The 69,496-nt window shown below is 34.9% G+C and overlaps 4 protein-coding genes, 1 non-coding gene and 1 pseudogene across 6 annotated transcripts in view; 3 read left to right on the top strand and 3 right to left on the bottom strand.

Annotated features, from left to right (window-relative positions):
• Positions 1 to 4,815: 4,815 nt before the first annotated feature.
• On the bottom strand, positions 4,816 to 6,063 carry LOC115952166 (annotated as a pseudogene).
• An 11,861-nt stretch (positions 6,064 to 17,924) lies between these two features.
• Positions 17,925 to 22,644, top strand: LOC115953653 (RHOMBOID-like protein 2). The gene is made up of 6 exons (XM_031071397.1): positions 17,925 to 18,669; positions 18,788 to 18,951; positions 19,778 to 19,941; positions 20,027 to 20,274; positions 20,609 to 20,735; positions 22,313 to 22,644. The coding sequence occupies exons 1-6, from the start codon at positions 18,332 to 18,334 to the stop codon at positions 22,433 to 22,435; spliced, it is 1,164 nt and encodes a 387-aa protein (XP_030927257.1). The 5' UTR covers positions 17,925 to 18,331; the 3' UTR covers positions 22,436 to 22,644.
• Positions 22,645 to 25,318: 2,674 nt separating this feature from the next.
• LOC115952722 (ribonuclease II, chloroplastic/mitochondrial) lies at positions 25,319 to 36,601 on the top strand. 2 transcript variants are annotated; one of them, XR_004083525.1, is made up of 15 exons: positions 25,319 to 25,790; positions 26,150 to 26,309; positions 26,457 to 26,570; positions 26,669 to 26,746; positions 26,817 to 26,948; positions 29,194 to 29,415; positions 29,636 to 29,818; positions 30,540 to 30,602; positions 30,682 to 30,788; positions 30,861 to 31,010; positions 32,408 to 32,567; positions 33,324 to 33,719; positions 33,814 to 34,038; positions 35,704 to 35,890; positions 35,989 to 36,601. XR_004083525.1 is itself a non-coding variant. In XM_031069939.1 (15 exons), exons 1-14 carry the CDS (start codon positions 25,516 to 25,518, stop codon positions 35,821 to 35,823), a joined length of 2,385 nt encoding a protein of 794 aa, XP_030925799.1. In that variant the 5' UTR covers positions 25,319 to 25,515; the 3' UTR covers positions 35,824 to 35,867; positions 35,989 to 36,601. The 2 variants fall into 2 exon arrangements, 1 of the variants encoding a protein (XP_030925799.1); XM_031069939.1 differs by having other exon boundaries at positions 35,704 to 35,867.
• Positions 36,602 to 54,048: 17,447 nt separating this feature from the next.
• On the top strand, positions 54,049 to 57,082 carry LOC115953109 (expansin-A6-like). Its single transcript, XM_031070614.1, has 3 exons — positions 54,049 to 54,340; positions 54,576 to 54,894; positions 56,325 to 57,082. Exons 1-3 carry the CDS (start codon positions 54,187 to 54,189, stop codon positions 56,632 to 56,634), a joined length of 783 nt encoding a protein of 260 aa, XP_030926474.1. The 5' UTR covers positions 54,049 to 54,186; the 3' UTR covers positions 56,635 to 57,082.
• Positions 57,083 to 65,761: 8,679 nt separating this feature from the next.
• On the bottom strand, positions 65,762 to 65,834 carry TRNAK-UUU. Its single transcript has one exon. It is a non-coding gene; the product is annotated as a tRNA-Lys (tRNA).
• Positions 65,835 to 69,467: 3,633 nt separating this feature from the next.
• Positions 69,468 to 69,496, bottom strand: part of LOC115952629 (16 kDa phloem protein 1-like) — a 997-nt gene continuing 968 nt past the window's right edge. Inside the window, exon 4 of the mRNA XM_031069807.1 lies at positions 69,468 to 69,496. This exon is cut by the window's right edge and continues 234 nt beyond it. The gene's annotated coding sequence lies outside the window, so the exon portion shown is untranslated.

Genomic DNA, 69,496 nt, shown 5'->3' with positions numbered 1-69,496 from the left:
TTGACGTGATAGTGAATGAGGAGGGTGGTAATAAGAGATGGAGGTTTACTAGTTTTTACGGCAACCCGGAGACGAGCAAACGGGAGGAATCATGGTCCTTGATTAGGAATCTCAGTAATAGATGTGATCTCCCTTGGGTGATTATTGACGACTTTAATGAGCTGCTTCATGCAAATGAAAAAGAGGGAGGTAACGCACGACCTGAGGGTCAAATGAAGTTGTTTCGGGACACCATTAATAGTTGTGAACTACGGGACATGGGCTATTGTGGTTCGGACTTTACATGGAGTCGAAAATTGGGCACAAAAGGGTGGGTCCGTGAACGGTTGGATAGGGCCTTTGTTTCCACGGATTGGTTAGGGATGTTTCCTACAGCCAAAATTTACCATGTTTCCAATTCAGTGTTGGATCATAGCATGCTGATTCTTAAGAATGCAAAACCAACCAGACGGCAGAAAAATGGGCAAAAGCAGTTTAGATTTGAGTCGATATGGCTGAAGGACGATCGGTGCTCAGGGTTGGTTAATGGTGCTTGGGAAAGAGGTAGACTTATAGGGAATGAATGGCCGCTGCTTCAGTGTCTGGAGGAATGTCGTGCCTCATTGACCGAATGGAACAAACAATCTTTTAGCCACGTAGGTAAACAGATCACTAAGTTACAAAGGCAGCTTCAGGTGTTAAAGAATATGAGGGGTGGCGAATCGACCTTAGAGGACATTCATGCTATATAGAAGGAGTTGAATAGGTGGATGTTTATGGAGGAGGACATGTGGCACCAACGTTCTCGAAATAACTGGTTGAGGGCAGGTGATAAAAACACTACCTTTTTCCACACCAAAGCCTCTAACCGATGGCAAAGAAACCTCATAAATAGGGTACTGGACTCTAATAACATTTGGCAGGAAGATGAGGAGCAAGTCGGCAGGACTTTCTTTGATTATTTTGAGCAGCTGTTTACATCTTCGCAGCCTGTTGTGGAGGAGGAACTACTTGAGGCTATTCACACAAAAGTTACTGATAGGATGAATGCTTCCTTACTCAGAACCTTTAATGCACAGGAGGTGGAAAAGACTCTTCATTAGATGCACCCTTTAAAAGCGCCCGGACCCGATGGTATGCCCCCTATTTTTTACCAACATTTCTGGCCTACGGTTAAATCTATTGTCATTACTACTGTGTTAGATTTTCTTAATCATGGCACTTCTCCCTCACATTTTAATGATACCCATATTGTGCTAATCCCTAAAACTAAGAATCCGGAAAGGGTTACAGATTATAGGCCTATTAGCCTATGCAACGTGGCTTATAAGCTTGCCTCGAAAGTGGTGGCAAACAGAATGAAATATGTCTTACAGGAGATTATTTGTGAGAATCAGAGCGCTTTTGTGGCAGAAAGGCTCATCATCGATAATGTACTTGTGGCCCATGAGATGATGTCCCACATAAGTAGAAAAAAGAAAGGCAGATGTGGCGAAATGGCCTTAAAGCTCGACATGAGCAAGGCATATGATCGAGTTGAGTGGGCTTGTTTGCAACAAATCATGAAGAGATTAGGGTTTCATGATGAATGGATTTCTATAGTGATGAGATGTGTGACTTCGGTGACCTATGCAGTGAGAATTAATGGACAACCTTGCGGCAAGATTCAACCAACCCGGAGTCTGAGGCAAGGAGACCCATTGTCTCCATACCTCTTCCTCATTTGTGCAGAGGGCCTTTCTGCACACTTACACAATGCTGTCCAATAGAAAAAGCTTAAAGGGGTGGCGGCATCATTAAAGGGACCTAAAGTTTCACATCTTTTTTTTGCCGATGACAGCATCATCTTTGGACGAGCCACAAGGGAGGATGCAGTTGAGATACAATGATTATTACAAGTATACGAAGTCTTTTCGGGTCGACAGCTAAATAGAAACAAGACTTCACTCTTTTTTAGCCCAAACAAGGTGGTGGGGATAAGGGAAGATGTGAAAACCATGTTTGGCGCTAACGTGATAAAACCTCATGAATCCTATCTTGGGTTGCCCTCGCTGATTGGGAGATCTAAGTCCAATTCTTTTGCCCACTTGAAACAAAAAGTGGAGAATAAGGTGTCTAGCTGGAAGGAAAAATTATTGTCTAACACCGGAAAAGAAATCCTGATTAAGGCTGTGGCACAGGCGGTGCCGTCGTATACCATGAGTTGCTTTCTCTTGCCAAACAATCTCTGCGATGACCTTACTGGGATGACCGGACAGTTCTGGTGGGGCCAAGCAAGCAAGGAGAAAAAATTAGCTTGGTTAAGCTGGGAAAAGTTGCGCATGCCAAAAGATAGAGGTGGTCTAGGCTTCCGAGACTTGAAACTCTTCAATATAGCTCTCTTAGAGAAACAAGGTTGGAGGCTGCAAACAAATATCTCCTCCCTGTTTTGCTGAGTCTTTCGAGCTAAATACTTTCCCCATTGTAGCTTTATAGATGCTAACATAGGAAGAAATCTGTCCTATGCGTGGAGGAGTATGATGGTAGCTCAAGGGGTGGTGTGAAAAGGAATTAGATGGCAAGTGGGTGATGGAGCAAGCGTTAGAGTGTGGCGCGACAAATGGGTGCCAAGACCGAGCACCTATATGGTGGTTTCTCCTGAGAAACCGTGGCTTCAGGTTGCTCTGGTTAAGGACCTCATAAACAGAGGTAAATGTGAGTGGAACGTGGAGTTGGTCAAACAATGTTTCAGCGCTGAGGATGCTTCTGCTATTCTGGGTATATCGCTAAGCTTGACGGGTAGACATGATAAACTGGTTTGGGCTGCTAATAAGTCTGGCAAATTTTCAGTTAAGTCGGTGTAGTCTTTAGCGTATGAGGAAAAGCTTGAACAAAACAGGGGAGACTACTCAAACGCCTCAATGCGCAAACGGGTATGGTGAAGTATTTGGCAGCTGAAACTCCCCCACAAGTTGAGGCATTTCGCTTGGAAAGCTGGCCGGAACATACTAGCCACTAAGGACAATCTCATACGAAGGAAAATCACAGAGGATGCTACTTGTGTCTTATGCGGTCAACCTGAGGAAACAGCTTGTCACCTTCTATGGTTTTGCAAGCATGCACATGAGGTATGGGAATCCAGCAAGTTTGCTTTGCCATTTGTCATAGACCAATCATGGTCCTTCTTGGATATTATCTAGAACTTGCAAAACCATGAAGTAACGCATCCCGGCTTGCTAGAGAAGGTCATCTCTATTTGTTGGGGAATATGGAAGGACTGAAATGAGAGAAGAATGGGGGGCTTGGGCAAACCGGGAAGAACGATTCTGAAAACCGCTTTGCATCTAGTGGAAGAATACGGCGCTGCAAATGAGTTTAGACAGGGTGACAAACAAGGGATGGGTCTAGCAAAAATTTGGAAGCCACCTGACCCAGAACAGTACAAGGTAAACGTAGACGATGCAACTTTTGAAAACCAGAAAAAAGCGGGAATAGGAGTGGTGATCCAGGATGAAAAGGGGAGGTAGTCGCAGCTTTAAGCAAGTTAGTGAATGCACCGTTGGGAGCTGTGAAGATCGAAGTAAAGGCTATGGAGGCCGGGGTTGTTTTTGCAAGAGATGTAGGCATAAGGGAGGCAGAGTTTGAAGGCGACTCGTTGATCGTATGCATGGCTCTTCAGGGAGGTGAGGAAGCGCCGTCTTCCATTCAAAACGTGCTGGAAGGAACAATGAAACTTGTATCTGGCTTTAGGAGTTTTGCTTTCTCTCATGTAAAAAGACAAGGAAATGTCCCTGCTCACTTGTTAGCACAGTTTGCTAAAGAGACTGAGAACTATGTAGTTTGGTTAGAGGAATGTCCTAGCTTTCTTGAGCACGCGTGTGCTCATGACATATCTGTAGTTTCTCACTCTTATCTTTAATGGTATTTCAGTATTTTCCTATCAAAAAAAAAAAAAAAAAGAACTTGGGTTTTTTTTTTTTTAATATAACTACTTTTTAAAAAGAAAAAAAAAAACACATTATATTATTTATTTTACATTACATTATTTGTATATAAAGTTATAAATATTAATCGTGTATATCTACAAGGTTACTATAACTAGAATCTTATTTTGCCCAACTATGCATGTGTTGATGTGAGTATTTTTTGGAGTTAGTTGGGCAAATTGTGGGATTTATGCTTATTAATTTTAGATGGACTTATGTGAATCCTCTTACCCTTAATTATTAAAAGACCCAAATTTTATGACAATAATTGGTTTTTTTTTAATTAGTTGTACACTATTTTTCCCACATATACCAAAGTTTCCAAAATATTAGACCAATAAAACTCAACCAAATTAAAATCCTAATTGAGACTTTAATTTTTGTAAATTAAAGTAAAGGGTCCATAGCTGAAAATTCTTGAAGAAGCAAGTGCTGATAAGGAAGCCTTCAAATCCATTTATTGGGTTGCACCATCTAGATCCAATATACTAAAAGCTGTTAAGAGATTGGTACAATTTTCTTTATGTAGTTCAACAAATAGGACATGGCACAATGAAATCCCAGCCATGCTCAATGACATGTTGTAATTCCTTTTAAATTACTTTAAATCAATACAATTTCTATCTTTTACCTCAAAAAAAAAAAAAAAAAAAAAATTGTCCAAGAGCAAATCACAAAGCTCAAAAAAGTACAACGCTAAAATGCAAGCAAGGGTCTCTATGTATTCATAAGTTCTGAACCTCTTTAACATTATTGCTGGAGCACTGAAACTTCTTCTAGCCCGCCGCAAATCACAAAGCACCTTCAACTCCAAAAGATTTTCCTCCTTTTTTTCTCCTTCAACTAAGCACAAGAGACGGTACACATAATTTTAAGTGCGACCACCTTCCATCTTTGGGAATTTAAGTGTCACAAAATTAAGATCGCCATTGTATTTCACAAACCAATCTAATTTGTCTCTTTGCATCTCATTCTTATAGATAGTAAATTGCAAACAGGATAAAATCATATATCGAAAAGACTTCTGGCATCACCGAAGCCAACCATTTTTCTAGATAGGTCGAACTATTGGAAGCAAATGGAAACGGAACACTGAGTGGGATCAAAGAAACTAGCGGACTGATCACTAAATAGATACAAATAGGTGCAAATTCTGACATCACCACAGCCCACTTGGTCTCTTTGCTCGCGGAGCGACATACCGGAAAAAAAAAAAAAAAATCAAGAAGAAAAAGCCCATTCTTCAAGAAGAAGGCATGCACGTTGTAATGAGATGTAAACAGCCACTTGACTCTCCAAAATACTCTAAATTCATCTTTGGTTTTGGCATTCTATTTTGACATTCTTTATCTAAATCAAAGTACAAAATCACAACCTTGTTGCTATCATACCAAAAAATTGCACCATTCCAATAAACCCCTTTATTGTTGAATCCTACATCATATGGCACGATAAGATCTTCATTGATAGACTTCCAAGATCTGGTTTCTAATGAATATATCTCAATCTTAATTAGCCGGTTTAATTCTAATGAAGAAATTTGACGAAAAATGATAACCTTATAATGAATAGACTTTTAAGGATCAAAAGTAATATTCACTGCTCTCAAATTTGCTACTGATGGCTTATCAAACGCATAGATTCTCGTGGAATGCCCCAACATAAGATGACAAATGAAATAAGAAGTGCTTATAGAATCATCAAGATTATGTGCTAGTACTACATCAAGATTATTGGACACTGAATAACACAACAAGTCCTTGCAAGAATATAAGATTACAATATCTGGGTCGTTGAGAAATTGGCTTGTGAAGACACTAGGAGGATGATAAACCTCAAGAGGTACCAAAGAAAGTGATGGGTAGTTCAGAGTTTTTAACAATAACCCATTAGGCCTAGGTTTTTTACAAGCATGATTGACTATAAATTGTGGATCAGATATAATAGAATTTCATTGCTTGCATACCGATTTGAATTTGATAAGAGGCTTCACAGAAAGATGCATAAAAATCTATATTAAGAGATCTTCATAGTCACAGCTAACCATCATAGCAGCCGATGTCTGCATCCTAGTTGAACAGGAATTTAGGGTTTTGCGGCGTCTTTTTATTGGTACCATTCTCACAATATTCGGAAACTTTGTTGGGTTTTATTGTTTTGTGATCTTCGCGTAGCATTGTAACTCTTCTTTCCCTTCTCTTCAATGTTAGCGTTATATGACTTATCCTGATGCAATTTCTTTGTGAATTACCAATCCCGAAAGAGTGATTTTGCTTATTGTAGGAAATATTTCTTGTATAAGACTATAAGGATTGTCCTATTCCTATAAGGAAAAGGATCTCTCCATCTTGTAGAGAGACGACCATGATTATGCTTTTGCAAAAGGATTCTCTCCTCTTCAATGTTAGCGTTATATGATTTATCATGATTAGGATTATCTTGGGTTTTTTTTTTTGTTTTTTTGGGGAGAATTAGTTTCTTGAGTACTCAGATTTCAAGAAATGCAAGATTTTGGATTAAATAACTTCCCAAAAACTGCTGAATTTTTTTCCCCTTCAAAACTTAAACTTAATAAGAGAAGTGGTAAAGAAAATTTTTGTGCATTTGATTGGCAACTTCAATGGGGCTATCTTCTCTAAGAGCTCTATGGCAGGTATTGGGGTTGTTATTCGGGACTCTAATGGCTTAGTCATTGCTGCTATGAGTCAAAAGCTTTCCCTTCCCAATTCTGTTGTATTTTTTAAAGCTCTTGCAGCTTGTACAGCAGTTCAGTTTGCCAAGGATCTTGGTTTGCATAGGCTCGAATTTGAAGTTGATTCTCCTTTGGTCAACTCGGCTTTGAGAGATAGCAGATCTTCCCTCACTCCTGGCTTTGCATGGAAACATTATTGAAGAGACAAAACTCTTAGCATGTTCTTTACAATGGTTTAATTTTAAGCATGTTAAAAGGGTGGGTAATTGTTTAGCGCATGCCCCTGCAAGAAGGGTAGTTTATTTGTAGGTCTAGATGTTTGGGTAGAAGAGCTACCATCCAATTTGGAAGTTGTATTCCATTTTTTTTAAGGAAAAGACAAGAACTTTTATTAAGAAAAGCCGGCTATATTAGCCTGGATTAGAAGAAGGAATTGTGGTTGAACATTCTCTTTCCATACTAGTAAATTTGGGACATTAATTACATATCGAGCCAGACTATGAGCAATTGTTACCTTCTCTCTTAATATGAGAGTAATATAACTAGGAAAATGAACTAGAGAAAAATTTGCATCATGAATCAGAGAACCATAGGAAGCAAATAAAGAAGTACCTTTCTATAAGAAAGCCTTCATAACCAACTCAGAATCTCCTTCCAAAATAGCATGAGAAATACCAATCTCTGCGGCAATCTGGACAGCTCGAGCTCGAGTAGTAACAAAGGCTTCAATCTCAATAGTTTGATAGGCTTGAGGTAATTGCTGAGATAAGAATTGTTTTAACCACATCAACCCCAGCTCTGTTTTCTGCCTTAAAAACTGTCCATCAAAATTAATTTTAAACAACTTCTGTAATAAAGTTTTTTTTTCTATAAAAAAAATAAAAATAAATGGATAGCAGTCTAGCTGAGCAATGGGTGTGGGTGTGGACCATATGGTTAAATTAATTAATAAAGTTATGTGATATTTGATTTTTAGTTTAGAATTTTTTATCAAAGAAAAGCAAAGAGACAAAAACAATTGCATAATGAAATAAAAATGTCCACACAAACTCAACAAATTAAAAACATCACACACACTATAGTGCTAGAATTAAGAAAGTAAGAACAAATAAATTTATAAATTAAAAACTAATGAAATTATAAATTGAGAAAAAAATAAATTTATAAATTGAGTATACATAAATTTAGTTTGTCCACATTTATTGATGACTGCTAGTGTCCTAGTGCTAGAACTAATAAATTTATAAACTGTAAGAAATATACAAATGGTGATTGGTGAGTATGGTGAGTTTTGGTGACGAGCTCTGTCCTCCCACTCGAAATCTTGGCTTTGTTAAGGGGATTCGAATCCAAAATACTAGGCACCTCGGAGGATGTTGGTATCACCAAGCTATCACTCAAATACGTGGATTGTTGAAGGGTTTTAAAGTTTTGCATTTTTAAGAAATTGTACTACTGCCTTTCAAGATTAATAAAAGTAAATAAGTATAGTTTGAGTTTTCAATTTTTTACTTGCATGCACCTGAGAGACAAAATTAAACATACAGCAACAAAAGATGATACTCTATTGGGAATGAAAATAGACAATGGATTATAGGCTTTTCTCTTCAAATAGGTTGGTCAAGTCCTTCTCAAAAAAAAAAAAAAAAAAAAAAGTTGGTCAAGTAGTATAATTGAGGATTTTTTTTAAAAAAATTATTTATATTAGTGGAATTTTGGGCCATTAGATTTGGTTTAAATTTAGCCTAGTAAAGGGGATTTAAGAAATAAATGTTAGAACCACCGCACACCCTTGATACGATGGTTACTCTACAAGTATAAGTGCTTGTGGGTTGTGGGAGGAGTAAAAGCCGAGATTTAAGTCTCTAAGAAGAAATTTCACATACATATACAATTAGATTTAGTATATATATATATTAAAAAATAAAAAATAAATGTTAGAAATTGATTAATTACTTCTTTCAACTTGGCTAATTACTAACAAAAAAAAATTATTGAAAAAAAAAAAAAAAACAACTCTACTAACAAGCATCCTCCACCTCTGAACTCTGATATCAAATATTGTGTATGAGCAAGAACAAGCTAGAAAAACCATAGCAGGTTACCAACTTACCATTAAACACATTTGTCAGGAGGCGAATGGATGTGCAGATATTTGGCAAAAATGGGTTACCAAAAATTGTAAAGGAAAATGTTCTATGATACTTTTTTCAAATTTTTGTTACAATGTTATTACTGGAGCACAATTGGAATCCCTATGTTAAAAAGTTACTTAAATATTTTTTTGCTTATTTTGTAATGAACTTTTATTTTGTTACTATATCATACTTTTTTAAGGGGATATTGACATATCATATCGATAAAAATCCAAACAAAAATATGCATGAGAGGTTTGTGATTTAATAAATTTAATGCTTGCAATACCAAAACTAGCAATTTAAATTCAGAGGAAAAAAAACAACTTCAATTAACATTTATATATATATATATATATATATTCTTTTTGGTAAATTACACCGACTTCACTTGAAATTCTTCTATAAAAAAAAGACTTCAATTGAGATTTAAACACTACCCTCAACATTTGTATAAATGACACTCTCTTGCTTAAGGTGTCTATAAATGCAACATATAAGTTCTTGCCCTCTCACGATGATACTTCACTAACAAAATATTCAATATTTAGAAAAAAGATTGCTACTCATTCATAAAAACCTTCAAAGGGGAGTGATATAAAAGCAATCTTAGAGTATGTTTTTCGAGACTTTTGGGAGTTGTATTTTGTACATGAGCATTGGAGATTTCCCAAATCTTTAGGAGCATCAGTCGAAGATCCAATTTAAGTTCTAAAGATCTAGGCCAGTTTGATACATGTGTTTAAACACATATTTTCAGTTTTAAGTAATATTACACGTATTTTTACACATTTTTTCTTCCACATGTATTTCCAAAAAATACAAATAATATTATTAGAACAATATCACCAAACATGCTCCCAGTGATTGAAGTGAAGTTGCTACAATGCAGTTTCATCGAAGTTGTTGGTACAAATCTTCAAGTGGGTACTCTGAGCAAGAGGTTGCAAAAAATTCCAAAATAGAAGAGTCCATGGGTTTGGAACTGCATGAGGTTACGTTAGTAATTATTACATGAGATATCAATAGATTTGGGATTAAATTTATTGTATAAATTTCAATTTTATTCTAGTGAATTTTGTTTACCTTAGGATTGTAAGGTTAAACCCTCCCCATCATTTTTTGTTGTTGCACAAGTTATTCTATTGGTTTTTCATGGGTCATCATCTTGTTGTCTCATGGGTGATTTAACCATTGTGGCATGTTGTTTGATTTAACCAATTGAGAACCAAAAAATTAATAAGTGGACTCATTAACTATTTGGTTTAAAATTGTTAATTTTTGGCACAACTTGAGCCTAAAACCCTAACAATATATGTCGTAAAGAAAGTCATGCATGGATTTATCTATAAAATTTATAAAAACCTCAAGAGGGAGTGTCATTTTTACAAAAGTTTGAGAGATCAACTCAATAAATTTGAAAAGAAGTTGGTGTAATTTACCCTATTATTTATCAGGCTAGAACTAGCAGTAGGTACTACTATTCTTAAAGGTGCAATCAAATAATGGATTTTAAGTTTTAACCACTCAGGGTGTAATTCACGACTCACTTCTTGAGTTAGGGAAAATAATCTTTGTCTTAATCAATCGAATCTATTTGACGATGCATTAGGAGTGAAAAAAAAAAAAAACATCCATATCAATCAATTATGGATACGCAGCAACAATTTCCTTCTTCAGGCAGTTTTCAGGCCCATTGATCTTTGAGGTACATTGATCTTTGATCACCTTACTAAAAGAATCAAAGGCTTAATATATGGATACCATTCTTGATGGGGTCATTATGCGAGTTATCTTGGTGACAAATGAAACCAAACCATATTCATTGATTCGGCATCGTGCAAGTTGATTTGGAGACTAATGAGACCGTATTCATTGTAGGCATTGTGTGAGTTGATTTGGTGACTAATGAGAAGGCACGAATGCTATTAATATCGATTAATATACTTATTCACTATGGAATTATGGTAATTAAAGAGAAAAATCATTTGAGAGGGATGTTTAGTTTGCCTTGATGTTACATTACGTTATAATATTACATTATTGTAATCTTACATTAATGAAATCTTAATACAAGAATAGAATTTCTATCTCCCAGTGTGATGAGATTTTTTTTTGAAAACGAAGGTGATGAGATTAAAATAATGTGACATTTTTTGTAATTTTAAATTATGGTAATAGAAAAATAAAATAAACCAGAAATCTTAATATCACATCATCGTAATGTGCATCATTAAGAGTACATTATAGTGAACCAAATGCCTCCTAAAGTATCTTTCAAGTCATTAGAAAACTTGAACTCAATGACTTGGGATTATCAGGAAAAAAAGAAGAAGAATAAGGCTACATATACAATTATTTTCACATTAATTAAATTGGCAGGTTTTATTGGTTTTTATATAGATCTACTACTAACATTATGCATCTACCATTAACAATTTATCATCTCTCATTAAAATTAAAAAAAAAAAAAAATTTGTCATCACAACATTTATGAAATATTTTGTAAATTTTATTCTATTCCTAGAGTTATTAAGAAGAAAAAAAAAAAAAAAAAAGACTTAGGATTAGACACAACACGTCTGTTTTGGCAAAAACTTTTACTCGCTTTTAACTAAAAGTTTTTGCTTTTTGTCTCATTTTTCCCCCTTCTAATTTACCAAAATTAGTTTTTTTTTTTTTTTTAAGAAGTTAGCTTTTAATTTTTTATAACGCATTTTAGTTTTCTTTTGTCATATATTTAGCATAAAAATTATCACAAATTATATATTTTTGTTATTCTGTGCAAATAAGGTACTAACTACGAGATATCTAAATGGGTGTTCTAGTTATTACTCATTCCAGTTTATGGATGCCTAAACGTTGACCTGATTATCATGTTAGGCTGGTTAGCTTGATTATTAACGTCATGACTACCTACTACCTAGTTTTATAGTTTTGAGCCTGGACAAAGAAATTATTGTTATATTCCTCCAAATATCTTTATAAAAAGTTTTTTTTTTTTTTTTTGAAGGGGTCTTTATAAAAAGTTAAAACAATATTTCATCCAAATCTCAGTGACAAATGGAGTGAATGATTGATTTGAGGGGAAAAAAAAAATGGACTGACTGATTGGTACAGGTTGCAATTAACTATTTTACATCTCAATTATGATAATTTCAATTCCGGACGTTATTGGACCAAATCACCAAATTGTCATCTAGTAGGTCCGTAATTATATTATTTTTTGTGGGTTCTAGTTAGTTTAATTGGTAAAATCTCTGATAGTTGTATAAAAAATTTGGGATTTAATTCTTGTCTACACCAAAAACTGATTGGTATATTGGTCTAATGATAAAGAGCTATCATCAGGAACAAACGTCATAGATTGAAACACTCTTACAAAAAAAAAAAAATTATCATCCCCTTTGCCTTGAATATTGAGACGTTTGACTTGACGCATGTATCATGAACAAAGGAAAATTTAGGTATTTTTATTTTGGATTTCAGGCTACTTTGATAATAGATTATAAGTGGTAAATCATCACATGTTATTATTAATAGAAAAAAATAATTTTAGTAGTAAATTTAAATTAAAACTAATAACAACTTATTATTTATGATTTTGTTATGAAAATATTATAAAAATAGTGTTGACTTATTACATTTCAAAAAAATAATTTCTACACGTATGCTACAATGGCTTGTCTTAAAATATTTTTATATTTACAAGATAGGTGGCCAAATTTATTAAAGAACACCTATCATCGTGGGTTTAATTAACTTCTAAGAAACGCAACCTGAAATTTAGTACTTTATTTTTAGTTTCTTATCTACAGGTGGGCTGTTGTGAACAACCGCAACCACAACCACATCAGCTCAACGATTCTGAAGCCAAATTGATATGGACCCAAAAAAAAGACAGGCAAAAGTAATGATAAGATTTGCAACTTTATACTAATTGGATTTCAGAGGAAAATAATTCACATCATTCCAATTTATACTAATTGGATTTCAGAGGAAAATAATTCACGAGGAAAATAATTCACATCATTCCAAAATTGGAATGATGTGAATTATTTTCCTCTGAAATCCAATTAGTATAAAGCTGCAAATCTTATCCACCTATTTGGAAATTCCAAATGGGAATAATAAATATCATAGGCAAGGCAAAGAAGATATTTTTTCTTTTCTTTCATAGACAAAAAGACAAACAAAATTTTCCTTTTTTTTTTTTTTGTGCCAAAACAGTACATAAAAGCATTACTTTTTCATCTTTGTTGTATTTTTTGTTTTGAGTAGTACATAAAAAAATTTCATATTTGATTGTTAAGGAATTAGTGTATAGTATATTTTGCGATGTGCAGTTAATGTGAGTAAAGTTCCGTTACATCATAAAAAAAATTATTTTTTAACCTATAATATTATTTTTTTTTTTTTTTTTTTTTTGATGGGAAAATATAAGCATTCATTCAATAGAAACAAAGTTACAACAGAGAGCAAAACTGCAGAGCAGTTACAAGCCACGTTCATTACAAATGAGAATTTCAACAACACTTGGAACAACACCTTTCCAAACTTGAGATACACCAGACCGCCTAGCTTCTTTTGCAAGATCATGGGCAACTCTGTTGCCATTCCGGTTCAGATGCTGGAATAAACACCAAGAAAAAGACAAAGAAAGGTCCCTTATGTTCTGAATAATGTGCCCAAAGTCACCACCTACGTTACCTTCATTGACAGCTTGTATAATGGAGAGGGCATCACCTTCAAAAATAACTTTGGAGAGCCCCATCTCTGATGCTAGCAGCACACCCTCTTGTAAAGCCAAAGCTTCTGTAATTTCAACTGAAAAAGGCGATGAAAGGACCTTGCTGGAGGCTGCAGTGGGGGAGCCTTGGCAGTCTCGGATTATCACGCCAATGCTAGATGGCTTACCATCATCCGAGGTGGCGCCATCAACATTTATTTTGAAGAAACCAGCAGGGGGGGCACTCCATTTGGTCAAAGAAGGGACCTGTGGAAGATTAGAGAATGAACATGCTTCCTTATACTCACCAAGGATTCGATTAGCCATATCCCAAATCTGTCTTGGAGGGGCACCAGAATCATCATGAAGAGCTTGATTACGATTCCACCAAATGGACCAAGCAACAGCAAAGAAGAGTTCCAATGCAAAGGAGGAGTCTTTTCCAGCAATGGCCAATGCAAAGTCCACTGGTTCTCTGGTACAGTGGGATAAATCAATAGGACAATTATGCCAATGAGCCCAAGTTAGCTTAGCATGATCACAGTGGAAAAGAGCATGGGCTGTGGTTTCAATGGCCTTGTCACAAAGAGGGCAGAAACTTGAACAGTGGATACCTCTATGATTCAAATTAAACATAGTAGGAAGGCCATTGACACATGTCCTCCAAGCAAATATTTTTAGTTTTGGTGGAATTTTCTGGTGCCAGATTCTCTTCCATAGAGAGGTCCTTTCATTGCCAGATGAGCATTCTCCATCCTCGTCTAGGTCCACCATACTTGAGGCAATATGGTAAGCACTTTTGACTGTAAATGTGCCTTTTTTGTTGCCAATCCATATGAGGCTGTCATCAGGAAGGTTATAACTCAGAGGGATTTTCAAAATAGTATTAACTTCAAAAGGCAAGAAGATGGACCTTACCACCTCAACTTTCCACCATTTAGTGTCGTAATCAATGAGAGAAGACACCATGGGGAAACCTTCAAAATCTGTTTGGGGCGAGATCACTTTGTACGTAGAAGGAGTTGGCAGCCACCTATCATCCCAAATATGAATTCTTCGCCCATTGCCTACCCTCCACCTTGTGCCCTTTCTAATAACTTCAAGGCTATTGTGAATACTACGCCAAGCATAGGAGGGGTTGCTGCCTTTCTTGGAATTGAGCACATCCACATGAGGAAAGTACTTGGCTTTATAAACTCGAGCCATTAGAGAATTTGGGTTTGTTAGGATTCTCCATCCTTGCTTGGCCAACATGGCAAGGTTGAAGGCTTGGAGGTTTCGAAAACCCATTCCTCCATAAAACTTTGATTTGCACATTCTTCTCCAACTAACCCATGCTATTTTATTCTCCTCATTCCTTTGCCCCCACCAAAAATTTCGCATCATGTTCTCCAAGTCCTTACATAGTGTCTTAGGAAGTTGGAAGCAGCTCATAGTGTATGTAGGCACTGCTTGGGCAACTGCCTTGATGAGGATCTCCCTCCCACCAATTGAAAGGAGTTTTCCTTTCCAACCAGCTAGTTTTTTGGCAACCCGATCCTTAATTTCAGCAAACACTTGGGATTTTGATTTCCCAATGATGGATGGGAGCCCCAAATATTTGTTGTGCCTGGAATCTTGCATAGGACCAAGAATGCACATAATACTCTCCCTCACCTCTTGTGGGGTGTTTGGGCTAAAAAAGACTGATGACTTATCAGTGTTGATTTTCTGACCTGAAGCCACTTCATAGTTATTGAGAATATTGACAAGATTTTGGCATTCTTGATCCATTGCTTTGCAAAAAAGGAGACTGTCGTCAGCGAAGAAGAGATGAGTAATTCTTGGGCAACCTCTGCAAATTGAAATTCCATTAATCTGTTGGTTACGAGCTGCTTCATGAATGAGTGCGGAGAGACCTTCAGCACAAAGGAGAAATAAGCAAGGAGAAAGGGGGTCTCCCTGCCTAATACCCCTTGAAGGGATGATGTTTCCTTTAGCCTCACCGTTTATGATCACTGAGTAAGACACAGAAGAGACACAATGCATAATAAGATCAATCCATTTATTAGCAAAACCCAATTTCACCATCACACCCTTAATAAAATTCCATTCAACTCTATCAAAAGCTTTGCTCATATCTAGTTTAATTGACATGTAATTTTCCTTCCCATCATTTTTATGATTTAAATAATGCATAAATTCAAAAGCCACAAGAACATTATCTGTGATTAGGCGATCAGGGGTGAAAGCACTTTGATTTTCTGAGATAATGCTTGGTAAGATGGTTTTGAATCTATTGGCTAGGACTTTTGATATGAGTTTGTATGTGGTATTACACAGGCTGATGGGACGAAAATCTGTCATTTTTGTGGGATGATTTGTTTTTGGGATGAGGGAGATATTGGTCTTGTTAATTTCAGTCATAGGTAGATTGGAATTCAGAACATTTAACACCATATTTGTGATATTTGACCCCACAATATCCCAATATTTATGATAAAAAATTGCAGACATACCGTCGGGACCGGGAGCCTTGGTGGGATGGAGCTGTTGAAGCGCTTTAGTGACTTCGTCTCTTGTGAAAACCTTAGTGAGCTCTGCGTTCATCTCCTCTGTAACACGTCTAGGAACAGCATTAGTGATCTCTTCAATACCCGTGGGGAAGGAGGTGGAATATATGTTCTCAAAATAAGATATTGCAATGGCTGTGATACTTTCCTTACTCTCACACCATTCACCATTATCATTCCATAGCCCCAATATAGTATTTTTCCTCCTCCTTTCCGACGCTCGAGCATGAAAAAATTTTGTGTTCCGGTCCCCTTCCTTATACCAGTGAACCTTACTGCGTTGCCGCCATATGATCTCCTCGCTGTCCAGTTTGGGATTCCAACGCCTGACATAATCGCCAAGCGCATGAACTGTCCGGGGGTTCCCAATTCCCCGGCAGTTCCAACAGAGGGAATTCATTGCTTCCGGCGGTGCTGCTCAGCAGCCACCGCCGATCTCTCTTGGTTGTTGTATGTATCAGTAAGGGTTGAGTCACGCAATTTTTTCAGAGGCGTACCTTCATCTTCATCCATGAAATCAAGTCTGCCTGGTCTTTTAGAGCCTGAAAGCTCCTTCACGTTTTGTGTATGTGGGTCAATATTTTGTAACTTTTTTCCTTGGGCTCTGGCAACTCTCTTCCAATTTCCTCTTATTGGGCTTAATTGCGTATTGGTAGTTTCCAGGTTACTAGTGGACGTTTTAAAAGCCTTCAGTGGGCTAGTGACTTCATGGGCCTCAGATGGTGAAAGTTTTGGGCGGCCCACTACAGAGGATTCATCTCCTGCCTCTTTTCCCAACCCACCCGTATAATGGAGATCACGTGCATGCTTAACAGGAGAAGGTTCAAGGCTCAATGGGCGTACCTTATCACGTAACTCCGGATTTTCTGCAGGTTGCGTATCTGATGTGCCATCTTGTCCTGAGTTCAAATTCAAATTCTCGGAATTCGTGTGGCTTTGCAGAGTTGATGGAGTCACCTGCTCCGCCTCCATATCTGCCGAGTTGGAGGTCATCGGAGCTTGCCGATCAACTGAACTATCATTTTTCTGCACCTCAAATCCATCACTGCCCATCTTTCTAGCTTTTTCAGGCCCACTCTTAGAACCTCCATTTGCCCTTAACCAGTCACCATACTGCCTGGGAGCTTCAGAATTGCTTGAAACTCCATTACAATGTTTTTCATCATGACCAAGAAGGCCACAATGGAAGCAAAAGCTAGGAAGTCTTTCGTACTTAAAGGTAACCCAGAACTTACCTCCATCCTGATTGACAATGTTACCGCCCCTCCGCAGCGGCTTGTTGATGGGTAAATCCACGCGTATTCTCATGTATTTGGCTTGCTCTGAAAGCCAAGATCTCTTATCTGACTCAATATATTTCCCCAAGCTGTTACCCAGGTCCCTACCAACCTCTTCAGACATGCTTTCAAATGGGAGACCCCATACCTGTATCCAAAATGGGGAATGGGTGAACGAAATATTGTTGACTGATAACCCCTTTGTCCACCTACACAGGAGTAATAGATTATTATCGAAATTCCATGGACCATTACGCTCAACCCATTCCATCTGGTATTTGGAGTTAAATTTGAACTGAAGAATACCATTCCCAACATCTACAATCCTTAAATCCTGACCCATCTTCCAAGCAGATCGTAAGGTACTCTTCAAAGCTCGCATGTTCTGGTGCCGATCTGCTAGAAGCCGACCAAATAAGCTCAGAGCACACTCTTCTATTAAATCTGATCTGCTGGTGTTTGAGATGGAGATGCTTTCTTCTTCTTCTTTAGTGAGCTGAAGATGCTGAATCCCGTTGATGATTGATTGATCCATATCCATGGGGGTTATGACCAAAGACATCATTTAATTTTTAGTGCCGGCAGAGTCTAAAGTAAACTCAAAGTTTCTTGTTCGAAACATTTAACAGATGAGTCAAACTGAAACCAGTTTATATGTTTATGCACAGTACAGCAATCATAATAAGCCACGTGGAACAAGTTCCGGGCTCTCTTTCTTTATCTTTATAAAAAAATTAGCAGCGGAATCTGTCGGTAAGGTAGAGTAGCTTCCCAGCTAAAAGTTGGTGGCTGACTAAATAAACAGCCACATTTCTCTGACCTTTACTCTCTCTCTTTCTCTAAGTTCTAATCCTTTTACTTTTTCTAATCATTCCCTTTCCCACATTCACCATTTCAGAATTCGCAACCTTCATCAATTCAGTTTCAGCCTAAACCTCCTTCTTTTATAGCTGATCCTCTAAAACAGTAATAAAAAACACTTCCTAGCTTCATTGTTCTTCAATGGCGGGTGTTCAACCATCAGAGGTCCACATAAGGATCAATTCCAAGCGTCACAGCAGAAGGATGATACACCCAGTTGAGATAGACCCACCTCCACTTCCACCATCATCAACATCAGCAACAGCAAGCCCTGCTGTTTACCAAGAAGTCAAGCATTTCAAGAAATGGGTGCCTTGGATGATACCTGCTGTTGTGATTGCCAATACAATCGTGTTCTTCATCACCATGTACGTCAACAACTGCCCCAAGAACTCTGTCTCTTGCATTGCTACCTTTTTGGGTCGCCTCTCCTTCCAACCCTTCAAGGAGAACCCTCTTCTTGGTCCTTCCTCTTCTACGTAAGCTCTTTTCTTGTTTCTTTGCACAACCAATTTGACTGCGACTTCTAGCACTTTTTTTTTTCCTGCTAAGTTATTTTATAATTAATAAGTAACTTTTGATTGTTTGTGGGTTTAGGCTAGAAAAGATGGGGGCTTTGGATGTGAATAAAGTGGTACACGGCCACCAGGGGTGGCGCCTCATTTCTTGCAATTGGTTACATGCTGGGCTTTTCCATATTTTGGCAAACATGTTGAGTCTTTTAGTTATTGGAATTCGGCTTGAGCGTGAATTTGGCTTTGGTATGTATCTTTGAAAATCAAATTTTCATTCTTATTTGTTTGTATATTATAGAATAATTCAGTCCTCAATATTCTGAATATATGCTAAATGATCTGAAACATCAGCATCACTTTTTGGATTCAGTTCAATACTCTTATTGCTTATAAGCTGAACATTTACCTTGTTGCTAATTACTCTCTAAATTGAAGCCTTTAGATTTGCTTCCAGATAATCAACCTCAGAAAAAGACATTTGACTTCATCAATTTGAGAGAGTCCTAAATATGTCTAGTGTAATTTCCAATCAACCAGCTCCAAATGTTCATAATTGATTGAAAAGTATATCCAAATCACTGAGATACACTGAATAAGCAACTATATAATCTATCACAACCATAAAGCCTTGCAGCAGCATATTAACAAACTATAATGCACAAGCAACATGGATTGGATTTTTCTCTCTCTCTCTCTCTCTTGATTATTGTTTTTGTTGGAAAAATAAACTTGATTACCTTCAACAACTAAGAAGAATAACAAATATAAATTTATAAGTAGTGAAGTATAGGTTTGGGTATTAAGTGATCACATCTTTGATTGTTGGTCATCTGATTGATGTGTGTAGCTCAAGGCTGGTAATGTCTATAAATTTTTCATCAGTTCTAACTTGGTTGGTGAATAATCAAGGGTTACAGTCTTTCTCAGTTCTGATTGATCTGCAAATCATAATTAAGCTTCATGATTTCGCATGCATTGCATAAGCCATGTGCCAATTATGTGTTATTGCAGGTTTATATTCAGAGAGTTTAGCTCACAGTACTTGCCTAACGCTTGTATGGTTATATTACAGTACGAATTGGGTTGCTATATGCAATCTCTGGATTGGGGGGGAGCATGTTATCTTCACTTTTCATCCAGACAAACATCTCTGTTGGTGCTTCTGGTGCAGTTTTTGGCTTATTAGGAGGAATGCTTTCTGAACTCATAACTAATTGGACATTGTATGCTAATAAGGTATTTATCAAAATCCTTTTACTTGAGTTATGGACTTCTAGAGTAATTGTGACATTCTTGTTAGTAATTTTGTGCAAATGTCCAGTTTGCAGCATTATTGACCCTCGTGATCATCGTTGTGGTAAACTTGGCAGTGGGAATCCTCCCACACATGGACAATTTTGCTCACATTGGAGGATTTTTTTCTGGTTTTCTTCTTGGGTTTGTGTTTCTGATACGCCCGCAATTTGGATGGGTTAGCCAAAGATATGCTCCTACTGCTTCAAATAAACCTAAATTCAAGATGTACCAGTGCATATTGTGGGTTATTTCTCTAGTCCTTTTAATTGTTGGGTAAGCCCTGAAGTCAATTTCTCCTTTTTCAGCAGTTATTGATTTACTAAATTGCACATGGAAAAATATATGAGAAGAATACAAGGAAACACCCCCCCCCCCTCCCCCCTGGCGTGGGTTGAGGGAGGGTATAGATATAAAAGTAGAAACAGATAATGGTTCTGTTGAAAAGTAGAAAACGCTGAAAGTTCTGCTGATGATACTTCTGTAAAAATGCTTGTGGGTCTTCTTCTTTCCGTTATGAATTATTTCTAGTGACTTTTGATCTTCATGCCATGGGAAATTTAAATTCTGTTTAACTTGAGAGTCTATTCTTAATTACTATTTTTGACAGGTTTACTGTTGGCATGGTTTTGCTCCTCCGGGGAGTTGATGCAAATGATCATTGTTCTTGGTGTCATTATTTGTCTTGTGTCCCCACTTCAAAATGGAGCTGCAACACGCAGCCTGTATCCTGCTCGGTAACTATGCTAACACCGATTTTGTTTTTCTTTGTGTATGTGTCTAAATATTTAAACTGGGATGAAAAAATGGGAAATGTACATGACATGTGCCAACCATTTTCATTTTTAGAACACTTTGTTGAAAATTGCTCAAATTCCAATTTTTCTTGGTTACCTAATTGAGTTTCTTGGGTGTTGAAGTGTTATTATTATTATTATTATTAAAGAATAATTTTAGTATTTCTTGTCTTTAAACGAGTTAAAATTGGAGGATAATATTAGGCACTATTGTAAATGTTTTGATGGCTTCAAACTAAGTGGGGTTTTAGCTTGAGGTGGTCCTGTCTGATGGTGAACAATGTGGTAGTTCTTTAAGATGCTTGCATTGAACATACTTATTATTTTTTTAAAAAAACAATGCTTGCATTGTACTTACCCATAGTGTGGCAGAGGTGGAAAATGCTTACTACCTTTTGGGTTTGAAACTTGAAAGATATCGGTATGTGTGTGTTTTGATTTTACACTAGTGGAAGTGTATTTTATACAACCATTTGATTTATCCAAACTTGAATTAACTATCCTTCCTAGTGAAAAATTAGAGAAAAATAAAAAGTAAGAATTGTTGAAACATAAGTTCAAAATAATCTGTATTTCTTAAATTTTGTGCAACATATATGGATTAAGCCAATGCATATTTTGACATGTACGGAACTTAGGACTAAGAATAAGAAGAGTCTCTGTTAAGTCCACTCTAATGGGGGAAAGGTTTGGAGGTTTCCTTGCCCGTCTGGATTACTTATATGAGTTTTCTTGGTGAGGAAAAAAAAAGGTTCATTTATTGTAAAAAAAGGTTCATTCATTGTAAAAAGAGAGCAATGTTGTCTTCATTTTCCATCAAGAAACGTATTCCTTGTCTACCAAAGAATAGATATTGAAATCTTATATGTAGGTAGCGCTAAAATGGGTTTTGCTTTGATGTGTGTGAGAGTTTGAAGACCATGTTTTGTTTAGTAAGATAGTTAGAAGATAATCTTTGTTTAGTTTGTATTGTGTGTTAGTATGGGAGTACATATGGCCTGTGGGTGTTTTGGGGATTTGTATAGTTAGATGAAAGAGTTAGAAGTCAAATGTTTCATCTAGTAAGATAGCCAGAAGACTAAACTTTGTCTAGTTTGTCTTGTGTTTTAGTGTGAGATCACGGTTTGTGGTGTATTGGGGATTTGGATAGTTAGAAGAAAGAGTTGCAAGAAAAAATTTATCTAATAAGATAGTTTTGAAGACCAAACTTTTTCTAGTTTGCCTTGTGTGTAGTGTGTTAGTGTTAGAGCACTTAAAGCTGTGGGTTTATTGGGAATTTACTTTAGATTAGTTTATGTAAGAATTTGTGAGTGTGTTGTAATCCTTGTCATTGAAAGTGGATATTTTTTTTTTGTTAGTGTTGTCCAAACCACATTAAATTTTGTGTCATGTGTTGATTGACTTTTATTGTTTTTGCGTGTGTTGATTTTGTTCAACAGTCTCTATGTTAGTTCGATTGCGTTTATTTATATCATCTAGCTGTGCATGATGTTACTGGAATATCTTCTTATATGCAGACAACCCAGACAGGCAACCAGTTGAGCATCACTTGCTCAAACAATGGTAAATCCGGTACATATACATTGCCAAACGCAACCAATTCTGAAATCCAAGGGCTATGCCTTCAGCTTTGCAGTTGATTTAAAGTTGGCAAGAGCACCTAGATGCATAAACTTCTTATTGCAGGCATTTTGAATTGATATTCTGTTAATACCTCTCAGCTGTTACGTGTGTTTATCTCCTTGTATTAAATTGTTCTGTACATTGCCATTACTATGGATGTTATATTTGAGATATTGTTTTAATTTAATTTAATTTAATTTTTGGTAAGTGAAGATTAGAGATTGAATTTGCTCCCATTTGGACAATGTAAAAAAAAAAAAACTTGCTTGGTGGTGGATGACAGGTACACACGTAGAAAAAAGTTCCATATGTTCTTCTTCTTGTTGTTTTTTTTTTTTTGTTTTTTTAGAGAATCAAAGTTCCGTAAGCTGTTTGACTAAGCTTCATGGCAACTGGCAACTGGCAACTGGCAAGCAAGACCTTGAGTGTGTAACAAAATGGGAATTTCTCACCTTTTGATATGCCAAGTGATGTTTGTTGGCGAACTTCTTTATGTTTTTTGTTTAATCCAAAGGCTGAATTGAAATATCGGAGAGCATTCCCATTTGGAGAGAAGTATGATTTAAAGTCCCAACTCCGAAAGACTTTATTGGTTAAAGTTATGGAGTAGGTTCTGTACTTCACCTTTTTTGGGCTAAACAGTAGCCCTTTGTCCACACTATTCTTTTCTTTTTCTTCTTCTAGAAACTTTTATTTTTTCTTTTCATTCGGCTACCTAATCGTGATGGATGATCCTTTTTTCTAAATAAATTCCTCCCCATTTATTGTATTTTGAGACGCAAGGAGAGGTGTCACTAGACCAATTGGTTACTTAGGTCGATACACAAAATGGAACGTTATCTTTTTTATTTCACTTAACATGAAAGAGATTTTACTTCACGATTAAAATTTTATTTTATAGATTTGAATTATTTTCTAGATTTGATGGTGTATAGAGTGCTATGTCATTTAAAATTTACAATAATGTGATACTGAATACACTTTCAGATTTATAATATTGAATTTGAATTATGAAATTAATCAGTTTCAAATGGAGAGAATCTTAATATCTTGAAGCACCTTTTCATAATATGCCTATAAATTCAAAAGAGTTCAGCTATTAGGAGTCCTAATTTTTTTTGTTATAGAACCAAAATTCTAGTTAATTTATATAGATTGAGGTTCTGTGCAATATGATACCATCTAAGGGCTAAGGCTGCATTTGTTCCATTGTAAAATATTTTCAAAGTGTAAAATATTTTCAGGTGAAAATATTTTTGGGAAAAGAAAATATTTTGAAGTGTTTGGCTATATTATGAAAATTGTTTTAGAAAATGTTTTCAGGTATATGGTTGCATTCTAAAAACCCAAAATTCTACTAGTTTCTTACATTTTCTCAGCTTCCAAACAAATTTTATAATGGAAAATTTCAATATATACAGTTAACAAAACAAAAATCTATTAGCTCCATTCATTCACAAACTGAACTCAGTCAAACTAAGAGAGAGGGAGGAAGAAAGAGTGAGAGATTGAGGAAAAGAGAGATAGATCAGGAAAGAGATGGAGATCGGGTCAACGAGATCGGTCTTCAGCGGCGGCGACGAGATCGGTCTTGGGTGGTGACGACGAGAACGAGATGCAAGGCTCCAATCTAGATGGCAGTGATGTTAAGCAAGAGGGAGAAGAAGAGTTGAGGAAGAAGAGAGAAAAAAAAGGAAGCTTGGCTGGCGCGTGATTTGGGCGGTGGGGCGACGTGATCTGGGCGGTGGGGCGGCACGATCTGAGTTGGCCGGAGCTTGGCTGAGGTGAGCTTGGAGATGAGTTTTGGATCGTGTGAGGAGTGTGCTTGAGCTCTCTCTCTTCAGGTGTGGTTTCCAGAAAATGTTTGAAGGTAAAATCAAAGCGTAAATGACTTTACGCTTTTAGTGGCTTATTTTACGGTCAATGGGTTGCTAAATTTCCATTTGACCGTATTTTTTGTGGGTACCAAAAACACCCAAGGGTGTAAAACAATTTCCTGAAAGCATTTTCATGTGAAACAAACCCAACCTAAGATTCAAAGTTAAAAAGTTAGTGTTTTCTCTTTAACCCTTGGATCAAATTCTTTAAAACTTTTTAAACTTTTATGATCTAAGAGCTGACTAAACACTATAGCAAAAAGAGATGAGGGATCGAGAGATCAAAGAGAGCTTGATAGGGAGGTTGGAGAGATCAGAGAAATTCATTGAGAGATCGAAGGAAGGAGTCCTTCTTCAGATGAAGCTAAGAAATCTAAGGTAGGAGCCCTTCTTTGAATGCTAGACCTAGAGACAGAGATGAAAATTTTGATTTTGTGTGTGGGATGAGCAAAGCAAAAGTTTTTTGGGGTGAGTGATGTGTTTGTATAGAATAATGAGACTTAATTGAATTTTCAACAACTCACAAAGAGACATTGGGGCTCTTAAGTATGGTCTGACTTGATAGAGTCATTGAGAGGAGTCATGAGAGTGGGTCCTAGCGGTTTGTTTGTTTGTTTTTTTTTTTTTTTTTAACAAGACTGTTACTATAACTCAATTTTTACAACTTGAAAACTCACAAAATGTGTTTTCAGTTTCCACAACTTTAACTTAGTTTTTTTAGTAATGAGTTATGAGAATTGAGAACAAAAACTAAACCAAATAAGCAAACTTGAGGTTAGGCCCACAAAATTTGGGAATTAAGTGATGGAAATGAGTACACCAAACACAGCCTAATTTTTTTACTTTGAATCTCAATCCTTCGTTTATACTTTATACGCATGGTGCAGGGCCCAATTAAATAATGCAGTACAATAACAGAGCCATGAGCCCAAATACAGAGCCAACTTAAGCCCATAATCAAAGCCCACTGGACTCTCTTCACGGCGGTAGAAATCAAATACAGGACTTTAACGAGGGCATTTCAGTAGCAACCTCATCTACAAAAATCTCCAACACTATAGCTTTATCGTCAACAAGCAGCGAAAAACACTTCCTCTCATTTCTCTCACTCTCTCAAAACTGTAAGAACAGAAAACTTCTTTGCTCGCGTACTCAATAGGTTTCGATTTTCTCAATCTTCTATGAACCAAAAGGACTAAAAGCTTAACTTCCATTACTCAATGATGGCGGTTAGAGCCGTTAACAGCTGCTCCATCTTTCGCTCCGCTTCGCCTCCTCCTTTCTCCGCGGCGGTTCGGTGCCGATTGTACCATTACAGGAACTTGCAGTTTCGCCGATGCTCCAAATTAGGGTTTCGGTTCCATGCATTCCGGTCCGAGAAGAAGCTTTTCGGCCATGGCGGTGTTCGGAGCTGTTCGGTTCACAGTCTCGTCGATAGCGTCATGGAAGAGCTCGAATTCATGCGCAAAAGGAAGAGAGTTTACGCTGCCTCCAAGTAGGTTTCTTATAACTAAATCCTCTTGCTTAATTGTAATTTCGTTGTATATGGAATTTTGATTACGAACTGTTTGGTTTCTGAGAAATTGTAGGAAATTAAGAGGAAAATGTTTGTAATAACTTTTATTCGCTTTATTTTCAGAGCATTTACTTGAAAATCATATAGAAGGAATTTTATCTTTGCTATTTATAATTATTTAGTTACTAGGTTACGCCCTGAAACATTCAACAATAGTGGTGATGAGTTGTCTTATGTGACTGAGGTGAAGCTCCGAGTAGCAAAATTAGAAAACAATTAGAAACTAATTTGGATTTTGATTGTGCTGCGTCTTTAATATAATACATATGATTATCCAGAATGGGATTAACAAGCAGTGGAGAGCTTCTTGAAGATAAGCTTTCGAACCGAGTGCTAGAGAAAGGGTTGCTGTTGGAGTTCAAGAAGGATTCTGATAGGGTCTTATTGGCAGTTGCTCAGAAACCAGACGGCAAAAAGAACTGGATGGTGTCCGATCAGGTTCTAGTAGAAACAACTAAATGCGGCATGTTGAATAGGTTGCTAGGTGTTGTAACTCATTGTTTATTCAATCAATCAAATGCATCACAATAAGTAAGCTTTTTATTAGTCTAACATTTTTTTTTTTGGGTGTTTTCCCATTGGCAGAATGGTGTCACATCCTCCATTAAACCTCAACAAATTACATATATTGTTCCGGGCATTGAGAATTTTGATCATACTGGGATTTCAGATTTTATTCAGAAAGCACAGGATAACTTGGTTGGTTCTTGCTTGTGGAATAATTCTATCAAATTTGTCATTTTCTATTTGGTGGTTTTTGTAAAAGATAAAAGTCAGTATTTACTGATTTGATGCAGGATCCAGCACTTCTGGAGTTTGCTTGGGTTGAACTTCTTGAAAACAATAAGTCAGTGACAACAGAAGAATTAGCAGAGGTATTAAATTTTTATTTAGGGATCCAATTTCTAAACCATTGCTCTACAATGACCATTGATTATACTGCAGATGATTTTTGGTAGTGCAGAGCCCCTTGAAAGCTATTGTGCCCACCTTTTGCTATCAAAAGATGAAACGTATTTCAGTGTGCTGGAGACAAAAGGTTCACGTTCTATATATGGACCTCGACCTACTGTGCAGGTACACATTATATCTGGTTTTGACAGTGTTCTCTATCTGTGGACTTGCTTAATTGAATTATTTGGCTTAACTGTCAGAATAATTTTCATGGCCATAGTTTGGAAATTTTATTTAATATATTTGCTAATGCACAGGTATCTTTGAAAATCAGTGTAGTTTGTGTGTGACATTAACAACTACCCTTTATTTTGAATGATCTTTCTGTTAGATGTTTTGAGATTGTTTAGGACTTGTTGTATTTTGGTTTGGTAATTTTAATTGCTTTGAAGAATGGAATAGATCAAAGCAAGAAACTTCACTGGAGGATATCACAATTCTTAAGTGGTGGTTTTTCAATAGGCTTTAGGAGGGATGATTGACAAACCATCAGGCCAGTTTTGAAAAGCCACCAATCAAGGATCTTAATTGTGAGTGCGTAACAGCGCTGTATCTCGTGCATATTGATGGTGGTCATGCTCTACATAATTTTTGGTAATTGTTGTCGTGGTCAATGTCATCTTGCAAAAGTGAAATAAATTGGTTACAATGGTGTATGACTGGAGTTACATTCCAAACCACCCCCACCCCCACCCTTTTTTCTGTGCCACTTCTCAAGGTTGCTCCCTGCTGAGCAGCTGGACACATTCTGCATCGCTGGCAGATTAGGAAGACTAATTTTCTGAATGTGATTATCTTAGCCTAAGAGGTGTTCAGCTTGGCCACCCTTATATAGAATTGCCTGTTGGTGGGCCAGGGAGTGGATGAGAATTGGTTCAACTAAAAGTCTAAAACAGAACAATTTGTACACGAGACATTTGTTAGGATTTTAGTTTGATTAGTGTCTCTCAGCCAATCTAAATATACTGAATCATATTAAATTTTAAGATCATGCTACATGTTCAAATTTAAATTAAGCATACTGGGTTTGATTTTGGCTACCTGAAACCAGCTCATCTAAATTGAAACCTAGCTGATCTTGATTAACTCAGATTTTTTGGGGTGGTTGGCAAATACATAATTGGACTTGCTAGGAAAAGTGGGCAACCTACTAAGTAGCAAGTATTATGATATTATAATCCTGATTACGGCTAATTTAATTTTAGGCTAATCTAACAATTAAGTCCAATTATGTAAGTGATTAACCAATTAACCTAAGCATGGATAAAAGCATATAAAACACAATTGAAAACCCACACACACAATCAAAACTCAGCCACTACACATGAATGTGTTATCGAAGAGGAAAACCCGAGAACCAGGCGGAAAAACCTCTTTGCAGCCTCACCACCGAAAATAATCTACTAGAATAGATAGCTGCAGCACAATTTACTAACAAAACCCTCCAAGTAATGTAGCAAAGATGTACTCAAGCCCTCACTGCCCTCCAAGCTCTTGCTAGCAATTGACTCCGCGAGTCATTTCTCCACTCTAGCTCTGGACCAATGCTTCCCAAAGCTTCAAACAACATAAATTCTTTGAAGGATACTTTATGTGTGAAGGATGCAATCTCCTCTCATGGATTTGGCAATTTTGAGAGGAAGAGGATAAAGAGAAAACTATGGATTTAGCTCTAGGAGGTATGGGTTTTCTCTAGATCTTCAGGTGGGAATTAGGTTTACAAATTCGTGGGAATTGGGGCTTATATAAATAGGCAAAGGGGCTGGTACAGCAGGGAATTTTGTAACTGAATTCCCTACTGTGCTGAAGAGTTTGTAGAACAAATAGGAGGTGAGCTGGGTACGAACTCACTGATCAGCTGCTTTCAAATTTGATTTCCGTGCCATCATCACTTCATACCATTGCAGTTCGTAGGGATGAAAACACTTAAGCCAACTTTCTCTTTTGCACTTGTACCATTTCAAACCACAAAACTACATAGAAACAATGAAATTTGAAACCCAAAAATACAAACAAATTTGTCATGGCATTAGCCAGCCTACATTACAACACTTAACACTTGCCAACTTTCAAGTTGAAAATATTTCTCCCTTATCCTGTTTAACTGATGTTCTTCTCTCTGTCTTCTGCTTTTCATCGTGGTCTTTACTATTATACATTGTACTGAAACCAAGTCTATATTTAATTAGTGATGCTTCACTCTCTGTAATATCTTTTGTTTTATAAATTCTGTAATGATATTTTGACATGTATCTGAAATTGTGGCACTTTAATTAGTTAGCAGAGTAATACATTATACAATGCTTGGTTGCCTTCTTTTAATTCAATAGTTCTAACAACATGGAACCCCTTTTGTTTGAAAAACTAGGTACAAGAACTTTTACGCTGGAAGCTTGCAAAGGAGGCGGCTGAGCAAGAACTTCAGGAGTTTGTACAATTACTGAAATCTGCTAAGAACATGCCTTCAAAATCTAAACCCCCCAAATCAACTTGGTTGGCTGAAGAGAAAACTAGACACAAAATTGAATCTCTTGAATCTTATGCCATTGATGCCTGCAAAAATGATGACCAAAAGAAGACAGCTGGGATGGTAACTTTTCTAAGTTTGCTGAGTTTGTTTTGGTTTGACATGTAAATTTAGTTTTCTATTGATCTAGAAGGTTTTAGTTGGAAGCAATGATCTTATGATGGTGTTTCTTAAGTGTTGATTTTTTTTATCCTTTTTTACTTAAAAAATAAAAATATAAAATGTTTGTGACCCATGTATATCCAATTTCTTGTTTTTTTTTTTTTTTTCTTTTTCATTTCAGATCCTTAAGGCAATGGGACTGGTGAAAACAGCATCATCAGCTGTAAATCTCCTCATAGATATCGGTTATTTTCCCGTACATGTCAATCTTGAGCTCTTAAAGTTAAATATTCCTACTGATCATTCAGATGAGATATTAACGGCCGCTGAAAGTCTTTTGTCTGAGTCATCTGATCCAGATGAGGTAGGCCTGCGTACTGGGCTGGAAATAAATTTAAAATATTTATGCAGGGGATAGATCATTAAATATTAGAGAAAATTTCATTTTAAACCTTATAATTTAGGGGGGGGGGGTTTCTTTTTTTTTTTCTGTGGCTCTTTTTCCTTGTATTCCCGTGTACTTGATCTGAGCTTTTTCAATAAATTTAATATTTACTTATCCAAAAAAAATAATAAATTAGGAAGGGTTTCAGATGAAAACCTATAGTTTCACACGTTACAGATTAAACCCTATAGTTTAGGGAGTTTCAAATTGGACCTTATAGTTTCATAAATTACAACTTAAACCCTAAACTTTTCAATTTGTTTCAATTCGAAACCTCTTGTCTCTCTCTATCACCGACTGCAGGGCTCAGGATTTGAATTGAAACAGATTTAAAAGTTCAAGGTTTAATCTGAAACCCCCATTAAACTTTAGGGTTTAAAATCATTTTTGGAATGTCTACCTGTAGTACAATCATTCTAGGAAAACCATGAGAAAAAACTTTCAGAATCCATTTTCAACTCCCCAAATTGTTGTGACTGTAGTTAATCAATCCTTCTATGTAGTGAAGAAACTTTTCTACTTGCTTTTTCCAAACTAAACCTTATGGGAAAAAGCTCAAGGATTGGGCGAAACATGAATTCTTTTATTAGACTTTCAGGGTCTCTTGTTGCTATGCTTATTTGATGTTCCCTGTCTTTAGATTTACAGAAAAGATCTCACTCATTTGAAGGTTTATGCCATTGATGTTGATGAGGCTGACGAGGTAATTCACATTTTGACTGCTTTCTGTGAAGTAGCGTCAAAATACAGCGTCTAAATGCTAACCAAACAGTTTTATGTAGCTTGATGATGCCCTGAGTGCAACAAGGTTGCAAGATGGCCGGATTAAAGTTTGGATACATGTTGCAGATGCAGCTAGATTTGTACAACCTGGGAGCATGGTAGACAGGTAGGTTTTGAGATATTATTAGAGATATTAGTTATTATTGTGCTATACTTGTATTTGATAATGGCTTTTTAGGGAGGCAATGAGAAGAGGAACTTCTATATTCTTGCCAACTGCCACTTATCCTATGTTTCCAGAGAACCTTGCCATGGAAGGAATGAGTTTGAAACAAGGAGAGATCTGCAATGCTGTTACGGCATCTGTTGTGCTGCGTTCTGATGGCAGGTAAACTGCTAGTTTATTGGATTGTTTTCTTTAGAAATTATTGTAATCAGATGATATATTAGTATGTTAATTGAACTTTTGAAGATATGGACTCACTTGTGTGTATCTGTAGGCCATAGAATCCCATGCAGAAATATGCCATGCTGAGTTTTTAAGGGGGATGTGTTTTGGAACTTGAACAAGCCATCTGTTTGACATAGTATCTGAAATGAGTTTTTTATTTTTTGATAAGTGATGATACCTATTCATAGAATACTTCTGCTCACGATGATGAGCATACTGTAACCTTAAAGATTTATAAAAGAATTATGCACAAAAATTAAGTGATTCTGTGAAATCTGAAGGGAGTAGCTATTTGTAAAACCTCACACACAGGACCAATCAAACAGAATTTGAATCAGCAATGATTCAAACTCAGGCTTTGATCTTTTTAAAATCATCTCTTGATCATATTATCACATATAATAATCTTCCCCCAGGTTTCTGTCCAAACAAATAATGAGAGCCTTTTAGGGGCCTTAATACTCCAAGCACTCTTCCAATAGAAAGTAGTTGGTGTACGTTGGATAGCCTCATAATAGGAGCAAACATTAAGACTCCACTTCCTTTCAATCTCCATCTCAATTTATCACACCTCTTTTCCTATGGATATTGGAGTATATAAGATCTAGGGAAGAGACTTAACTGACTCTAATTCCCAATCATGAAAATCTCTATGAGACCTCATATTCCAGATTTTCCCTTCCCTGTCTAATTGGCTATCCATGACAGAATGGACTGAAGTATTCTTACCAATTGAGCAAGCGTAAAGGTCAGGGTACAACTATTTTAAAGAATGACGCCCACCCCATGTATTATGCCCAAACCTTATTCGTGTGCGTCCCCCACCTCAATATCCACATATTGACCCTGCCCTAGTACTCCTTCAGAGGCAACACCCATGAGTTAAGAAGAGTTAATTATGTTTGTGATGTTATTTATTCCATAGTTACTGGCAATTGTTTAAAATTAAGGCAATTTAGGAATTCAGAAGATCACCTCGTCACTACATTTCTTTGATGAAACTTGTGTTTAAATTGCTCTTTGGAACACTAAAGTTAAGTGCTATTGGAATGTCTGAATACGATGTTAAGAGTTTTTAGGTTGTTAGCCTGATATGTGGTGCAGTTAAACAAATTTGGAGTATGTTAACACAATTATTCAATTTTCTTATTATCATTACCATTAATGTATCTTACTGATGCTGGAGGCACAAAAAGATTGACATGTCCTGCGTCACTTACACTTCTTGAAACTGTACATATACATGGGATTTACATGCTTCTTTATTTATTTATTTTTCTTTTTTCATTGTTGTTTTATGCGACGTCTATTTGACGCCCTAGATGCTTTTGTAGCATTGCAGAATTCTCAGTGGATAACTCAGTCATCAAACCCACCTATATGCTGACATACGAGAGTGCATCTGAACTACTTCATTTGAACCTGGAAGAGGAGATTGAACTGAAAATTCTATCTGAGGCGGCGACTTTACGGTTACAATGGCGGCAACAACAGGTTATACTAAGAATAATCAACTCTAAAGAATCTAGAGTTCTTTGAAGTCCTAATAAATCTGTTGGTGGTTCCAAATATCCATGTCCATAGACACTTATCAAAAAAATATTCATGTCCATAGACTTTGAGGAGGCATGTTATGGTTGGTATGAATTAAATTCATGTAGAATCTAAAGATGTTCGTGAATGATCAAAAGAAAAGGGTAAATTACATTTTAAACACTATATGTTAAGGGTGGTTTCAAATTAAACCCTATAGTTCCAAAAGTTTTAAATTAAACCCTGAAGTTTAAAACTATTATAAACTAGTCGATTACTAGTGCGATGCACATAAAACTTTAAGATAATATGATTTTGTTTATTTATTATTTATTATATAAATATGAAATTCAATAATTATGATAGTCATTAATAGATATTTTTTTATGATTGTGTTTTTACATAGAATTATATTTTCTAGCATTGGACATTTATTACAATTGTATTTGTATATGAAGCTATATATGCTATTATTTAAAGAAAATATGATGTGCTAAGATTCTAATGGAGGGTTTAAATATAGAATAGGATTTAAATTTTATTAAAAATATATATGAGAATAATGACTTGTAAATTTGTAAGGCTCAAAAGCTTATGCTATTGGGAATTTCAGATTGTTATTCTTTAGTAGTTTTGATACACGTCCTGTGTATTGGAACCCTCTCCACTTTTGAGTAAGGATTTAATTTTTTTTAAAGACATTTTATGCATTTTCAGGGTGCAGTTGACACAGCCACGTTAGAAGCACGCATCAAGGTGGCTAACCCAGAGGATCCAGAGCCTGTTATTAATCTTTATGTTGAAAACCAAGCGGACCCTGCAATGCGACTGGTCACTGAGATGATGCTACTCTGTGGGGAAGTTATAGCCACATATGGTTCTCGCAACAACATTCCTTTACCCTACAGAGGACAGCCCCAGTCAAATATTGATGTGTCTTTATTTCAACATCTTCCAGAAGGACCGATTAGGAGTTCTGCTATTGTTAGATTAATGCGGGCTGCTGAAATTGATTTCAGGAAGCCTATACGCCATGGGATTTTGGGACTCCCTGGTTATGTTCAGTTTACATCTCCTATTCGTAGATATATGGATCTTCTAGCTCATTATCAGGTTTCATTTCTTTCATTCCTGTTGTTACATATGAATTCCCTATATATGTACACTGACATTCCTTTTTGTTTTTAACATTTTTATGTGTATGTAGGTCAAAGCATATCTTAGAGGTGAATCTCCTCCTTTCTCAGCTGGCCAGCTAGAAGGGATGGCATCAATTTTAAACATGCATTCTAGATTAGCAAAGAGGCTGTTCAGCAGCAGTCTTCGGTATTGGATCTTAGAATACCTAAGGAGTCAACCAAAAGAAAGAAAATATCGTGCATTGATCCTTAAGTTCATTAAAGATCGGACTGCAGCCTTATTGTTAGTTGAGGTACGCTGTAATTAGCTATTTGTAATTTTATAATGCAGCAATCTGTCTCATAAATTATGTCAAGTAGTGCAAACTGTCCAGGACTTGTTGGAGATAGGGGTGTGCATGGGACAGGTTGAGGAGTTTTTTTTATCCAACCCACCATGGTGGGTTAAAAAATCCAACCCAACCCAACTTATTACAGGGGTCCAACCCAACCCACATGGATCGGGTTGGGTTGGGTTTGGACCCATGGGTTGGACAGTTTTTTTTTTTAATTACTATCATTATTATTAAATTGAAAATTAGAACAACACCACTACAGATAAGAACAAATTTATAACCAAATAATCATGAGCATAACACCAAACAAACACAAACTATATGAGGAAGAGGGGCAAAAAAGTAAATAAAAAATTGTATAATATATATTTTAAACATATATATTTTTAAATTTAAATATATATTAAATATAGGTAGGTCGGAATGGGTTAGGCGGATTTGTAAATCTTATGACTTGAACCCAACCCAACTCATTGTTAAAAAAATTTCATAGCCCAACCCAACCTGGCGGGTTGGCGGTTCGTTGCACACCCCTAGTTGGAGAGATTGAACTGTAAGAGTATCAGCCATGGTAACACTTTGGCCATTGATGGAATAAAGATGTGCTAAGTTGATCTGAAGGTGGCATATATAAAAAATATAAATGCCCTCCTATGGGCATGCTAGAGAAATAGGACTGAAGTTTACAAGTTGAAGCTGAGAAAGATATTTGGTGATGATATGAAGTGTGAACAATAGAAATCTGCGATGGTAGCTTCCGAACAAATTTTGTCACTCAATGATGAGAGATGTTAATTTTAACACTTTTTAGGATTTTTTTTTTTTACTTGCTCCTTACTGGTTTCATAAAATTTTTGTTTCCTTCACATGTCAACATGCAACCTTCAATTAGATGGTCTCCAATTGGTTTTTCCCTAGCCCTACCAGCTGATTGTGCTCATCTTTGATGCTCTATATGCATACACAGAATTTCTGTAGAGAGGAACAATTATCTTTACTAGTATGTTTAGTTTTGAGGCAATCGTTTAGGATTCTCAGAAATCATCACTGGATTCTTAAGTGTTTTCATGTTCGGGGAATCCTGTGGGTACTCTTTTAGGTTTCTTGGGAATCCCGAGAGGATTCTTGAGCATTCTCATGTTCATGTTTGGTTGCAAATATGAGCCATCCATATTGAACAAGTATATTCCAATTTTTTTCTCAATGTAATGGCATCTCAAGCTGCTAGTATCAAATGCTTATATAATGCATTTTATCAATGTACCAGTTGCCCCTGCCCATGGTTTGAGCTTTAAATGTAATGGTAGAAATTGGGAAGATAAGGTAAAAATTTCATTTGTATTAAGCCAAAAAGAAGCCGAATATGCAACACGAAGATAGGCCATCATACTATATGTAGCATTCATGAGGTTTATGGCTTTTGTCTCTGGCGGATCTATCATAGTTTGTTGTTTATCCCTTCCCACCTCAACCTATTTTTTTTTTTTTTAAATAATATTTTTAATAATTTATTCTTTGATTTGAAATTCTAAAACCCTTGTGGTTTCCATAACTGCAGATTGTTGATTGCTTTCCTTGTGACTATATTGATTGAAGTGCTTAATCGATGTTTAAATTTTTCAGGTGGGATTTCAAGCTTCTGCATGGGTATCTGTTGGAGCACAGATTGGAGATGAAGTAGAAGTTCGGGTGGATGAAGCTCATCCACGTGATGATTTTATTTCTCTTAAGGAGGTTATTTGAGGGCTAGAAAGAGATTCTTTTGACTGGATCTTATCATCATAAAAGTATTTTCTCTGATATTGCTGTGGTTTGTATTGGTTACATTCACACCAATACTAAAGTTGGCCTTTCTTGTGATTTTGGGAGAATGAGAATTAACTTGCTTCAGATTCTTTGTTTTGACAGAATGATTATCAAGGCATCATAGCTTCTGCAATCTTTGAAAGTGATCAGAATCTCGTACCGCAAAACAGATACAAACATCACTTTTCAAGATGAATGTTTATGAAAATCACCACCTGTAGAAGTGACTGCCCATGTTGCATTGCATGACAAACATACTCTGCTTCAAATTATTTTCTGCAGGAATAGCTTCAAAGCGTGCTCCAATTCAAATTGACTAATGGCATTTTGAGCTCTGGAGATTTTGGTCAATACGTGCGTAAGATTGGTTGGTCATTCATTTTTCAGGGCCAGCATTTCTGTATGTTCATTTTGTTCTTCAAAGTTGTTCCTATGAGGAGGCATGACAAACTAAAGTCATGTATACCGTTATAGCTGATCTATTTTTGTGTAAGTAATTTTGTAACATGTGGTATAGTTTCCAGTCACACTCTTCCCTTTTAACCAAAAGCAGTGAAAGCAAAGATCTTTTCAGTCACGAATTGCATACAAATTACATTGTAGATGAACAGATTTGTACTAGTTAGCCAACTGAATAATTTTACTAGGGGAAGTTAACAATGTTGTATCATGTAAAATTGTCAGTCACTTCGATCGAAGTTTTGCTGGGCCTTCAGTCGAAGTTGTGGAATATGGTGAAAACTGTTCAGAGAAATCCATACGATATAAGCGAATATAATAATAGAAGAGGGAACCAAAGGAAACCATGATATCTAGTCGTGTTTCTTGTCGCCTTAATGATTAATGCATTGTAATGCGCTATTTCTTCAAATTCTAGTAGCCTCAATCGGATCGACTCATTCGTCTTCAGTTGCAACGCAATCTACTTTTTTCCTTGGCATTGGAGATCTTAATTTTTATTCCCGTCAAGTTGTAGCTATCCCAATGGTGAAGATCTCAGTAGCAAGTTTTGAGAATTCAAGCTGACGGCGTGCATGGCGATAGGCCGCATTCATATTCAAACAACAGAACCATAACAAAAATAATTGTGACTGGCCATATTCATGGTCCTTGGTCCATAATTATTAATCCAATAAAGCTATAATAACTGATAAGAAAAAGAACCAGTAGTTAGTTTCCAAGGTGGAACCCTTATCTGGCTGTCAGTATGGATAACACTTCAGCTGCTTTGGTACTGGGAATTGGCCGTGGTCCATGGAAGTTAAGATACACAGAAGATTAAAAAAAAAAGCTGCCAATTCAAGGAGAGTAGGGGCACTTATTATGATGCATGACGAGCTTTATCTTTTTTAATGTGCCATACTATACGAGGTAAAGCCATGTGATACGTGGAATTTAGTTCTGTACCAAACGGTGTCTTGCAGATTTACAGGAACTCCAAACTTTTTTGAACATGGGCTTTACATTTCATGTATAACGTAGCACATCACCATTCGTCACCATAATGCAACTAAGCCTGAGCAGCTGATAGCGTTTGATATTTTATATGGATTTTACTAATGTGTGCCCTTAAGGGCACACATTAACCGAACCCATTTTATATTGTTGGTGGCTTCATTTCCATATGGCAACAGACAAAGCTGTTGATACAGTTGAACTCAGCTGCATAGGCTCTCGGAATTCTGTGCTGCAGATTGTATAAGAGAATTTACATTGGGAAATTGCGGGCCCACATTTAGTATCTCCGGAATATTCACAAGACTAATTAGATCTTATCACGAGGATTTAGCGGTTGCATCAAAAGGTGTAATAGATGTTGTCTTGGGTTTGGTTTTGTGTTCATCATGCATAATGCATGCGAGTGTGCTTGCAATTTAAACTCAGCAATTAGTGTAGTAACACGGGGTGGCCACCAAGTTCAGTAATTCTGTCCCCATTTTGTCAGGCTAACTGCTTCAGGCTCCTATTAGGAATCATGAAAGGTAGGTAGTTTGGTAATTGTGTTTGTTGGTCCTCAAATAAGAGTAGCTACCTTCTGAGAGTGCAGAGAGGAACCTCCTAAAGATTGCATTATTGGGGGGGGGGGCTGGAATTTGTTTGGGGTCGTCTTTCGTTATCGTGACATGTGTTGTATTTTGATAAGTTAGTAAATAGGCACAGGTTCGTTTGGAGATAATTGATACTTATACCGATGGGTTATTCGTTGACCGCTACTACTGCGTTTTCTTCTCTTAAGCAAAAATATAATATAACCGAGTGATGAAAATAATAAATTAATAAGAAAAAGAGTTTTCTCGTATTAAAGTAATTTAGGCTATAAATAGAGGTGTAGAAATTTGTTAGGCTATTGTTCAAGAATAAACAAATTTATCTAGCAAATGAATATATTCATTGACGCCAAGTGCTATTGGTAGCAGCTACATGTGGGTCATGGGTCCCTTATCAGATTAGTGATGTACAAGATGAAGACGATTCAAGAAAGATTATATACAGAAAATTGCTTTTAATGAGAAATTAAGTGAATAAAGAAGATGGCAGGAGATTGTTGAGAGAGTGGGAGAAATGGCACTTGGAGAGTGCTACTGAGCCAGAGACAATCGCCTTAGTACCTGTTGAATTAGAGGAAATGGGTGTTTGGACTTCTCCAAGTGAAGCAGGTGTAAACTATTTTTGCGCAAACCACCCCCACTCCCCCCCAACTCCCCTTTTTCCAGGTGTTGGGCAGTAAAATTTGCAAGTGGCTATGGGTTTTTGAGAAATTCAACGAATTTGGTTTTCCACCAAACAAGGTAGTCTGGTTGATCTGGTTTAGTTTGTTTTTGTTGTGCAACAGTGGGAGCTCTATCACTAATTATTATGATTTGGGGCTAGCTGAAGCGCATTCACACAAACAAGAAAATAAAACATCTACACAAGACAATAATGTTTAATGTGATTCAACCAACTCCATACCTATATCCATGCAAACTAAAATATCTACTATTAACGATATGAATTACAACAACATTAATCAACACTTATCACACAAACAACACTCACAAACCCAAAGCCCCAATACACCCAATAACTCTCTCACACTCACAAAACAAACAACTCTCAACACACAACCATGGGGTAATCTTTCAACCCAAATAATCTACCAACTACTCTTCAGAGAAACTAATCATGTTGTTCTAGGAAATTTTCATCTCTCCCCACACGGTAGGAACCTTGGGTAAAAGCCACCAAATTACTTCTCTTTGAAGAAACTCACTCATGTTCTTCTAAAAGTCTCTCACCTCTCCTCACCTAGGAGGAACTTTGGGCAAAAGCCCTTCAAACCTTTTGCAATAATGCATATTTATAAAGTTTTAATTTTATTTCTTGATGGAGAAGGAACACTCATTATTTCTATGACAAGGAAAATCCTTGTCTTCCACAACAAGAAAATACTTTAATACCTTTCCTTCTATGTCAAGAAAACTCAAACCAAAACTTATTAGGAATTTGAGGCAATATTCAACAGTTTCTTTAAGAGAAACAACAACTTCCGGATTTGATAATTTAAGAGATCACAAAAATAAGGAACAATTGAGATCTTTTGGTGAAACGAGGAATGGCCAAAAACATGGTTTATTCAATGTGTTATTCATGGGCTCTTGGGTTCTATAGGTTCCTTAAACCCATTTGGAAGATTTTCAAATAGCAATTAATGATTTTCCCATAAGAATGTGAATTCATGTAATATAATAAGAGTATTAAGTGGGAGAATAAGAAAATGCACTTGGTTATAAAGTACTCTTTGCATATATATCCTCATCAGTCATCACGTTTATTCATATTTCAAAAACAAAGAATTCCGTAAATAAGTAGTACTTTATTAAGTTTATTTTAACTTCATTAAACTGCTAGTGGTGACTGAAATTTCGAGGGAAAAATCTTCACTCTCCTTTTTAGACAAGTTGCTTTTCGTTTCTCACTATTTCCGCTTTAGATGCATATAAAATATTGGAAAGAAAAGAATAAAAAAATCAAATTATTTTATTTTATATAGATATGAAACTAATCTTACACCAAAGAATGAGGGAATCCTTCAAGACTATGAAACTGATCGCAAGAAAAATCTTCCAAGACCTCGAGGCAAACCCGAAGGAAATAAAAAAGTGAGTGAAGTAGATACAGGACAAGGAGGCAAAATATGAAAATCCATAAAAATACGAGTCAATGTAAAAGAGATCAGACTTAAGAGAATTGAGAAGACAACATGACTGAAGTCATTAGCCATTATTTTTTGGAAGATGGCTGAGTAGAAGAATCCCCCTTTATTGGACTAGGGGAAAGACGAATTTGCTTAAGCAATAGTCAAGTTATCTCTCTGCATAAGAATCCATAGATCAATTTGATTATCAAGTAGCTTGGGATAGCGATCCAAAAGTTTGCTCATCTTGTTGTAATCATCCAAATCGCAATATGCTCAAAATTCGACTAGGGAAGTTGATATTCCAATAATCAATGGGACAAATAATTCATGGATATTATCATGTCGAGTCATGAGATTAACCTGGAAGTACGTAAAATTTCAAAACAACTGAAAGCATCGAAAAGGCAAGAATACAAAGCAACGCAATAAAGTGTGTTCTCAAGTTTATTGGATTCTTAGAGTCTATTTGGATACAATTTATTTTACTGAAAACTGAAAATACGGTAACAAAATAATTTTTAAATGTATGAATAGTACCGTGGGACCCGTGAACAATATATAAACAGTGCATTTTGTCTCTTGCAAAGTGAATCCATGTGCATGAACAGTGCAGGTTACTGTTCATACACGCTTTAAAAAAAAAAAAAAAAAAAAAAAAAAAGGCAAATGCTGAACTTAAAACGTTGATCCAAACACACACTTAGTACTTGTTTGACAAATATTATTTTTGTCAATTTATTTTACTATTTAGCTTATTTTTACTATTATTTATGGATCCCATTGCACTTTTTGGTACTATTAATGGATCCCACTATACAATTTCAACTAACTTTTACATTTATCTACAATATATTCAACAAAAAGTTTTCAATTTCAACAAAATAAACGGATTTCAAACAGACCTTTAATATCCAATCATGACCAACTAGTCTAATTAGGGAATGAAGGACAACTTATATGACAAGAATTAAATAAATTGCAAAGTGAATCTATGTGCATGAACAGTGCAGGTTACTGTTCATACACGCTTAAAATAAAAAAAATAAAAAAAAGGCAAATGCTGAACTTAAAACGTTGATCCAAACACACACTTAGTACTTGTTTGGCAAATATTATTTTTGTCAATTTATTTTACTATTTAGCTTATTTTTACTATTATTTATGGATCCCACTGCACTTTTTGGTACTATTAATGGGTCCCACTATACAATTTCAACTAACTTTTACATTTATCTACAATATATTTAACAAAAAGTTTTCAATTTCAGCAAAATAAACGGATTCCAAACAGACTCTTAATATCCAATCATGACCAACTAGTCTAATTAGGGAATGAAGGACAACTTATATGACAAGAATTAAATAAATTGCAAAGTGAATCCATGTGCATGAACAGTGCAAGTTACTGTTCATACACGCTTAAAATAAAAAAAATAAAAAAAAGGCAAATGTTGAACTTAAAACGTTGATCCAAACACACACTTAGTACTTGTTTGGCAAATATTATTTTTGTCAATTTATTTTACTATTTAGCTTATTTTTACTATTATTTATGGATCCCACTGCACTTTTTGGTACTATTAATGGGTCCCACTATACAATTTCAACTAACTTTTACATTTATCTACAATATATTTAACAAAAAGTTTTCAATTTCAGCAAAATAAACGGATTCCAAACAGACTCTTAATATCCAATCATGACCAACTAGTCTAATTAGGGAATGAAGGACAACTTATATGACAAGAATTAAATAAATTGCAAAGTGAATCCATGTGCATGAACAGTGCAAGTTACTGTTCATACACGCTTAAAATAAAAAAAATAAAAAAAAGGCAAACGCTGAACTTAAAACGTTGATCCAAACACACACTTAGTACTTGTTTGGCAAATATTATTTTTGTCAATTTATTTTACTATTTAGCTTATTTTTACTATTATTTATGAATCTCACTGCACTTTTTGGTACTATTAATGGGTCTCACTATACAATTTCAACTAACTTTTACATTTATCTACAATATATTCAACAAAAAATTTTCAATTTCAGCAAAATAAACGGATTCCAAACAGACCCTTAATATCCAATCATGACCAACTAGTCTAATTAGGGAATGAAGGACAACTTATATGACAAGAGTTAAATAAATTAGATTTATAGGGAAATATAAGATTTAATAACATCCCACCCAAATTCAAATTCTACTCAATAAGGAATATGATAATTGGTAGTCAAATTAGAGTAAAACTAATGAGGCACTTAAGTGGGAGCTCATCACAAAAAGGTGGGTAGACGATGTTAACCGAGAAATCTCTCCATGATATTAGAATAAGTCCAATTCTTTGCTAACCTATGCATCGAAGACTTCTTTTTAGGGCACACCTCGACAGGGTTTTTTTTTTTTGTTCTCTTCTTTCTTTTTGTAGGTGTTTGGTGTTCGAATTGGTTGTGCAAAATTAAACATAATCATCATCCATGCACTAAATCACAGTCCATTTGTAACAAATTTAATGAGTGAGCAAACTTCCATTTCTCATATAATGATGTTCAGTCTCTGTTTTAATAATGAGGTTAATATTAAAATCAATTTGAAAATATGAGGATCAAATTCACTAGTAAAAATACAGGAATAGAATTGAAACTTTAAACTTCAAACCGTCCCAAATTTTGGCGGATCAAAGTGTGAAGCTTTGATTCTCTAAAAAAAAAAAAAAAAAAGTGTAAAGCTTTTTTTTTCCCTTCCCTTTTTGGTCAGTAGAATCATTTTGAGTAATTTAATTGGCTGTATGCTTTCCTCATTAACTTTCTTTATTCGTTTTTTTTAATGCATGGCATCTAATTCTATTTCTTCTATGATGCATTTACCACAAATTCAATACACTTGTGCTGCATAATTTTGCAATTCAATATGATGAAAATGAACCTCAAGGATAATATATTCTGAAAATTGTTATAAACGTGTCCAATTTGGGGGGTCTTGGAGGTTGCGTCGTTTTTATATCTCTGTAACTGGTCCCAAAAAAACCAAAAATTTGTACAAAAAGGAGTGATGCAGAGAAGTGAGAGAGATCACATGGATGTAGAAATCTAAATTGTATTTTGGATGATGGGTCATGTGGAAAACAAAGTCTCATTTCAGTGTCACTTGTCCCTATTGATAAGGTTCATCCCCACATGCAATTATATGATCTTTCTTATCAGCCCCATGCACTCTTGCTCCAAAATATTCATAACATCTCTCGCTCTCTCTATGTATATCTCATGCGGCATGATTTCTTCAAGCTTTACCAACAATTTTTAACCATGTCTGTAATGATTTACAGGCTCTTTAACTTAGCGACATATATGCTTGGACAAAAGTTTGGTAATCAACGGGTTTTGGAAGTTGGAAGTGCTTTCATTAAGCTTGTGCGTGACTTAAAGTTTTACAATATTGAAGAGCAAGATTATTACTTTGGACAAGTTGAATGGAGACAGGGACGGAATATGCTGTGGAAAGCAGGCCAAAATCATTTAGATGCCTAACATGGGAATTTGATTTGTAATGATTTCAAATTGAAAAAATCATTTCGAAATTGAAATTTGTAGGCACCAAGATCTTATTTTGAAGCATGTATATACTACGATTAGTGTTGGGAAATCATTTTCTGAATACTCAAAATTTGCAAAGCTTTACTGTACGTTTATTAAGCTGTACGCTGACGAATGTGACTCGTCATTCATCACCACCATACTGATTAAAAGCAAAATACCCCCAACCACCTCCTAGTGTCCTATAAAGAATTGAACAGGAGGAAAAGTGTATTTCATTATGTAGTTCAAATGCTTTTGGAAAATGCAAGCAAGAGAATAAGTGATACATAAGAAATTAAGGTTACTTCCTAAACTAAACTTTCTTTTCCTTTCTATCTTAAAATAAATATTAAAAAAAAAAAAAAATGGCGCTACCTAACAAATTCATCCCCCAAAATAAAATGGTGCGAAGTATTTGTTTGAGAGAGTTTGTTTTTATTGTTTTTATTAACTTATTAGACTTAAAAAATAAATGATCAAAAGTACAATTTTATCTAAGTTGAACAAAAAAAATTTAATTTCATTATTATACCATTCATCCAAACCAAGGTTAAATAAACTATGAGAAAATTTAATGAATATTTCAAAAGTATTGATTTATAAAATATTTTTAGAGGAGAAAAAAAAAATCATTAACCGACACGTAAACTATCTGTAAAGTTTAAGTGCCCAATATAGGAGGGAATATAGGACACATACTTAATTATAGAGAAGTAAATCACATGCACATTGACGTTATCACAAAGTCAAATGACTCAAATCGAACCCTTCCCTACCCTCCTTATCAGTGTTGAGTCAGCAGGAGAAGCTAAAACCACTTATCATCAAGATCAGAATGCATGTGAGTATATTAATTCTATTCCATGATCGTAATTGTTTAGTACATTTTGTTTAGGCCAAAAAAAAAAAAATGTCACCGACAAGTTCAACAACGGATAGCTAAATGAGAACACAATTTGGTACGTACGGAACAGTTGGGTACTTAGAAGGTACAGTCCCTTGGAAAAAAGTTAAACACAACCAGACCAAATTCATAAATCCTTTTAATCTAACATGAATTGTATAATATTCTGTTTGGCAACTCACAGCCTTATCGAAAAAGAAACCATCATGTGAGAAACTTCATTTTTAAACTCTGAATAAGGACATTAATTAACCACATATTCAAACTAAGAGAGAGTACCTGGTCCATCTAATAAGATACACTACTTTTTGTTGTGTTATGAAATAGTCTACTACATTATCTTGTAATTTGTGTGTAGAATCGTCTTTATCCCTATTTTTAATACACCTTGACATTCATTTGACATTTTATAATTTGAAAGAGAAATATTATGTTAATAATATTTTTATAATACATTTATAATGAATTTTAAATTACAAGTTAGGGCAAAAAAGGTAATTTTAGTAATAGATTTAAGTTAGAATCAATAATAACTTAATACTTAAAATTTGTTGTAAAAATATTATAAACATATTACTTTTTAATTTAAAATTAGATTATCCAATTTCAAGCCCAATTTGTCAAGCAAAATTGTTTTAACCCCAATTGAAAGAGATGGTTGGAGTAGTTAAAGCTAGTATCGTACAGGTGCAGCATAGTCACCAACTTTTTAAGAACATTGCAGCTCATGATTAGGGGCTATCTTTTTTTTTTTGATGGGAGATTAGGGGCTATCTTAGTGCGGTGCATCATCCAAGAGTCGTTTAAGTCCACACCTTACATTATTGTTAACAAAAGATAATCATAGAATCCCATGTGAAATTTGGATCCAAATAGGCGCTTTTATTTAACACTATACACCACCATACACATAACACATGCAAAGTCAAACCCTTCAAGATGAAATCACTATCCAAGATGACACACACACACAAAAATTTTTAGAAAACCCATATATGTTGTTTTGGATTTATTAGCTTTTATCTTCCTCGAGTTCATTGCCGTGACCAAATTAATTTTTGTTTTCTTTCTTCCTTCGTTTATTTTTAGCCATCATGCATGTGCAATGCAACAGTGAGTAAAAATGAAAAGTATATAAAAATTATATATGAGAGAGAGAATTCTGTTCTAGAAAGTTTCTCATTTTTGTTTTTTAATTCATATAATTTGTTAATTTCACTATCATGCTTTGTCACATCTTCCTATTTTTAAAATGCTCCATTATTATGAAGTATGAACTCATAAAAAAGAATAAAATTAAAGAGAAATTCCAACTTCAAAAAGTTAAATAAAATGTAGCCCATTTCAAACTATAATGTTGTAAAGTTAAATTGACATCAAGGGATACAGTAGACTTTGATGAATCAGAAATTTCATACACTTTCCTTGACCCATGTACAAATTTTACTCTCAGTGTGTAATTAGGTAAATGAATAAAAAGAGGAATCACATGCCTATCGGTCTATCGCCAACGTGGACATTTTTTCTGGTGGCAATCTTGGTGGCACGTTCACATGTCTTGGCATGCATGGTTGGTGTTGTGTGGTTGAAGTACACTCCATTGCTTTTGCTGATGTGGCCGATTTGCTAGATCTGGTTGGAAGGTGTGTGGACACCCTTTTTAACTTTTTAGGCCTTACGTGTCACAGAACACCTTACCTTACCTAACTATATCAACCTTCATTACCAAGGATTGACTCTTTAACACAAGATCTACACCATTGGAAAGACCTTTTTCTTTTTCTTTTTTTTTTTTTTTCTTTTTTTTTTTTAATTGATAATTGGGAAATGGGATGTGAACTTTACATTTTCATTTTATTTAAAATATTAGGAAGTTCTATAAAAAAAAAAAAAAAAAAAAAATGAGAGCATTCACATCTGACTATTCCATTCTATTCTATTTTACCATTTTAAAAAGTTATTTTATCAATTATACAATATTATTTTACAATACTCTCAACATCCAAATTTTGTTTTACCATTCTACACATTAAAATAATATATCTACATAATAAAATAATAAATTCTGAAGAGAGAGAGAGAGAGAGAGAGAGAGAGAGAATGAGATAGTGGAGAGAGGAGGCAAATTTTTGTAGGTAGAATAAAATAATAATTTTTGGATTTAGAATGTTGCTACAGTACCATTGCAAATTTGAGATGGTGTTGTAGCAGTATTGCAAATTTTTTTAGCTTTAGCAGACCAGTTGTTGACCTTTTTTTGTGCTGAAATGGTAAATCTTCGCAAGATATGGCATAAACCATGCTAGTTGCAAATGTTCTTAAGAAGTATTAGCTAAGTTACAAAACTCTTGACAACAAGGAATTAACTAAGTGATTTTTAAGATCTCATAATATTTATGAGATTATGGATTTAAAATATTTTGTCAGGGCCACTCCAATGAATTTCTCTTTGTAATAATCTAGTGTGCATGAGATGGTGGGATTGCACATGCCCAAGCCCAAGAAAATGGCCAGATACTTGAAAATGTCTGTATATTATTGTTTACAAATTTTTTAAAAATAAAAGTTTGATTAATGATCATTGTCAAAGAGAATATTAGCAAAGAGTGTTGAAAGTGAAAGCAAAACTTGCGCTCCCTATGTGCCTACGTGACACTTGGTCAAATCTTGCATCAAACACATTTTGCCGATTAAAATTTAAAATGAAAAGGGAATACAAAAACTTTTAATTGATTGGTTTTTGTTTCTTTTATTTTATTGGAAGAGAATTAGCTTACTGGATGAAACTAGGGCTATTGTAGTTGCAAGTTGAGACGGCCTCTAATTAAGAATTTTAAAAGAGAGAATAGACAGCATTAAAAACCGTTCTTGGTAATTAAGAGAATTTTTTTGATCGCTGGTAATTAAGAATTTAGATATGCATAAGAAAATGACAAAATAATATCTCCGTAAGTAAAGAAAGATACCAAATGCACTTCGTGCAACATATGATACCTTTTTTTCGTTTGGGAATAATTTCTAATTCCTTTGACTCTGTAATATCATATTTTTAATGAATACATTTTAAATTGTAAATACTGACTTAAGGGCCAAATTAGATCATATAAACAATATATTTCAGCAGAACTAGAAAGTCTTAGGAAATTAAAATAGGGAAAGACATGTGGAGGCATTCGGTGCTGGGTTTTACTATATAGAAATGAACAAAAGATCAACCAAAACAATAATTCTTCACGTGCGAGTTGGGCCGTTTTGCATGGACAAATCACAAATGAGAATGTGAACTAGAAGTCTAAAACTAGCAAAAAAATGAGTATGAACTTTGAATCAAGAGGCACTCTCAACCCTCAAGCTCTCATTGGGCCACTGACTCGAAGCAATGGGATTTAGCGAAAGGCACAAGGTATTAGAGGTCATTGATGTGACACCACCTGTAAACACTGCGGTGGACATTACATCCGCAACCTAAAATATAATAAGGAGGAGTGAGTATTATATCATGCATCCGGTTAATTAGGACACACATTAAGTCATTTACATTTGAAAATATTTTTTCGGAAATTGAAAAAGTATTTATAAGTTTTTCAATTTTCGAGAAAATGTTTCTAAAAATAGAAGGTTTAATGTGTGTCCTTAGGGCACACATTAGCAAAATCCTTATATTATTATATGTTGTGTTTTTTTATCTTGGGCGAACAACATCATAGAATTCAGTAAGACTCCAATTTAAGGAAAAAAAAAAAAACACTCACACACACACACATAAACTATTCACAAATCATATCAGCAATGCTAACGGTTCTCTCACTTTATAATATCTACGTGTGATCATTTATCGAGTCAAATCCTACTCACCAACTCAATCATAAATTAAAAAACCCAAAAATAAATAGATAAATCACTTTTACCTTCATTGTCGATGGCTACACCACCACCACCATCTACAACTCATTAGAGTTTATTTGTTGCCAAGTTGATGTCCATACAGAAGCCACTAACTTCCACTCGTACCACAACCAACTCACCTATAGTTTCGTAACCGTTAACAGCTATCGCATCTCCTTTCTCCACTCACCCATTTCCTCTAAACTGGTGGCTTGGTGATTATTCTAATCAAGAACATAAAAGTTGGAATCTTGAAGTGCTTCACAAATGAGATTAGGGTCACCCATCATCACACTTGGGATTGCTCAATGTGTTTGCGGAGCAAATCCAACACCAAATTCACTTGGTTCTTGATGCTTGAAGAGGTTAGCAACGTTGGAAATTGAATCAATATCCGAAAAGTAGTGCTTCGTCCATAACAATTTCACAACAAATTCTAAGTAGCAGATTGTTATTGGTAGGTAAAAAAGTGATATTGGTGGTGCATTCATGTTATAACCAGTAACAGCCTAATACTTATAATTTGTTTTAAAAATGTTGTGAATGTAACATTATTCATATTTGAAAATTCGTTGTTTTCTTCATCGTCTAAGTCTCAAATTCGGATAGTCAATTGATGGGGTAAATAGAGATTATAATATCAATTTTCGAAACTGTCTCCATCCTTGACTTGGCGACAAATCGACTCTTAATGGGTTGCAGATGGTGGTGGTGGTGGTGGTGGTGGAGCCATTGGCAACGAGGGTGAAGGTGAATTTTTTTTTTTTTTCAATTTATGACTGGATTAGTGATTAGGATTCGACTCAATATAGTGTCACACATTGCACAATATCATTGAGTGGGAGGACTACTGAGCATTGTTGATGTGGTCCTTTCCGTGGAGTGAATAATTTCTCTTTAATCCTTTGCAAAAATACAATTAAATTTGTATATGAAATTAATCAATTATAATTACACATATTATAAAAATATAAATATCACTTGATTTTTTTAATATTGCAAGTTGAACTCCGTTTAAGGTTAAAGCTATTTAATTACTCTATATTTTTAAAGACTTCCTACATGAGCAAATCATATGAGGTCATGAGACTCAAACATGTGGATAAATATTTTTGAAAAGAATAAAGGATGCCATATTGAAGAACAACCACCAAATCAATAACACCAATGCTGGTGTTTCAATTCCAGCGAGTTAAGGAGAAAAAATGAAATATCACATCAAAACGTGTTGATAAAACAAATATCATATTTTGGAGTGATGCGTAGAGGGCACTTGTATATTTACCTTTTAAGGCAAATTTTTTTGCTTTCAATTAATGATTTTATTATCACAATTTTCATGCTTCCGAAAATTTCATATAATTTGATACATTAGCATTTTTCAAAAGTAGAGTCAAGATTAGAATTATAAGCTTCACATCTAAAAATAATTTATGGATGGAGATAAATGACATATCCCTTTTTTTTTTAATAAAAAGACATAACATTTTTCTTTTCTTTATTTTTGCTTTTCCCTTGTGTCACACACACGTACACACATATAGGGTTGAGTTGAAGTTATACTTGCACATGATATAATGCTAAGTAATATTACATCAGTTAATATTTTTTATTAAATGTCGATTTTGAAAAATTCATTGTTGGATTACATTTTTTTCTTATACTCTATGCGCTTTAAATTTTTTCAAATGATATAAGATTAATAACTACCTCATCTATAAATTGTAGAAATTTCAAGTAAAATTATGCATAATATATGACTTTATAGATCAAATGGTAAATGAGAATCGATTAGCATGAAATTTAGTATGCGTATTAAAAATATAGAAAACATGTAATCCAACCATTAAAAATTCAAAATATTAATTCGATAAAAAGTTATTAGTTAGTATATAAATTGCTTAAGATTATACCAAAAGTAACTTGATCCTACTCCATATATTTGTGAGCGGATAAGTGGATTCAATAGAAAGTCGCAAATAGATTCCCATCTCCCTTGAGTTATCAACTATTGCTTGATCAACGATAAACAACTTAAGGTGAGAAAAAGGGGGAAATGACTAATAACTATACCCCGAATAAACAAGGAAGGTTCATTTTAGGGTAATTTGATGGCAAAGTTAGTAGATTTTTAATGAAAAGTTGGCAGATGAGATTTTCTCCCCTCCTTCAAATCTTTAGGCCATGCTGCCCTACTTATACCTCTAGGAACCTTCAAGATGGACGGAATAAGCGACAACCATACCCCCTTAAGAATCATGAGCACAGTTAGGGGATGTTCTCAAATAGCATCTTATGAGATTTAACAGTAATTAGGGTGAAATAAATGCAATGATAAATGGGTGACTAACATTGTTGTATGAAAACCTAGTGATATGAAAGCTTACCAAATTTGCATTGAACTATTGACTGATCTGAGATGCCACTAATGCTCCCATAGTCCCATTAGTCCAGCATTTGGGGTATTCTCTTTACATCTCACTCGTTCATATCGTTCAGGTCAACATTGATCACCCCCCCAAATTTAACTTGTATGAAGAATGCTCAAATCAATAGTTGCAATAGTCTTTTTAGGTGAACACTTTTCACCTTCAGGTCTTAGCAGGTTCCTTAAGAATCTTCTCTCTCTCCCTTACTAGGGGCAAGGTAACAATATTGTTCATGTTTTAACAAAGAGTGCTAAATTTTTTTTTCTTTTACAAGTTTGGATGGAAAATGTTTCACCAAACATTTTACATTATGTTGTTAAAGATTTTCCGTTAATTCTCAAAAAAAAAAAAAAAGATAAGATCAATTAAAAATTACCGATTTAACTATTATGAAAATTGTTGTATATATAACATTGCTCATGTTATATAATGTGGAATTGGCATTGCCCAATAATTGTCGAAATAGTAAAAAGGCAAAGCACACAATGGACCCCGAAAACGCTGTTTTTGTAACCATAGGCGCCGAACAGTCACAGAGGTGAGAGAGCGGAAAAAAGGAAGAGAGTGCGCGAGGCTCGAGATGGGTCCCAATATACGGTTAAAATCCATAGCCCATGAGCCTCTCTATATACGGACAATCAACAATGGTCCCACTGTTTGGTGTTTACGCGTTTATTTCCCATTTTGTTTTATTGTCCTCTCTTTTTTTAGCTGAGCCCCTATATCTTCTTCGTTCAATTGGATACCTTTTACTTTTTCATTGTGTTTAATAGGCAATAGGCCAATAGCAGTGGCTTTGGTTCCTGGATTCCCATTTTAATCTTAAATTGTTTTTTTTTTCCTTTTAAAAGTTGTATTGAAGACAAATTTTATTAATATTTTTGGAAGAAGAAGATAAAACAATAAAAGGAAAAGATGCGGTCTCGATCAAATTACAGCCATTTGTAATGAGATTGCTTGTGATTGAAGCAAAGTGGCTTCAAGTTGGGTTTCTCATGAGTCGGAACAATTAAGCTAATTTGAGAAATGTGAATAGGACTCTTCGCTGGAAATATGCATCTGTTCTTTTGTAGTTGATCGAATGAACTATGGACCTACTTAGTCTCTGAGTTACAATTTGAATTTATCCCATATCCAACAAGTTGAGAGCAAGTTCATGTGGTTGAGATTTGGAGAGAAAATACTATAATATAAGCAATAAATTTTGATAAAATTATTGAACTAGAGAGATAATGCACAATTGACCTCAATTACGTGGCTTATTATTGGCTTTACTTTACCCTTTCAAATTTTGAAATCGCCATTATAGTTAATTGATTTTAATAAAAAAAAAATGTAACGTTTTTTTTTTTTTTTGCATAGGTAAAAGTGAGTATGATGTTATTTAATTTGCGGCAAATAGCAATCTTTTTCTTCAAAAGTATCCCATCAGTTAAATTAATTGCAACCAAGCTATTAAAAAAATATAGAAAAAATTGCAGCCGATAGTGCCTAAAGTTACGTCAGAGAATAATTTCTTATGAAAAATAAGTTGAGGTCTTCTTAATTAAAGTTAGTCCACTTAACATATGGGTGCAGTCCATCGAATCTGAATTCAAGTTGCCCTGCTCTGACCAGCCAAAATTAGCATGAAGCGCCATGTGTGATCCACATTGATTCTAATTCATGTTCATCAACTTAAAGAGTGATCCAAACATTTCTTGAAGAAGAAATGCTGTTTTGGCACCCATATTTGTCTTTTCTTATAATTAAAAATATATATATATATATTTGTTGAAGAAAAAGAAAAATAAGACTGTTCCAATATAAAAATGATAAAATATTAGAGAGAGTATCATGATTTTTTTTTTCTTTTTCTTATGTAAAAATAAAAATTATGATTTAATCACAACTGTTTTCCCAAAAAAAAAATCTCAACTTTCTAGATTCTTCCTGTAAGGGCACAAACGGACTTACAACCCTAGAACTACCAGACAGTGGCCCAATGAACCCTCCACAATGAATTTTTTAGAGAATGGGTAGGATATTGACTACTTAATGAGCTAAAGTTAATCACAATGAGAAGAAATGTTAAGTAAAAGGCCAGGAATAATAAATTATGAAGAAAAAGGGATCCTTGGTCCAACCCTAGAAAGATCTTTTATATATATGGTTTTGTTTTTTTTCTCTTTCACAAATCTCTCTCTTTTCTCTCTTTTTCTCGATCTCCCTCCATAAGGATCTTTATTTTCCTTTTATATTTACACACAAATTATCTTCATCCTACACTTGGAGGGTTGAGAGATTGCATCCTTAGGACTTCTGTCATATCCAGAACATACAGGTAAGCTTATGCCTTGCAATCTGAGCTGTGCCACCATTGTTCATGGTCATTTCCTCATTAATGCAATCAGAAGAGTAGTTATTTTGCATTTAATGTGGAGGGGATAACTTCCACTCCCTTCTCCTTTCACCCCCTCGTAATCCGTGTCAAGTTTACCTTATTCCCTCTATGATATTTTAACTTTATGTGCCTTCTATGGTTACTGCTCGTCCCACAGATCAACGGGTGCTCGTCCCCAAGATCCAAGGATCATCCTTGGATATCATCTTAGCAATCCACTTAGATGAGATTAGGGATCTTCATCCACATACTACCTCTATGGTATTAAAAAAATAAAAATCCGAAATTAGGTATTAAATAATAACTCACATTAGAAGATATTTATCCTTGATTGACTAAGTTTAATACTAAATAATAACAGTATACTTGAGATTATATATAATTATGAAAAAGTTTTAATGATCATGAATAGTTGATTACTTTACTATAAAGAAAATGCTAACGAGTGTCCTTAAGACACTAGTTAATAATCCATTTAAATAAAGTTTTTATGGAAAAAAAAAAATAATTAATATTTTGACAACTTTTTTCATTTCTCATCAAAGTGGTATCAAAACTTTCCTGAAATGAATTATTAAAAAATGCCCCCTAAAATACTCATTAGCATGACCCTCACTATAATTTAGCCCGACAATTTATCTAGAGGACAATTTTGCTTTAAAACAACAAAAACTTTTTAACTACAGAAAATAGATATGATAGAGAGAGAAAGGCAAGCGAAGAGCATTAAATATGCAGTAATAATTCGACCCATAATTAAAAAATAAAATAAATAAAATTCAGATCCCTCTGACTCCGCTACTACTGAATTGATTCCCCAAACCCTCAGCCACTCCATCCATAAATACCCCCCCATTCTCATTCCTCTTTCCATTCGCCTCAACCATACACAACACATTAACCTCTCTCTCTCTCTCTCTCTCTCTCTCTCTCAAAAGCATACAAATGGCTTCAGTGACCATGCTCTGCATTGCTATTGCTTCGCTTCTCTCACTTTTTGCTCTGGCTAACGCTAGAATCCCAGGGATTTACAGCGGTGGAACATGGGAGAGTGCCCACGCTACATTCTACGGTGGCAGCGACGCCTCTGGAACTATGGGTACTCTGTCTAAAAATACACTCTGCATTTTACTTTTTACTTGCTAATACTTTTCATTTCTTCATTTTCTGCACAAATCCCACTTGCTCAAACATGCAAAACAAACCCCATTAATCCATTTTTACGACCAACATTTTCATTACTCTGTTTAGCAACTTTACAGTTACATGTGTAATTTCTCACCTACGTTAGAATGAAACAAAAACAGTAACGGTTTTTTTGTTTTTGTTATTAGGTGGTGCTTGTGGGTACGGAAATCTGTACAGCCAAGGCTACGGAGTGAACACGGCGGCACTGAGCACAGCACTCTTCAACAATGGGCTGAGCTGCGGTGCGTGCTTTGAGATCAAGTGCAACGAGGACCCAAGGTGGTGCAACCCTGGCAGCCCTTCCATCATAGTCACAGCCACCAACTTTTGCCCTCCCAACTTTGCTCTCCCAAGTGACAATGGCGGCTGGTGCAACCCTCCTAGGCCCCACTTCGACCTCGCCATGCCCATGTTCCTCAAGATCGCCGAGTACCGTGCCGGAATCGTCCCCGTCTCTTACCGCCGGTGAGTCAACCTCTCTCTATTTCTCTGCCTTTTTTACGTTTTGCTTTCAGGCCAAGTATACTGTTTTTCTGTCAAACGGTTCTTTATTATTTGAGCAGTTCTAGTGCACAAAAGAAGGCACACCTGTGCCACAACTCGCTCATGTGGCGAGTTGCCGGTGGGCCGTTTCTACCGCGTAAATTGTGCATTTTGTTGAGTCACTAGACTTTTTCTTATTTGAGTGGACTGATATGCCCCTTTTGTTTTCCTTAAATCCAATATTAATGTTCATTTTAGGTTTTTTTGCTTTGTTTTTTATAATCATAATTAATGGCAGGTTCATTTTTGGTAAATTGGTTTAGTTTAGTTTTTGTTTTGCCTTTTTGGGTATGGTTTTTTTATTTTTTATTATAATGGCAGGTTTATTTTTGGTAAATTTGGAATTTACGAGGTGGTGTTGGATTTCTCGTTCTCCTCGAAATCAAACACAGCTGAAAACGTTGAATAAATGTTTCTTTTAGTATTTTATTTTTTCCTGTTGGTTTTCTCGGGAAACAAACGAGAGCCTCTTACAGAATCTCGGCACTAGTGACACTGTTCGTTGAGAATCCATTCAGTTTTACGTCGTTTTACCTTTATCCAACGGAAATCGAGTTTTAAAATTCCTCGAACATTTTGTGCACTTTCGGTGGCTTGACATGGCCTGTCCATACATAATGACGAAATTACCCACACTTTTTCTTAAATCTTATCATGTCAAAAAGAGCAAATTACAAATATCCAAAGATAGGAGGGTATTTTTCGGTAATTTGCAGAAGCCAGAATCAGGACCATTCCGTAATCTCACACTACCGTGGCGTAATGTCAGAAAGGTGATCTGAACGATGTGTCAAAACCCACTAGTGGCTATGGTTGGTAATTTTCACTCTAGTTCAAGGGTAATATAGTAATAATAATAATATTTAATGGAATTTATTTTCCCGGCAAATCATGATAGGGCCGTGCTTTTAATAAAAGAGTCAGAAAAATCCTCGACATATTTCACGTTGTCCCATGCTTATGTGACTCGTGAATACGAAAAGTTCACTGCTTTTCCTTTTGGGACTGCGTACCAGTCCCTTCCTAGCTTTTTTTTTTACTATTACCTGAAACTCCCAGTCAAACCTTGGGTTTTTAACCTTCCCATAAGCGACCCTTCAATCATCCACACTAATCACAACTAGTAGTATTTTAATGGGTCCCTTTTATAGAATAAAACTGTTTGACTCTATTGGGAATTCTAGTTTAACAATTTTGCCCCCAGAGACTAGAGTGTTGACCCATTTAATTATGAGAAATGCTAACAAATTATAAACTTAAGATTTGTTGTATATGCACCCGCTCATATATCTTGAGTTATGTGGTATTATAATTTCAATGTATGATTATTTGTTTGTTATTTGGGAATACAGGGTCCCATGTAGGAAGCTAGGGGGAATCAGATTCACAATCAACGGTTTCCGATACTTCAACCTGGTATTGGTGACGAACGTGGCAGGAGCAGGGGACATAGTGCGGGTGAGCATAAAGGGGGCAAACACAGAATGGATGAGCATGAGCCGTAACTGGGGCCAGAACTGGCAATCCAACGCGGTTTTGGTGGGCCAGCCTCTTTCATTCAGGGTCACGGGAAGTGATAGGCGTACCTCTACCTCTCACAACGTGGCGCCAGCTAATTGGCAGTTCGGTCAGACTTTCACGGGAAAGAATTTCCGTGTCTAATTAATTTACTTTCATGGAATTCAAGTTTCCCGCCCTTCAATTTTTTTCCCTCTATTTTCCCGGGAAAAATTTTGAAGTGAATGGTGGGAGAGAGACTGAGCAAATTAATAGTAGGGACTTTGGGTGTATTGGGCTTTTTGATAGGATATTAACGGAAAAAGGGGGTGAAAACATGGTCAAATAGGTATGAAGGCCACTATTATTCCTCACCATATAAAAAAGTGAGTTAGTGGTGACTTTCTCTTTTTTATTTTACTTTATGTTTCTTTACTTTTTTTTTAATTGACTTAAAAGGTGGTGGTGTCTATGTTAGTGGAGCTGGTTAGTTTAAAATCCAGCATTTGGTAAAAGTTGTAAGGGCTGAAGTGGCTGCAATTGCAAAACATGTAGCCCGCAGCTCTAATTATATATATAGTATAATATATAATCATATAATTGTGGTATTTTATGTGTTTTTTTTTATTGCTTGTTGCATTAACTATTTGATAACTTGGTTGTTTGAAAATTATGCCTAGCAAAATGTTTTGCAGAGAAATGAAAGTTAGAGTAGGCAAATATAAACCAACATGAATGTAATGCGGTAGTTGTGATAGCGGAGTAGTGGTTGTAGTCATAGATTATATACAGCTACGTTGTAATTGTACATGTAAATAATGTTGATGTATTAAATTTAGTTTGTACCACAAAGAAAGTGAAATTATGAACTTTGCAATAACCATAATGTCGTGATTCATTATTTAATACGGGAATTCATGGTTATAAAAGCAAAGGTAAGGTGCGGGTGCCAAGAGAAACGCGTAATATTTCATTTTCAACAACTTTTTTTTTAATCCCATTCAAGATGGCATTACCCAATTTGATGGAACAGGCGCAGCTACGAATTTTGTCTGCAAGCATGGATGTTCATTTCAAAACCTATGGTTGAATAGCCCATGCTGGGTCAGGTTTGTACCAAAATTATTAAGATTTAATCGGATCGGTTTTTTTTTAAAAAAAAAAAAACTTTTCGTCCTTCTCTATGGGGTGATTTGATTTTGATTATCATAAATTCAATTGTACGAAAATCAAAAGATTTCTTTTGGTTTTGTTACATTGCTTCAATTTTATCCTTCTCCGCATCTAATGGAGTTTAATGACATGTCAAACAAAATGCTGACATATGTATCACGTTAAATGATTCAATTAACACTACCGTACACTCTTAGTGAGATGGTCACTTTACAAGTATAAGTGCTTGTAGGATGCACAGGGCAATGCCGAGGTTCAAGTTTTCTCGAGGGAGCTTTCACATAAATAAACACTTAGATTAAATTAGCGTAGAATTTTTATTTTGTATAAAAAAAGAACAATGATCCAATTAACATAAAAATTAAGAGTATATTTGGTAAATTATAAATAATCCAAATATGCATATAACAATTATAAAAAATAAAAATTTATTAGGAAATAAACCTTTCTATCAAATATTAAAATATTCTTAAGTTTTATTTTAAAAATATTTCTTGAATATTAATCTTTACGCTTTATTACAACTAACAACTATAGGTTTAGTTATTTCATTATAACACATTTTATTCAATATAATAAATATTATCATTCATGTCGTAATCTTTATTCAAATGTATCAAATTGAACCTGCCCTTCTTTAAAATGACCACCTCTTAATAATTTTTTTAGGAACACCTCTCATCAATCACTTAGATGGCATTTCTTTTTCTTTTCTTTTTTTTTTTTTCTCCTCCACTTTCATTTTCCTTAGCCACCAAGCTAAACTTTTAACCACGTCTTTCTTGTTTGTCTGTCTTAATATTTTCTTCTTCATTCGTGAATTTGATTTTGAATTCATGATTTTAGGGATTTTGAAATCCCAATTCAATTTACATGGACTTTTTTAAGTCTAGTCGGCTATTCATGTGGCAACCTAATGGTATAAGAATAATTTTTTTATTTTGACCATTAGCCACATCTGTATTTTCAATTTATTACTTAATGAAATAGACTATTATGACAGAACACTAAAGTGACATTTGAAATATTAGAAACAATTGACACATAGTATAAATGTTAGGGTCCAAAATAGTAATTTAGTCAAACCATATTGTAAGCCTATTTTCACACACAAATTTTTTTATAAATTTGAGTTGTTAAAACTTCAAATACGAATCATATTTATTATTATAATCTATTTTTTTTTATCACACTTTGTACAAAACTAACCATGCTCTATGCAAGGGAAAAAAATAGTAGTGATTTATCGTAAGTTTGAAACCGCTTTCAACTATTTAAGTCAAATAGATTTGTGGGGGTAAAAAAGAATCAATAATTAATTTATGGAAGGAAAAAGGTAAGAAATTACACAATGGGAGACCTATACAATAGATTGTAAGATAATAAGCAAAAAAAAAAAAAAAAGGCTTTTATTGATATAAGAACAACTATCCTGAGGTTACGAATGATGGGATTGAAAGCTAAAAACTCTTAGTCCTATTCTGCCGGTACAACTCTCTCTTTTATTCTTCTCTAAATCTTTTCTCTCAAATTTTCCTAAATCCCCTTTCCTATTGTACCTCCCCTCTTTTTAAAGACCATTTTCCCCTCTTTCTCTGTCTCCAACTGTCTTGTTCCTAGCTGAATTTGGGAGATACTTGTCTCATCACCCCTCAGTTCTGCTATTCTTTCATCATGAGATAGGACTTTGGGGAGGAGGGGAGGGGGAGGGGGGTTCACTATTCAAGCCGGTCAATTAGCATTTAATGTGGAAGATGTTAGATGAAAACGTCTCATTAATGCAGAGGTGACTGCCCCAGTGGTTCTTATCTCTTTATGGTGTTTTCCGAGGTAAGCTTGATGGAAGGTGGCATCTTGGTCTAGAGGGGAATTGGTCGCCAATGGTTCCTTGCATACTTGATATGAGAAAGGTTTTGCTTATTACCTCGGTAGTGGACTTTCGTAATGGTGGTTGGTCCGAACTTCCACAAGATCCATCTTGGGGAGTTATCTTTCATTCCACATGCGTCTTTACTCATATCCACACCCTTGGGCCGGACCGATCTTTTAAGAAATGATTTGTTGGGCTCTTGGCTCTCAGACATGAAAATGTCTCATTAATGCAGAGGTGACTGCCCCAGTGGTTCTTATCTCTTTATGGTGTTTTTCGAGGTAAGCTTGATGGAAGGTGGCATCTTCGTCTAGAAGGGAATTGGTCGCCAATGGTTCCTTGCGTACTTGATATGGGAAAGGTTTTGCTTATTACCTCGGTAGTGGACTTTCGTAATGGTGGTTGGTCCGAACTTCCACAAGATCCATCTTGGGGAGTTATCTTTCATTCCACATGCCTCTTTACTCATATCCACACCCTTGGGCCAGACCGATCTTTTAAGAAATGATTTGTTGGGCTCTTGGCTCTCAGACAGAACTCATGTTCATCCCCCTGCTTATTACCTTGGTAGTGGACTTTGGTAATAGTGGTTGGTCCAAACCTCCACGAGATCTGCCTCGGGAAGTTATCTTTCATTTCCGCTCTTGGACCAAGCTCATCTTTTAAGAAATGATCTGTTGAGCCCTTGGCTCTAAGTCCGAGCTCATGTTCATCCTTCTACAAAATATAAATAGTAATAGAGTTTTTGCCGACTAATTTATTATCAATTTAGGAAAAATCTATGTTTTAACCAATTAAGTAAAACCAGTACCCAATCTCTTTTTTAACGAATTAGGTTTTGGACTGACACATTTTCTATGGGTCAGAATCACTCAATCCTTTTATCAAAAATTTTTCTTTGAATTCATACGGATTGACAGGTTTAAACAATTAAAGTTCAATTTTGATAGGACCAATCAACTATTCTTTCATTTGTTTTGAGCGTACTTTCTTTCTCCTTTTTAGATAAGAGCGTACTTTCTATTCTTCGTTCATATAGGGAGGTGATATATATATATATATATATATATATATATTTTTTTTTTTTTTTTTTTGCCGAAAGGGAAGTGATAAATTGATTAAGATGTATGTTTTTTAATAATTGACAAGAAACGCAGCAAAGGAGAGAAGAAAAAGGAAAAACATATGCAGTGAGCATGTTTTATTTTATTTATTTATTTACTTTTTTTTAGAACACCACCGCATTTCTTAGGCAACGATGCTAGGACCACAATAAAATACATAATTTTTGCCGTAACTCACCACTTATAAATTAATAAATTATAAGTGATGGATGTGTAGATCCATATAGATTCATCACTCACAATTCATCACATGATGTATTGTGGCAAAAATTATGTAATTTGTTGTGATCCTAGCAATTTTCTTTCTTAACTAAGTTGGTACATTCTCTAGCACAAAATACTTATGGCCTTCAAGTCTTGAGAGGCAAGGATTTAAGCTGTGGGCAAAGTAACTAGTAATAATATTTCAAATCATTATAAAAAATTAAAATTAAAATAATCAAGAATTGGTGTATGATGGCTAGTACTTAAATTAATTGAATTTATATATTTTTAAAATAATATGGGTTTTTTTTTTTTTTTTTTCCTTACTACTAGAGCAAAATTAGTGATAATATTTTTTAAAAAAAATAAATAGTCTTTGGGAAAAAAAAAAAAAAAAGTATGATTTTCCAATCATAAAAGAAAGATGATGGGCAAAGATAGTAATAGCAGACATCAGGTACTGGTTGTACCGACCTCTCACTTGTCGGTGGGGATGTTCACCGCTGGCACTGAGTTGTCTTCCTCTCTCTTTTTTCTTTTTTCTTTTTTTTTTTGCTCTTCTTGTACTTGTTGTTGCCTGTTCATACTTTGTTTGGCTTGGTGCCACTTTGCACAGCATCGCTACTGCCCTTATTTTTCTGGTACTTGACATTTCCCAATCAACAAGTTTCCGGAGTTTGGGAAGCTACCCCCACAAAAAGTTAAAAGGATTTTAAAGAAAATCTTATCCCTTCACACGTATTTGTTTTTACTCTTTTTTGGGTAGTAGAAAAACTTAACAAGATTAGGGTTTATCTTTGAGAATTAAATAAACTTGGTATCTTGAAAAATGTGCCTATCATATTCACCACATGGTTTTTTATGGTTAATTGGCTTAAATGCCTTAAACTTCACTCTCCAATGGCATTCAAGACTACTATTTTTTATCAATGTGGTGTTAGTTTTCCCGCTATAAATGAATTCCTAGGCATCCCGTTTTCGAAAAATGTATAGGCTTTTAGTGGATAGAAACCTTCTCTCTCTCTAAACATCTAAACTTTATTCTCATAAGTCACATTTTAGATAAATAAATATATTTTAATATTTATTTGATTTTAGATAACCAAAAATCTTGTAATTTAACTAATTGGTACATTAAAGTATTTCTAATAGAAACATCCAAAATTCAAATCTCTGTCATCCCCAACTATTTATGTATAGACAAAAAAAGAGTTACAATTGTCTTTGCTTGTGAAAGTTGAAGTTATTAAGTTATTTTACTATTAAGTGGAGTTGCAAACTTGCAATAGTGTGTTTGATAGATCAAGTTCTATTGTTTTTTGCTTTAAATTTTATTTTATCCTAGTCATATTTAATTTTTATATTGTAGATATTGTTTCTTTTATTCATAAGTATTTCTAATTATAAATGTTTAATAGAAATATATGAATTTAAATATAAAAACTTTAAAAAAGAAAAAAATAGCTAAATCTCAAGAAGAATCTCTTGATAAATTTGATACTAGCAACATATATATATATATATGTATTTAAAACAAAAACTTTAGGTGAAAATATTGATGCTTTATATTTATTTTGAAAGCTAAATATTATTTTGAAAGAAGTTTTACCCAAAAAAAAAAACCTCCAATTGACGAACTAATTATATAAACGGTTTTTCTCAAAAAAAAATATATATATATATATATATAAAATCGGTTTAGATTCTTTTCTAGTTTCTCAAAAAAAGAAAAAGAAAAAAAAGAAAGATTCTTTTCTAAATGTTTTCATTGCATATGGAAGTAAACTAACACAACCTATTACAAACTTACTATTACTTTTATGTAAACAAAATTTTCAAAATAAAATTGATAAAATTCCACCTAAGATCAATTATATCATCAAAAATATTAAGTGGATTAGATACATTGTCAATAAAAAATGATATGTTTGCAAAACCTGATTAAAAAACTTAATTATTAATTCTGTATCTCAAAAAAATGGGAAAATTGGATTTTAAATTGTTAAAGATTATAATATAGAAAGTTGTATATAAATTCATTAATTGATATTTAAATAAATAATAAAACCACCCTTAAATTTATCGTCATTTTAGGCCTCAAATTGTATAAAGCCAACCTTGTCACCAATCAAGGAAAATGAGAGAGAGTTGCTCCAAATAGTTGTTAGGCTATGCGAAAAGGAAAGTGATTAATGTATCAATTAAGGAAGAATAACTCGATTTAAATAAATGGAATGAGTGAAAGGAGGTAGAGAAAAACCTAAAAAGCCACTATTAGAAATAGGGGTGTCAATTCGGGTTAGCGTGTCGGGTTCGTGTCGTGTTGAGGTAGGAGTATTCGACTAAATGGCTCAACCCTAACCCGACCCATTTAATAATCGTGTCATGATTCTTCAACCCAAACCCGACCTGTTAATAAGGCGGGTTGACCTGACCCAACCCATTTGACACGCTTAATAAAAGAGTCGTGTTGGGTTGACACGAATATAACACAACTCATTTCAACCTGCATAATATTAAATATAACATCCATCTAGAAATAATTTTTTTTACATCCCAAAAAACAGTGCATATACTTCAAGTCTTCAACCCACATTCAAAATAATATAGTTCAACAAAAATATAACATTCATCTAGAAATAAGTTATTTACACTCCAAAAGACATTCAACCCAAATTCAAAATAACAAAATTTAACAAAAATAAAATAACATAGTTCAAAAAAAATATAATATCCTTGGAACTCGCCAAATGCAAAGTTCTATGCCAAAAAAAAAAAAAGTATTAGTAGTTCTAGGGTTTGTAAAGTTTCAATTTCCAATTATATCCCTTGTAAATTGTTGTAGTTACTCACTTTTCTTTTCAAATTTAAAATATATGTTGCATATGAAAGTTATTTGACAAATCTAAAATAAAATAAATATTTATTTGTTATACGAGTTAAATGGGTTGTGTTAAGTGGGTTATTTCGGGTTGACACAATTAAATTGGTATGTCAAACGTGTCTATTGCGGGTTATGAGGGTTGACCCGCTTATGACACGTTTCTTATCGTGTCGCTTTCGGGTTGACCCATTTACGAACCAAACCCATTAAGGCCTAACCCTAACCCAAAAAAACTCGTGTCGGGTTCGTGTCGTGTTCGCGGGTTGGGTCGAACATTGACACCCCTAATTAGAAATCATTAAAATGGCATGTCATTAGGGAGATAACAGAGAGTATAATCTTGGATATGATAAAGAGTAATGCTAGAACCACAACTTGCTCATGTGGCAAGTCATGAGTGGCAGAGTTGTGGACTCACATGGATCCACTGCTTTTATTCCACCACTTATGACTTACCATGTGAGCAAATTATGATAAAAGTTGTGTTCTAGCATTTTTCTATGATAAAATGAAAAATAAAAATATATATGATCAATTACCCAAAAAAAAAAAATAATAATAATAATGGAGGTTGAAAAAAATGACATTAATTAAAAAGATAACAAAAGAGATGATTTTTGAATATGATATAATGGCTAAAAATACATACATGGTCTATTTGGATTAATACGTGGAGAATTCATATTTTCATAATCCACCCTAAAGATTGGAGACTACAACTTTGTTATTGTCAATATAAGTTTGAAGTTAGAAGCCAAATATCCAAATCAATGACCATGCTTGGAAACATACTTCCCTCAATGGTCTACACATTATAAAGGAACATTGATGCATGTCACGCTTATATGTACATTTGCTTTCCAATGCAACCAAAATTTATTTGTCTTGTCAAGCTGGCCACTTAAAGTTCTGTCTATTTCATAGTCTGGCACCCCAAAACAAACCGAGCTGCCACATCCAAAAGTAGTGTGCTATTCCGTTCATGAATTGGATCCAATAACAACAGGAATATGCATCTTTGGGTTTATGGCCTTCACAAGGACATGGTGCTTGTCTTATGAGGAAATCTTAGGCCGGTGTTAGCTAGGTTCTATCTTCTAGCCCAAAAGAAGAAAAACTTATCTGGTCTGTAAGAAAAAAGAGTGGAATCTATACCTTATCTTAAAAGAAAAAACAATTAACTTTCGGAACGAAACAACAGAATTGGGGGACCTACTTCACCCTTGCTTTTATAAACCTATTAGGATTGATGTAAGAAATTCACAAACTTTGTTATAATTTTTTTTCGTAGCAGATTGTGACAGGTTGTTTGTCACTTTTATATAGACACATCATTTTTTATTTTATTTTTTCATAATTTGTCAGGTGGAGAGTGATGGCAAAAATTGTGCATTTGTTAGAGGAGGATTAACTTGTAAAGAAATTTTTTTATAGTTGAGATGATCTTTTTATGTTTCCACTTACAAGTAGTGTAAACGGATTTCATGAAGAGAGAATAAATAGTTAGAATCTTCTCCCTTTTCCTTTCCTTTAGACCAAAACTCACTTATAAAATTAAATAAAAAAAATTAATAGAATCTTTCACAAATGGGTTTTGAGCTTTATAGAGGTTGACAACGGAACCTGATAAATAACAGATCATCCATATCATCCTTGGAATGGGAATCTTTCTAAAGGATGCTATTAATTTGCAGGCACATTTATATAATACACACCTTTAAAGTGGGGTAGTAATTGCAACAATGTCCCACTCCCAGTGGGGTTTTGCCTCTTGATTTTATCCCTGAAGAATAATAGTTGTAATAGTTGTTGAGTCTTACATTTAGTTGTAATAGTTGGTAAGTCTTACATTTAGTTGTAACAGTTGGTAAGTCTTACATTTAGTTGTAATAGTTGGTAAGTCTTCCATTTGAGTAGTTGTTGTGAAATTACAACTTCAAGGAAAGCAAAAAAAATAGTAAGTCATAATTTCACAACAATGTCAGGGAAAACAAAAAAATAGTAGTTAAAATATTGAACGTAAAACAGGGATGAGGGCGCCGTCTGTGGGAATCGAACCCACGACCACGTGGTTAAAAGCCACGCGCTCTACCGGCTGAGCTAAGACGGCGTATTTGTTTCTCTATTTCGAAATATTCATGGTAAAGCTATGTTTCTCATCTTTTCCCAGCTTCATTTCAACTACTAGTAGTCGACTAGGCTTCTTTGAAGAAGCTTGTAGCCACTTTTTCTTTCCTTTGTAAAACAGAAAAACTTCTACATAATTAGTTAAAAGGATGTGATTTGTGAGAGAAGGTCTCCCTCAATAAATTTAGAGTCTAAGTTGATAATTTTATATAATTTTTTAAATTAGTAGTATTGCATCTCAATATAAAATTTAAATACTTTTCATTACTTGAGATGTAAAATTATTAATTAATTTTTGTATTTAAATTTTATTAAACATGTCATTTTTTATTGATAATATGACTAATTCAATTAATCTAAAGTATGGTGTTATCAATTTTAATTTAAAATAAATTATTTGTGTTTACACAATTATTTGGATGAGGATTTTATATACACATAGGATTTAAGTTACACCTAGTGTAACTTTAAATAATATTACCCTACTCAATATTTTTCAATTGAATGCAAATTTTAACAAATCTATCGTTAGATTACATTATCTTCATACACTCTCCATGCTTACAAAATTTCAAGATGGTTAAATATCAATAGTCATGTCATCAATCAATTGTTTAAATTCAAGTTTTTGTAATTTAAAATATTGAATAAAATATGATTTTATAAATTGAATAATAAATAACAACTGATTGACATAAATATTGGTATGCATGCATGTTAAGAAAATATAATCCAATGGTAGAATTTTTAAAATATGAATTCAATAACAAGTTATTGGGTGGTGTAATATTACTTAAAGTTACAAAAGGTGTAACTTAAACCTAACCTTTATAAAGTTTTCTGACGAAGATTTACTTGAAATCCATCCAATCCGCACAAGATCTCCACTAGATCTAGTAAGATATCACCGGATTTGGTGAGATCTCTGCCAGTTCTGATGGAGATCTCGCCGGATCTGGCAAGATCTCAACAAATCTAGTGAGGACTTGCCGTATTTGACTAAGATTTAGTCCGGATTTAGGCAATTTCTACCGTTGCTCAACCTTGCTTTACAGATATTGGTTTGGATCGACCCGACCGCCATCCAATTAGTTATTCGAATGAATCGACTGCCTCGCCGATCGGCGGCGGGTTTGAAAATTCACAAACCAAGTTAGTCGGGTCAATTGCGGGTTGGGCACAATTCTAACCTGGACCAACTTGTGGACACCCTTAATTCACTCACAAGATATTCTTTTATAATATAATAATGGGTTTGGGCTTTTTTTTATTTTTTTTTATTGGGGGCTAAGTCCTAAATCCCTTAAGCCGTCTAATGTGAGAAGTAAATGAAAATCCCTTTGATAAAGGGTTGGTGGTGAAGAAAATAGAGAGATAGAAAAAGATAAGAGATGAAGTCGATGCAATACTTTTGCCTTCTCACCATTATAAAGAGTAAGAGAGGAAAGAAAGAAGAGTTTATTTGTCAATGTGACAAGTGACCTAGTAGTCGAGGCGTTGGGCTAGCAAGAGTTCACTTTGCAGGGTGTCTTGGGTTCAAGTTAACCCTCCCCCATTAGTAGGCCCATCTCTCTCTCTTTGCTGCCATGTGCGTGTAGGGGTCACCCTATCCCCTTACACATCTTTTCTCTACTAAAAAAAAAGTTTATTGAAATCTATTTTAAAAGTTTTAAACCTATCAATGATCAAACCTTATGCACCTAATCAACATTTGAAGTAGATTATTGTGGGCATCAATTACCACTTAAAAAAAAAGACTCAAGAACTGTGTAGGGGATTGTGACGATTGACAAGCACAATTTATTTATTAAAAATATAAGGGGGAAGACTCCATAATGGGAAACTCAAACAACTGATTTATCAAACAAGACTTATATTCATATTGAAGCATGCTCATTACAATGGAAAAATCACTTTTTCCCGTGGTATTGAATTGTCATAGACAAGAATTTCTTTCTACTTTTCTTTTCTTTTCTCTCTCTCTCTCTCCCCTTTTTCTTTCGATCCCTTTCCATTTGCTAGTCCCCCTCTTTTTATAGACATATTCTCTGCCCTTATCCTTCCAGCTGTCCTATTTCTAGCCGGATTCTAAGGGATATTTTTCCTCCTCTTTATTGGGTTCCCTCGTTTCTTATCCTAAAACAAGACCATTTAGGGTGTTTTCACTATTCAAGTTGTCTCATATGTATTTAATGTAGCAAAGGTTAGGTAGATAACCCCTCATTATTGCAGAGGTAAAAATCTCTGCTATCCTTATTTGTCTGGAGGGTTTCCCGAGGTTATATCTGGGCACACCGTGGATTACCCATGTTCATTACCTCGGATAAGACTTTGTGAGATGTATTGTATTGTCAATTTCGTGAGAACAATCCGCAAGGATTCCCTTCGCTTCCTAAATAGATGGTCCGATCCCATTCTACTCCACGGGATCTCCTAAGCATTTGGGCCTTACTTTAAGTAGATGGGTTTGGCCCATTCCACTCCACGAGATCCTTCAGGCATTTGGACCTTAGGCTTGGGTAAAAATTCTTCCACCCCCCCCCCCCACTCCCCCAACAATTATTATTATTATTATTATTATTATTATTATTGTTCCGGTGGTTTGTGTGGATGCCTTAAGAACTAGATCAAATTTATCCCAAAAAATAAAATTATATTGCAAGAAAAATTAGAAGGATTATATAATATATATATATATATATATTTATTTATTTATAACAATGCATTAAAGGGAAAAAGAAAGTATAAATATTTTCTTTTCAAAGAGATAATAATATAGCTCTAACGAAGGAATGCTCAAATTTTGAGTCTCTCTAAACTATATATATAGTACATGACCGCTAGTAGCTCTAACCAAGAAGGAATGCTCAATTCATGTTAGCTTCATCTACTTTAGTAGACACTTTTACCCTATCATTTTAAATGAATTCCAAAATTTTTTACCTTTTTTCTAATGTAATGCCCGAACTAATTTATTCTGGATTTCAATTACTAGTTCAGAAGCTACTCATTTTTTTAGTTGGACCACGCAGTGGGAAAGCTAAAACTATAGGTACGTTCAAGCCCACCTTAACAGCCGGGCCCTCATTTGTGCAGGCAAGATACACTGATGGACTCCAAGCAATAAAGAAGCATACCTGGAGTTTCTAATTGAACTGAGGGATTTCCAAGTCCCAGCCCATCTTGGTGACTAAATGAAAAATTATTTTTCATTTATTTTTATTTTTTATGATTAAATATATTTATTATTTTATTAAGGTGAAGAAGAGGAGGACATAGCCCATTTCCATCCTCGGGACAGATTACCAAGAGAAGAAGAGAGGAGATGGCAAGAGACTCGTACGAACCACAAAAAGTCTATCTAACAAGCTACATTATGAGTCAAAAAAATTAAGGGGACAATTTTTATTTGGGACTTTAAAATGGGGCACTATTACCCAATTTTTATCAAACTCACTCATGAGCACAATAATAATCAACAATAACTAGTCTTAAAAATAAATAAATAATAAAAAAAAAAGTAAGGAACAACGCATTGACACATTACATAAACAATAAGTTCAATGACGCTAATAAATTCCATAATATTCTTCATAACTATTGAGGTGGAAGGTTATGATTGGTATACAATAATATTGATGATAG

The sequence above is a fragment of the Quercus lobata genome, chromosome 7 (assembly GCF_001633185.2).
Source record: "Quercus lobata isolate SW786 chromosome 7, ValleyOak3.0 Primary Assembly, whole genome shotgun sequence".
NCBI classification, from domain to species: domain Eukaryota; kingdom Viridiplantae; phylum Streptophyta; class Magnoliopsida; order Fagales; family Fagaceae; genus Quercus; species Quercus lobata.
Note: the sequence above shows the minus strand (reverse complement) of the source record. Positions and strands in the feature narration are given on the sequence as shown.

Bases quoted from the DNA above. Each gene is read 5' to 3' on its own strand.
- LOC115952722 (XM_031069939.1), top strand. From the start codon at position 25,516: ATGATGGCGGTTAGAGCCGTTAACAGCTGCTCCATCTTTCGCTCCGCT. The intron at 26,310-26,456 runs GTTCTAGTAGAA...TCCCATTGGCAG, and splicing joins ACTGGATGGTGTCCGATCAG to AATGGTGTCACATCCTCCAT. The intron at 32,568-33,323 runs GTTATACTAAGA...ATGCATTTTCAG, and splicing joins TACAATGGCGGCAACAACAG to GGTGCAGTTGACACAGCCAC.
- LOC115953109 (XM_031070614.1), top strand. From the start codon at position 54,187: ATGGCTTCAGTGACCATGCTCTGCATTGCTATTGCTTCGCTTCTCTCA. The intron at 54,341-54,575 runs GTACTCTGTCTA...TTTTGTTATTAG, and splicing joins CGACGCCTCTGGAACTATGG to GTGGTGCTTGTGGGTACGGA. The intron at 54,895-56,324 runs GTGAGTCAACCT...TTGGGAATACAG, and splicing joins GTCCCCGTCTCTTACCGCCG to GGTCCCATGTAGGAAGCTAG.
- LOC115953653 (XM_031071397.1), top strand. From the start codon at position 18,332: ATGGCGGGTGTTCAACCATCAGAGGTCCACATAAGGATCAATTCCAAG. The intron at 18,670-18,787 runs GTAAGCTCTTTT...TTGTGGGTTTAG, and splicing joins CTTGGTCCTTCCTCTTCTAC to GCTAGAAAAGATGGGGGCTT. The intron at 18,952-19,777 runs GTATGTATCTTT...GTTATATTACAG, and splicing joins TGAGCGTGAATTTGGCTTTG to TACGAATTGGGTTGCTATAT.